This window comes from Triticum aestivum, chromosome 6B (genome assembly GCF_018294505.1).
Source record: "Triticum aestivum cultivar Chinese Spring chromosome 6B, IWGSC CS RefSeq v2.1, whole genome shotgun sequence".
Taxonomy (NCBI): domain Eukaryota; kingdom Viridiplantae; phylum Streptophyta; class Magnoliopsida; order Poales; family Poaceae; genus Triticum; species Triticum aestivum.
The window spans coordinates 133,918,615-133,990,703 of NC_057810.1; the positions used below are offsets into that span (position 1 = coordinate 133,918,615).

Consider the following 72,089-nt stretch of genomic DNA (forward strand, 5'->3'; position numbering starts at 1 on the left):
ATCATAATTTTAGTTACATCTATAATTATTACTAATATTACTACACACTATTTACCTTGTTCTTTTATCAATAAAGAGGTTGCTTAAAATTCAGAAAAAAATAACAGCATATTGTAACGCGCAAAACTTAACTTGTTATTCTTTTCTCGGAAAAACTTCGGGTGCTATGTATGTTGGGAGTACTAAAGGTTGTTTTTTTGTTTGGAATGCAGCAAATCAGACTGAAACCTTGATGCAATAATTTGATCAAGTAGTCAAAGTCATATCAACTCTAGCAATCCAGGAAACATAACTATCACACCTTTGAGTAAACAAAGACGCAAATTTTCACTCGAGGTGTTGGATTCCCGTCCAGGAGGAGGAGGTTGCTTTCCAGCTAAACATCATAGTGACACTCGAGGTGTTGCATTTGCAGCATTAATTCATGCGCAATTGAGTTTTGCATTTGTTTCCTTTGACGATTTTCAAAAAGCAAAGCGTAGCATGGAGAATGGCAGTAGCTGACCCCTGAAAGTAATTGCTGAAAGAAGTAACTTTCCTATTGACAAGAATAGCAGACGAGTTACATGATTACGTCTATGGTTGGCACACATGGTTCAAAATAATGATAGCCTAATGATATAGCAAGGTAATTAGGTTGAAGAGCAACCTCAACTTCACTGAATCACCATGCGGTACATATTCATTTAAAGAGTTCTCCACCGGCAACATATTTCATGACAATGGCAAGGTGTGTCAGGGTTAAATAAACCTATTCATGATTGATACAGAAAATAAGACCATATAGTAAGTCCATTCAATTTTATCTAAGGACAATGATTTGCTAAGTTGGAGGGAGGGAGGGAGTGGGAGGGAGATAGATAGATAGAGAGAGAGAGAGAGAGATGGAGAACTATATGCTGCTCTCTTTCAATGGAAAAATATGTGATGATGATTTTCTAAAGAAGTGTTGCATACATGGCAAGCAAGCTAGATAATCATATTTGAATAAAACTTGTAGAATTGAAAATCTCCTTGAACTCAATTCTAAACTGCATCATAATTTTAGTTACATCTATAATTATTACTAATATTACTACACACTATTTACCTTGTTCTTTTATCAATAAAGATGTTGCTTAAAATTCAGAAAAAATAACAGCATATTGTAACGCGCAAAACTTAACTTGTTATTCTTTTCTCGGAAAAACTTCGGGTGCTATGTATGTTGGGAGTACCAAAGGTTGTTTTTTTGTTTGGAATGCAGCAAATCAGACTGAAACCTTGATGCCATAATTTGATCAAGTAGTCAAAGTCATATCAACTCTAGCAATCCAGGAAACATAACTATCACACCTTTGAGTAAACAAAGACGCAAATTTTCACTCGAGGTGTTGGATTCCCGTCCAGGAGGAGGAGGTTGCTTTCCAGTTAAACATCATAGTGACACTCGAGGTGTTGCATTTGCAGCATTAATTTATGCGCAATTGAGTTTTGCATTTGTTTCCTTTGACGATTTTCAAAAAGCAAAGCGTAGCATGGAGAATGCCAGTAGCTGACCCCTGAAAGTAATTGCTGAAAGAAGTAACTTTCCTATTGACAAGAATAGCAGACGAGTTACATGATTACGTCTATGGTTGGCACACATGGTTCAAAATAATGATAGCCTAATGATATAGCAAGGTAATTAGGTTGAAGAGCAACCTCAACTTCACTGAATCACCATGCGGTACATATTCATTTAAAGAGTTCTCCACCGGCATCATATATCATGACAATTGCAAGGTGTGTCAGGGTTAAATAAACCTGTTCATGATTGATACAGAAAATAAGACCATATAGTAAGTCCATTCAATTTTATCTAAGGACAATGATTTGCTAAGTTGGAGGGAGGGAGGGAGTGGGAGGGAGATAGATAGATAGATAGAGAGAGAGAGATGGAGAACTATATGCTGCTCTCTTTCAATGGAAAAATATGTGATGATGATTTTCTAAAGAAGTGTTGCATACATGGCAAACAAGCTAGATAATCATATCTGAATAAAACTTGTAGAATTGAAAATCTCCTTGAACTCAATTCTAAACTGCATCATAATTTTAGTTACATCTATAATTATTACTAATATTACTACACACTATTTACCTTGTTCTTTTATCAATAAAGAGGTTGCTTAAAATTCAGAAAAAATAACAGCATATTGTAACGCGCAAAACTTAACTTGTTATTCTTTTCTCGGAAATACTTCGGGTGCTATGTATGTTGGGAGTACCAAAGGTTGTTTTTTTGTTTGGAATGCAGCAAATCAGACTGAAACCTTGATGCCATAATTTGATCAAGTAGTCAAAGTCATATCAACTCTAGCAATCCAGGAAACATAACTATCACACCTTTGAGTAAACAAAGACGCAAATTTTCACTCGAGGTGTTGGATTCCCGTCCAGGAGGAGGAGGTTGCTTTCCAGTTAAACATCATAGTGACACTCGAGGTGTTGCATTTGCAGCATTAATTCATGCGCAATTGAGTTTTGCATTTGTTTCCTTTGACGATTTTCAAAAAGCAAAGCGTAGCATGGAGAATGGCAGTAGCTGACCCCTGAAAGTAATTGCTGAAAGAAGTAACTTTCCTATTGACAAGAATAGCAGACGAGTTATATGATTACGTCTATGGTTGGCACACATGGTTCAAAATAATGATAGCCTAATGATATAGCAAGGTAATTAGGTTGAAGAGCAACCTCAACTTCACTGAATCACCATGCGGTACATATTCATTTAAAGAGTTCTCCACTGGCATCATATTTCATGACAATGGCAAGGTGTGTCAGGGTTAAATAAACCTGTTCATGATTGATACAGAAAATAAGACCATATAGTAAGTCCATTCAATTTTATCTAAGGACAATGATTTGCTAAGTTGGAGGGAGGGAGGGAGTGGGAGGGAGATAGATAGATAGATAGAGAGAGAGAGAGATGGAGAACTATATGCCGCTCTCTTTCAATGGAAAAATATGTGATGATGATTTTCTAAAGAAGTGTTGCATACATGGCAAGCAAGCTAGATAATCATATCTGAATAAAACTTGTAGAATTGAAAATCTCCTTGAACTCAATTCTAAACTGCATCATAATTTTAGTTACATCTATAATTATTACTAATATTACTACACACTATTTACCTTGTTCTTTTATCAATAAAGAGGTTGCTTAAAATTCAGAAAAAATAACAGCATATTGTAACGCACAAAACTTAACTTGTTATTCTTTTCTCGGAAAAACTTCGGGTGCTATGTATGTTGGGCGTACCAAAGTTTATTTTTTTGTTTGGAATGCAGCAAATCAAACTGAAACCTTGATGCCATAATTTGATCAAGTAGTCAAAGTCATATCAACTCTAGCAATCCAGGAAACATAACTATCACACCTTTGAGTAAACAAAGTCGCAAATTTTCACTCGAGGTGTTGGATTCCCGTCCAGGAGGAGGAGGTTGCTTTCCAGTTAAACATCATAGTGCCACTCGAGGTGTTGCATTTGCAGCATTAATTCATGCGCAATTGAGTTTTGCATTTGTTTCCTTTGACGATTTTCAAAAAGCAAAGCGTAGCATGGAGAATGGCAGTAGCTGACCCCTGAAAGTAATTGCTGAAAGAAGTAACTTTCCTATTGACAAGAATAGCAGACGCGTTACATGATTACGTCTATGGTTGGCACACATGGTTCAAAATAATGATAGCCTAATGATATAGCAAGGTAAGTAGGTTGAAGAGCAACCTCAACTTAACTGAATCACCATGCGGTACATATTCATTTAAAGAGTTCTCCACCGGCATCATATTTCATGACAATGGCAAGGTGTGTCAGGGTTAAATAAACCTGTTCATGATTGATACAGAAAATAGGACCATATAGTAAGTCCATTCAATTTTATCTAAGGACAATGATTTGCGAAGTTGGAGGGAGGGAGGGAGGGAGAGAGAGAGAGAGAGAGAGAGAGAGATGGAGAACTATATGCTGCTCTCTTTCAATGGAAAAATATGTGATGCTGATTTTCTAAAGAAGTGTTGCATACATGGCAAGCAAGCTAGATAATCATATCTGAATAAAACTTGTAGAATTGAAAATCTCCTTGAACTCAATTCTAAACTGCATCATAATTTTAGTTACATCTATAATTATTACTAATACTACTACACACTATTTACCTTGTTCTTTTATCAATAAAGAGGTTGCTTAAAATTCAGAAAAAATAACCGCATATTGTAACGCGCAGAACTTAACTTGTTATTCTTTTCTCGGAAAAACTTCGGGTGCTATGTATCTTGGGAGTACCAAAGGTTGTTTTTTTGTTTGGAATGCAGCAAATCAGACTGAAACCTTGATGCTATAATTTGATCAAGTAGTCAAAGTCATATCAACTCTAGCAATCCAGGAAACATAACTATCACACCTTTGATTAAACAAAGTTGCAAATTTTCACTCAAGGTGTTGGATTCCCGTCCAGGAGGAGGAGGTTGCTTTCCAGTTAAACATCATAGTGACACTCGAGGTGTTGCATTTGCAGCATTAATTCATGCGCAATTGAGTTTTGCATTTGTTTCCTTTGACGATTTTCAAAAAGCAAAGCGTAGGATGGAGAATGGCAGTAGCTGACCCCTGAAAGTAATTGCTGAAAGAAGTAACTTTCCTATTGACAAGAATAGCAGACGAATTACATGATTACGTCTATGGTTGGCACACATGGTTCAAAATAATGATAGCCTAATGATATAGCAAGGTAATTAGGTTGAAGAGCAACCTCAACTTTACTGAATCACCATGCGGTACATATTCATTTAAAGAGTTCTCCACCGGCAACATATTTCATAACAATGGCAAGGTGTGTCAGGGTTAAATAAACCTGTTCATGATTGATACAAAAAATAAGACCATATAGTAAGTCCATTCAATTTTATCTAAGGACAATGATTTGCTAAGTTGGAGGGAGGGAGGGAGTGGGAGGGAGATAGATAGATAGATAGATAGAGAGAGAGAGATGGAGAACTATATGCTGCTCTCTTTCAATGGAAAAATATGTGATGATGATTTTCTAAAGAAGTGTTGCATACATGGCAAGCAAGCTAGATAATCATATCTGAATAAAACTTGTAGAATTGAAAATCTCCTTGAACTCAATTCTAAACTGCATCATAATTTTAGTTACATCTATAATTATTACTAATATTACTACAGACTATTTACCTTGTTCTTTTATCAATAAAGAGGTTGCTTAAAATTCAGAAAAAATAAAAGCATATTGTAACGCGCAAAACATAACTTGTTATTCTTTTCTCGGAAAAACTTCGGGTGCTATTTATGTTGGGAGTACCAAAGTTTATTTTTTTGTTTGGAATGCAGCAAATCAGACTGAAACCTTGATGCCATAATTTGATCAAGTAGTCAAACTCATATCAACTCTAGCAATCCAGGAAACATAACTATCACACCTTTGAGTAAACAAAGTCGCAAATTTTCACTCGAGGTGTTGGATTCCCGTCCAGGAGGAGGAGGTTGCTTTCCAGTTAAACATCATATGACACTCGAGGTGTTGCATTTGCAGCATTAATTCATGCGCAATTGAGTTTTGCATTTGTTTCCTTTGACGATTTTCAAAAAGCAAAGCCTAGCATGGAGAATAGAAGTAGCTGACCCCTGAAAGTAATTGCTGAAAGAAGTAACTTTCCTATTGACAAGAATAGCAGACGAGTTACATGATTACGTCTATGGTTGGCACACATGGTTCAAAATAATGATAGCCTAATGATATAGCAAGGTAAGTAGGTTGAAGAGCAACCTCAACTTCACTGAATCACCATGCGGTACATATTCATTTAAAGAGTTCTCCACCGGCATCATATTTCATGACAATGGCAAGGTGTGTCAGGGTTAAATAAACCTGTTCATGATTGATACAGAAAATAAGACCATATAGTAAGTCCATTCAATTTTATCTAAGGACAATGATTTGCGAAGTTGGAGGGAGGGAGGGAGGGAGGGAGAGAGAGAGAGAGAGAGAGATGGAGAACTATATGCTGCTCTCTTTCAATGGAAAAATATGTGATGATGATTTTCTAAAGAAGTGTTGCATACATGGCAAGCAAGCTAGATAATCATATCTGAATAAAACTTGTAGAATTGAAAATCTCCTTGAACTCAATTCTAAACTGCATCATAATTTTAGTTACATCTATAATTATTACTAATATTACTACACACTATTTACCTTGTTCTTTTATCAATAAAGAGGTTGCTTAAAATTCAAAAAAAATAACCGCATATTGTAACGCGCAGAACTTACCTTGTTATTCTTTTCTCGGAAAAACTTCGGGTGCTATGTATGTTGGGAGTACCAAAGGTTGTTTTTTTGTTTGGAATGCAGCAAATCAGACTGAAACCTTGATGCCATAATTTGATCAAGTAGTCAAACTCATATCAACTCTAGCAATCCAGGAAACATAACTATCACACCTTTGAGTAAACAAAGTCGCAAATTTTCACTCGAGGTGTTGGATTCCCGTCCAGGAGGAGGAGGTTGCTTTCCAGTTAAACATCATAGTGACACTCGAGGTGTTGCATATGCAGCATTAATTCATGCGCAATTGACTTTTGCATTTGTTTCCTTTCACGATTTTCAAAAAGCAAAGCGTAGCATGGAGAATGGCAGTAGCTAACCCCTGAAAGTAATTGCTGAAAGAAGTAACTTTCCTATTGACAAGAATAGCAGACGAGTTACATGATTACGTCTATGGTTGGCACACATGGTTCAAAATAATGATAGCCTAATGATATAGCAAGGTAAGTAGGTTGAAGAGCAACCTCAACTTCACTGAATCACCATGCGGTACATATTCATTTAATGAGTTCTCCACGGGCATCATATTTCATGACAATGGCAAGGTGTGTCAGGGTTAAATAAACCTGTTCATGATTGATACAGAAAATAAGACCATATAGTAAGTCCATTCAATTTTATCTAAGGACAATGATTTGCGAAGTTGGAGGGAGGGAGGGAGGGAGGGAGAGAGAGAGAGAGAGAGAGAGAGAGAGAGAGAGATGGAGAACTATATGCTGCTCTCTTTCAATGGAAAAATATGTGATGATGATTTTCTAAAGAAGTGTTGCATACATGGCAAGCAAGATAGATAATCATATCTGAATAAAACTTTTAGAATTGAAAATCTCCTTGAACTCAATTCTAAACTGCATCATAATTTTAGTTACATCTATAATTATTACTAATATTACTACACACTATTTACCTTGTTCTTTTATCAATAAAGAGGTTGCTTAAAATTCAGAAAAAATAACCGCATATTGTAACGCGCAGAACTTACCTTGTTATTCTTTTCTCAGAAAAACTTCGGGTGCTATGTATGTTGGGAGTACCAAAGGTTGTTTTTTTGTTTGGAATGCAGCAAATCAGACTGAAACCTTGATGCCATAATTTGATCAAGTAGTCAAAGTCGTATCAACTCTAGCAATCCAGGAAACATAACTATCACACCTTTGAGTAAACAAAGTCGCAAATTTTCACTCGAGGTGTTGGATTCCCGTCCAGGAGGAGGAGGTTGCTTTCCAGTTAAACATCATAGTGACACTCGAGGTGTTGCATTTGCAGCATTAATTCATGCGCAATTGAGTTTTGCATTTGTTTCCTTTGACGATTTTCAAAAAGCAAAGCGTAGCATGGAGAATGGCAGTAGCTGACCCCTGAAAGTAATTGCTGAAAGAAGTAAATTTCCTATTCACAAGAATAGCAGACGAGTTACATGATTACGTCTATGGTTGGCACACATGGTTCAAAATAATGATAGCCTAATGATATAGCAAGGTAAGTAGGTTGAAGAGCAACCTCAACTTCACTAAATCACCATGCGGTACATATTCATTTAAAGAGTTCTCCACCGGCATCATATTTCATGACAATGGCAAGGTGTGTCAGGGTTAAATAAACCTGTTCATGATTGATACAGAAAATAAGACCATATAGTAAGTCCATTCAATTTTATCTAAGGACAATGATTTGCGAAGTTGGAGGGAGGGAGGGAGGGAGGGAGAGAGAGAGAGAGAGAGAGAGAGAGAGAGAGAGAGAGAGATGGAGAACTATATGCTGCTCTCTTTCAATGGAAAAATATGTGATGATGATTTTCTAAAGAAGTGTTGTATACATGGCAAGCAAGCTAGATAATCATATCTGAATAAAACTTGTAGAATTGAAAATCTCCTTGAACTCAATTCTAAACTGCATCATAATTTTAGTTACATCTATAATTATTACTAATATTACTACACACTATTTACCTTGTTCTTTTATCAATAAAGAGGTTGCTTAAAATTCAGAAAAAATAACCGCATATTGTAACGCGCAGAACTTACCTTGTTATTCTTTTCTCGGAAAAACTTCAGGTGCTATGTATGTTGGGAGTACCAAAGGTTGTTTTTTTGTTTGGAATGCAGCAAATCAGACTGAAACCTTGATGCCATAATTTGATCAAGTAGTCAAAGTTATATCAACTCTAGCAATCCAGGAAACATAACTATCACACCTTTGAGTAAACAAAGTCGCAAATTTTCACTCGAGGTGTTGGATTCCCGTCCAGGAGGAGGAGGTTGCTTTCCAGTTAAACATCATATGACACTCGAGGTGTTGCATTTGCAGCATTAATTCATGCGCAATTGTGTTTTGCATTTGTTTCCTTTGACGATTTTCAAAAAGCAAAGCGTAGCATGGAGAATGGCAGTAGCTGACCCCTGAAAGTAATTGCTGAAAGAAGTAACTTTCCTATTGACAAGAATAGCAGACGAGTTACATGATTACGTCTATGGTTGGCACACATGGTTCAAAATAATGATAGCCTAATGATATAGCAAGGTAAGTAGGTTGAAGAGCAACCTCAACTTCACTGAATCACCATGCGGTACATATTCATTTAAAGAGTTCTCCACCGGCATCATATTTCATGACAATGGCAAGGTGTGTCAGGGTTAAATAAACCTGTTCATGATTGATACAGAAAATAAGACCATATAGTAAGTCCATTCAATTTTATCTAAGGACAATGATTTGCGAAGTTGGAGGGAGGGAGGGAGGGAGAGAGAGAGAGAGAGATGGAGAACTATATGCTGCTCTCTTTCAATGGAAAAATATGTGATGATGATTTTCTAAAGAAGTGTTGCATACATGGCAAGCAAGCTAGATAATCATATCTGAATAAAACTTGTAGAATTGAAAATCTCCTTGAACTCAATTCTAAACTGCATCATAATTTTAGTTACATCTATAATTATTACTAATATTACTACAGACTATTTACCTTGTTCTTTTATCAATAAAGAGGTTGCTTAAAATTCAGAAAAAATAACAGCATATTGTAACGCGCAAAACTTAACTTGTTATTCTTTTCTCAGAAAAACTTCGGGTGCTATGTATGTTGGGAGTACCAAAGTTTATTTTTTTGTTTGGAATGCAGCAAATCAGACTGAAACCTTGATGCCATAATTTGATCAAGTAGTCAAACTCATATCAACTCTAGCAATCCAGGAAACATAACTATCACACCTTTGAGTAAACAAAGTCGCAAATTTTCACTCGAGGTGTTGGATTCCCGTCCAGGAGGAGGAGGTTGCTTTCCAGTTAAACATCATATGACACTCAAGGTGTTGCATTTGCAGCATTAATTCATGCGCAATTGAGTTTTGCATTTGTTTCCTTTGACGATTTTCAAAAAGCAAAGCGTAGCATGGAGAATGGCAGTAGCTGACCCCTGAAAGTAATTGCTGAAAGAAGTAACTTTCCTATTGACAAGAATAGCAGACGAGTTACATGATTACGTCTATGGTTGGCACACATGGTTCAAAATAATGATAGCCTAATGATATAGCAAGGTAAGTAGGTTTAAGAGCAACCTCAACTTCACTGAATCACCATGCGGTACATATTCATTTAAAGAGTTCTCCACCGGCATCATATTTCATGGCAATGGCAAGGTGTGTCAGGGTTAAATAAACCTGTTCATGATTGATACAGAAAATAAGACCATATAGTAAGTCCATTCAATTTTATCTAAGGACAATGATTTGCGAAGTTGGAGGGAGGGAGGGAGGGAGAGAGAGAGAGAGAGATGGAGAACTATATGCTGCTCTCTTTCAATGGAAAAATATGTGATGATGATTTTCTAAAGAAGTGTTGCATACATGGCAAGCAAGCTAGATAATCATATCTGAATAAAACTTGTAGAATTGAAAATCTCCTTGAACTCAATTCTAAACTGCATCATAATTTTAGTTACATCTATAATTATTACTAATATTACTACACACTATTTACCTTGTTCTTTTATCAATAAAGAGGTTGCTTAAAATTCAAAAAAAATAACCGCATATTGTAACGCGCAGAACTTACCTTGTTATTCTTTTCTCGGAAAAACTTCGGGTGCTATGTATGTTGGGAGTACCAAAGGTTGTTTTTTTGTTTGGAATGCAGCAAATCAGACTGAAACCTTGATGCCATAATTTGATCAAGTAGTCAAAGTCATATCAACTCTAGCAATCCAGGAAACATAACTATCACACCTTTGAGTAAACAAAGTCGCAAATTTTCACTCGAGGTGTTGGATTCCCGTCCAGGAGGAGGAGGTTGCTTTCCAGTTAAACATCATAGTGACACTCGAGGTGTTGCATTTGCAGCATTAATTCATGCGCAATTGAGTTTTGCATTTGTTTCCTTTGATGATTTTCAAAAAGCAAAGCATAGCATGGAGAATGGCAGTAGCTGACCCTTGAAAGTAATTGCTGAAAGAAGTAACTTTCCTATTGACAAGAATAGCAGACGAGTTACATGATTACGTCTATGGTTGGCACACATGGTTCAAAATAATGATAGCCTAATGATATAGCAAGGTAAGTAGGTTGAAGAGCAACCTCAACTTCACTGAATCACCATGCGGTACATATTCATTTAAAGAGTTCTCCACCGGCATCATATTTCATGACAATGGCAAGGTGTGTCAGGGTTAAATAAACCTGTTCATGATTGATACAGAAAATAAGACCATATAGTAAGTCCATTCAATTTTATCTAAGGACAATGATTTGCGAAGTTGGAGGGAGGGAGGGAGGGAGGGAGAGAGAGAGAGAGAGAGAGAGAGAGAGAGAGAGAGAGATGGAGAACTATATGCTGCTCTCTTTCAATGGAAAAATATGTGATGATGATTTTCTAAAGAAGTGTTGCATACATGGCAAGCAAGCTAGATAATCATATCTGAATAAAACTTGTAGAATTGAAAATCTCCTTGAACTCAATTCTAAACTGCATCATAATTTTAGTTACATCTATAATTATTACTAATATTACTACACACTATTTACCTTGTTCTTTTATCAATAAAGAGGTTGCTTAAAATTCAGAAAAAATAACCGCATATTGTAACGCGCAGAACTTACCTTGTTATTCTTTTCTCAGAAAAACTTCGGGTGCTATGTATGTTGGGAGTACCAAAGGTTGTTTTTTTGTTTGGAATACAGCAAATCAGACTGAAACCTCGATGCCATAATTTGATCAAGTAGTCAAAGTCATATCAACTCTAGCAATCCAGGAAACATAACTATCACACCTTTGAGTAAACAAAGTCGCAAATTTTCACTTGAGGTGTTGGATTCCCGTCCAGGAGGAGGAGGTTGCTTTCCAGTTAAACATCATAGTGACACTCGAGGTGTTGCATTTGCAGCATTAATTCATGCGCAATTGAGTTTTGCATTTGTTTCCTTTGACGATTTTCAAAAAGCAAAGCGTAGCATGGAGAATGGCAGTAGCTGACCCCTGAAAGTAATTGCTGAAAGAAGTAAATTTCCTATTCACAAGAATAGCAGACGAGTTACATGATTACGTCTATGGTTGGCACACATGGTTCAAAATAATGATAGCCTAATGATATAGCAAGGTAAGTAGGTTGAAGAGCAACCTCAACTTCACTAAATCACCATGCAGTACATATTCATTCAAAGAGTTCTCCACCGGCATGATATTTCATGACAATGGCAAGGTGTGTCAGGGTTAAATAAACTTGTTCATGATTGATACAGAAAATAAGACCATATAGTAAGTCCATTCAATTTTATCTAAGGACAATGATTTGCGAAGTTGGAGGGAGGGAGGGAGGGAGGGAGAGAGAGAGAGAGAGAGAGAGAGAGAGAGAGAGATGGAGAACTATATGCTGCTCTCTTTCAATGGAAAAATATGTGATGATGATTTTCTAAAGAAGTGTTGTATACATGGCAAGCAAGCTAGATAATCATATCTAAATAAAACTTGTAGAATTGAAAATCTCCTTGAACTCAATTCTAAATTGCATCATAATTTTAGTTACATCTATAATTATTACTAATATTACTACACACTATTTACCTTGTTCTTTTATCAATAAAGAGGTTGCTTAAAATTCAGAAAAAATAACCGCATATTGTAACGTGCAGAGCTTACCTTGTTATTCTTTTCTCGGAAAAACTTCGGGTGCTATGTATGTTGGGAGTACCAAAGGTTGTTTTTTTGTTTGGAATGCAGCAAATCAGACTGAAACCTTGATGCCATAATTTGATCAAGTAGTCAAAGTCATATAAACTCTAGCAATCCTGGAAACATAACTATCACACCTTTGAGTAAACAAAGTCGCAAATTTTCACTCGAGGTGTTGGATTCCCGTCCAGGAGGAGGAGGTTGCTTTCCAGTTTAACATCATAGTGACACTCGAGGTGTTGCATTTGCAGCATTAATTCATGCGCAATTGAGTTTTGCATTTGTTTCCTTTGACGATTTTCAAAAAGCAAAGCGTAGCATGGAGAATGGCAGTAGCTGACCCCTGAAAGTAATTGCTGAAAGAAGTAACTTTCCTATTGACAAGAATAGCAGACGAGTTACATGATTACATCTATTGTTGGCACACATGGTTCAAAATAATGATAGCCTAATGATATAGCAAGGTAAGTAGGTTGAAGAGCAACCTCAACTTCACTGAATCACCATGCGGTACATATTCATTTAAAGAGTTCTCCACCGGCAACATATTTCATGACAATGGCAAGGTGTGTCAGGGTTAAATAATCTTGTTCATGATGATACAGAAAATAAGACCATACAGTAAGTCCATTCAATTTTATCTAGGGACAATGATTTGCTAAGTTGGAGGGAGGGAGAGAGAGGGGGAGAGAGAGAGAGATAGATAGATAGAGAGAGAGAGAGAGAGAGAGAGAGAGAGATGGAGAACTATATGCTGCTCTCTTTCAATGGAAAAATATGTGATGATGATTTTCTAAAGAAGTGTTGCATACATGGCAAGCAAGCTAGATAATCATATCTGAATAAAACTTGTAGAATTGAAAATCTCCTTGAACTCAATTCTAAACTGCATCATAATTTTAGTTACATCTATAATTATTACTAATATTACTACACACTATTTACCTTGTTCTTTTATCAATAAAGAGGTTGCTTAAAATTCAGAAAAAATAACCGCATATTGTAACGCCCAGAACTTACCTTGTTATTCTTTTCTCGGAAAAACTTCGGGTGCTATGTATGTTGGGAGTACCAAAGTTTGTTTTTTTGTTTGGAATGCAGCAAATCAGACTGAAACCTTGATGCCATAATTTGATCATGTAGTCAAAGTTATATCAACTCTAGCAATCCAGGAAACATAACTATCACACCTTTGAGTAAACAAAGTCGCAAATTTTCACTCGAGGTGTTGGATTCCCGTCCAGGAGGAGGAGGTTGCTTTCCAGTTAAACATCATAGTGACACTCGAGGTGTTGCATTTGCAGCATTAATTCATGCGCAATTGAGTTTTGCATTTGTTTCCTTTGATGATTTTCAAAAAGCAAAGCGTAGCATGGAGAATGGCAGTAGCTGACCCCTGAAAGTAATTGCTGAAAGAAGTAACTTTCCTATTGACAAGAATAGCAGACGAGTTACATGATTACGTCTATGGTTGGCACACATGGTTCAAAATAATGATAGCCTAATGATATAGCAAGGTAAGTAGGTTGAAGAGCAACCTCAACTTCACTGAATCACCATGCAGTACATATTCATTTAAAGAGTTCTCCACCGGCAACATATTTCATGACAATGGCAAGGTGTGTCAGGGTTAAATAAACCTGTTCATGATTGATACAGAAAATAAGACCATATAGTAAGTCCATTCAATTTTATCTAAGGACAATGATTTGCTAAGTTGGAGAGAGAGAGAGAGAGAGAGAGAGAGAGAGAGATTGTAGGACAAACTTCTATGTTTCTGGAGTCATTATCACCAACCATATTACTGCTAACTTTTGATAGAAAAAAATCATTAGTGATAACTGGGTACATGCAGTCATGAACTCAATGCAAACATTAACATCGTACTGTCATTTGTTTTTGAAAGTAGTTCATAGTTCACACTTCATAAAACCTCTAAGAAACGAATTGTATGATGATAGGGTGCTCGAGCTGACACATGATTGATAAATGATATCTCCATCTGCACATTCTCATCAATCTACACGCACACACACAAACCCAAAAAATCATCTATCAAGCAACAGAAACCTATAGCAATCGTCTCCACACTCCCATCAAGGATTAATTCGTCACCAAAGAACCAAATCCACCAGCCACCTGCAGGATGAACCCCCAACGACCAAACAACAAAACTATGCAGACAGGAAAGGATCCAAAACCAAGGTGCATATTCTTACTTACTTAATGGTGATGAGCTCGATGGAGAACTTGTCCCTGATCATGTCTCATGCATCCGCGTCCGGCCGCTGGCGTCTGCGTCCGCGTCCGCGGTTGTCAGTCAGGCCTTGGTGTCATCTATACACATGCTAAACCCCTTTGTTAGGTGTCGTGGCTCGTCACTCCCGTCCCATGTTGCCGCCGAGGCCTGCCGCTGCACAATCGCCCTCCATGAGGATAGGATTCAAGGGTCCCGTCAGATTCGTCGTTGGCCGTGGGATTGTCAGTCCTCCTCCGCTCCTTGCCATGCCCATCGCCGAGATGGAACTCTACCACAAGAGCCCATCGTCAGCGACGTCGGGATGGTGTGGGGAGAGTGGTCGCCCGGGTACTCATGGGAGAGGGGCCGCCGGATGGTGAGGTCGGAGAGATCGTGGACGGCTCGGGATGTGTACTTTTTCATAGCGATTTTGTCGGCACATCACAAGATTTCACGAGGTCGATCGAGGGGAGGTCGAACGACGAGGGAGGAGGTGGAGAACGTGTTTTTTTGCTCGACTGGAACTGGAACACGCGCAGGGGCATATTTTTTCCAGCGATTATTTCTTTGCGAGGGTCGTACGAAGGGGAGGTCGAACCATTTAATAGTAGAGATGCTCCGTTTATAAATATAAGATGATGTAACTTTTTTTTTAAATCGGATGTATATAGAGTTATAGACATGTTTTTTTTGACGGAGAGTTATAGACATGTTTTAATGTGTTTGTTCACTCGTTTCAGTTCGTATAAAGTCCATATTGAAATATCCAAAATATCTTATATTCGTGAACGAAGGGAGTAATTGACAGTACTTCAATAGATTTGTTTGTAGGAGACCTACCCAAAACATGAGATTTACAAGGTAGATTTGTTTGTAGGAGACCTGCCCAAAACATGAGATTTACAAGGTAGATTTGTTTGTAGGAGACCTGCCCAAAACATGAGATTTACAAGCTAGGCTGACTGGTTCGGCATTTTTCCTAGCATAAACACGAAGAAGATCCTTCATGCTTTTAAAGGGGGCATTGAAGTAATTGGAACTTGCTGAGTAGCGCCAATGCTCAGTGCCGCAAGACCATCCATGATAATTTGAGTACTCTGGATCGACACAATGCTTGCGAACAGGCATAACCATGGCTCTAGAAATTACCATATGTTCATTGTTATGCTTTTTAACCAAGCTACCAGATAGACTACAGACTTAAATGGTGACCAAATTATAGTAATTTAAAACTACATCTATATTTTCTTTTCTTTGTTCTTTGTTTACTATTTATTTGCCTATCGTTGAGGTTCCAAAAAGAAAGACTTTGCATAGCTGAAGCACTACAACCTTTAGAGGTAAAAAAAAGTATCATCATTGTCAAGAATATTATAGATTGAATTACATATGAGACTGGTAACAAACATCTCTTGCAACATGTAATCCATAATGTGTTCAAGATCAATTTTGATAAGCATGGCGGCAGCTACGAAGATGGATGAGCGACTTGATGATGGCTGGTTCTCTCTCTGGGTCGATCCCACCTCCCGAACTGTTATCTTCTCCTCTTATAGCTCCTGGCGTGCGGGATAGGTTTTTGTGGCGATGTGTTGTGATTCTGCCCCTGGTGCTTTCATGGAAGTTGTTGATGGTGATGTCATAGAGGCTGCGACAGGCGGTACAAGTGTTGCTACGAGGGCTTGCGCTCGTACCAGGCACCGTCGTCCCCTCTGGTGATTATTCCGCCCATCCAGCCAACTGGACTTGATTTCTCAACTTCATATCTTCCATATATGACTTGATTTTTTTTGAAAACCCCCATGTATTACTTTGGTAAATTAAGATTCTTACAATCGTTCATTACAAAAGTAGTTACACATGGCGGAACCCTATTACATAAGAGGCCATCGGATCTACTGTCAAAACTGAATTTTGCAATCTCGTGCGCCACCCTATTTGCCCGCCTATCAATCTTTGTGATCTTAAAATCCTTTATGAGTTTTGATACGCTCAACGCCTCCATTTTCAAATCCACCAAAGGAGACCTGTCAATGGAATATCTAGCCAAAAAGAAAGCAACAAAAACGCAATCAGTTTCCAGGATAATTGGTTTGTGAAGTGTGATACCTATGTATAACCCGATGAGGAACGCACAAAGTTCCGCTTCATCCACACAAGTACAGGAGCGGATAAAATCCCATGATGAGACCAGTACTTCTCCAGGTCATTCCTGACAACAACTCCAACACTAATAGATCTCATGCTCTCCACAAAACAACATTAATCTTAATATCCTCAGGATCCGGGGGCTCCCAAACTCGATGACCAATTGCGGGTTGAGTAACATACCTCCACTTGTCAACCACCCCTTACCTTTGTTGCACAGGTCAACTTGCACACAGGCATTTGCTGTCATAAAAGATTTCCAGTAATTTTTCACAAATATAGCAGAAGCAGATAATGACTCTTTCGCCCTTCCAAAGATCAGATCATTCCTCAGATGCCGAACTCTCCAGAATATGAATAAAACTTGCTCGTGAACCGGTGACCCCAATTGGTCAAGCAAAATAAGAAACCAGTCCGGCCTCGTACATATGAAGAACTCCTCTCCAGGAATATGCCACACATCTCTCATGGCAAAACGGAATGCACGCGCCTTAGGACAAGTCACCAGGGCATGAAAAATACTTTCTTCCTCCACACCACAAATAGTGCACATATCTCACACTGTTTGGTGATGAGCAACTCTATTTACCTGGGTTGCCAAACTATTGGACGCGGCTCGCCAGGCAAAAATTCTTATTTTTGTGGGACTTTGGCCTTTCAAATAACGTCCCACATCCTCCTCCCCTCATTTTCAATAGTGTTGGACGTTCCTGTCCGCCCTTACCGTCCTTTAGATTTAAGGCCAGTCTGTACGCACTTTTAATAGAAAACATACCTTTTTTCTCATAATGCCAAGCAACTTAATCTCCCTCTCCTCCAGAGTGAATACGTACATTTAGAATCCCCTCTGCATCATGGTGATAGAACAAGTACCTGATTAAATTTTCATCCCATCTTTGTTGTTTCTGTTGGAAATATGCCCTAGAGGCAATAATAAAATGGTTATTATTATATTTCTTTGTTCATGATAATTGTCTATTGTTCATGCTATAATTGTATTATCCGGAAATCGTAATACATGTGTGAATACATAGACCACAACAAGTCCCTAGTGAGTCTCTAGTTGACTAGCTCGTTGATCAACAGATAGTCATGGTTTCCTGACAATGGACATTGGATGTCATTGATAACGGGATCACATCATTAGGATAATGATGTGATGGACAAGACCCGATCGTAAGCATAGCACAAAGATCGTGTAGTTCGTTTCGCTAGAGCTTTTCCAAATGTCAAGTATCATTTCCTTAGACCATGAGATTGTGCAACTCCCGGATACCGTAGGAGTGCTTTGGGTGTGCCAAACGTCACAACGTAACTGGTTGACTATAAAGGTGCACTAAGGGTATCTCCGAAAGTGTCTGTTGGGTTGGCACAAATCGAGACTGGGATTTGTCACTCTGTATGACGGAGAGGTATCTCTGGGCCCACTCGGTAATGCATCATCAAATGAGCTCAATGTGACCAAGTGTCTGGTCACGGGATCATGCATTACGGTATGAGTAAAGTGACTTGCCGGTAATGAGACTGAACGAGGTATTGGGATACCGACGATCGAGTCTCGGGCAAGTAACGTACCAATTGACAACGGGAATTGTATACGCGATTGATTGAATCCTCGACATCGTGGTTCATCCGATGAGATCATCGAGGAGCATGTGGGAGCCAACATGGGTATCCAGATCCCGTTGTTGGTTATTGACCGGAGAGGCATCTCGGTCATGTCTGCATGTCTCCCGAACCTGTAGGGTCTACACACTTAAGGTTCGGTGACGCTAGGGTTGTAGAGATATGAATATGCAGTAACCCAAAAGTTGTTCGGAGTCCCGAATGAGATCCCGGACGTCACGAGGAGTTCCGGAATGGTCCGGAGGTGAAGAATTATATATAGGAAGTGCAGTTTCGGCCATCGGGAAAGTTTCGGGGGTCACCGGTATTGTACCGGGACCACCGGAAGGTTCCCGGGGGGTCCACCGGGTGGGGCCACCTATCCCGGAGGGACCCGTGGGCTGAAGTGGGGAGGGGAACCAGCCCCTGGTGGGCTGGTGCGCCCCCCTTGGCCATCCCTGCGCCTAGGGTTGGAAATCGTAGGGTGGGGGGCGCCTCCACTTGCCTTGGGGGACAAGCCTCCCCCCTGGCCGCTGCCACCCCTTGGAGATCCCATCTCCAGGGCTGCCCCCCCTTGGGGACCCTATATAAAGAGGGGGGAGGGAGGGCAGCCACACCCTTGCACTTGGCGCCTCCCTTCCCCCTTGCTACACCTGTCCCTCCCGCAGACGCTTGGCGAAGCCCTGCCGGGATCCCTGCTGCATCCACCACCACGCCGTCGTGCTGCTGGATCTTCATCAACCTCTCCTTCCCCCTTGCTGGATCAAGAAGGAGGAGACGTCACGCTAACCGTACGTGTGTTGAACGCGGAGGTGCCGTCCGTTCGGCGCTAGGATCTCTGGTGATTTGGATCACGACGAGTACGACTCCCTCAACCCCGTTCTCTTGAACGCTTCCGCTCGCAATCTACAAGGGTATGTAGATGCACTCCTCTCTCTCGTTGCTGGATGAACTCCTAGATTGATCTTGGTGAACGTAGGAAATTTTTTATTTTATGCAACGTTCTCCAACAGTGTCATCAATTGCTAGGTCTATGCGTAGTTCTCTTTGCAAGAGTAGAACACAATTTGTTGTGGGCGTAGATGTTGTTAACTTCTTGCCACTACTAGTCTTATTTTGCTTCAGTGGTATTGTGGGATGAAGCGGCCCGGACCGACCTTACACGTACGCTTACGTGAGACAGGTTCCACCGACTGACATGCACTAGTTGCATACGGTGGCTAGCGGGTGTCTGTCTCTCCCACTTTAGTTGGAGCGGATTCGATGAAAAGGGTCCTTATGAAGGGTAAATAGAAGTTGGCAAATCACGTTGTGGCTTTAACGTAGGTAAGAAAACGTTCTTGCTAGATCACCTATAGAAGCCACGTAAAAACTTGCAACAACAATTAGAGGACGTCTAACTTGTTTTTGCAGCAAGTGTTTTGTGATGTGATATGGCCAAAGGATGTGATGAATGATATATGTGATGTATGAGATGATCATGTTCTTGTAATAGGAATCACGACTTGCATGTCGATGAGTATGACAACCGGCAGGAGCCATAGGAGTTGTCTTTATTTTTTGTATGACCTGCGTGTCATTGAAGAACACCATGTAAGTTACTTTACTTTATTGCTAAACGCGTTAGCCATAGAAGTAGAAGTAGTCGTTGGCGTGACAACTTCATGAAGACACAATGATGGAGATCATGATGATGGAGATCATGGTGTCATGCCGGTGATGAAGATGATCATGGCGCCCCAAAGATGGAGATCAAAGGAGCAATATGATATTGGCCATATCATGTCACTATTTGATTGCATGTGATGTTTATCATGTTTAACATCTTATTTGCTTAGAACGACAGTAGCTTAAATAAGATGATCCCTCGAAATAATTTCAAAAAAGTGTCCCCCCTAACTATGCTCCGTTGCGAAGGTTCGTTGTTTCGAAGCACCACGTGATGATCGGGTGTGATAGATACTAACGTTCGAATACAACGGGTGTAAGCCAGATTTACACACGCAATACACTTAGGTTGACTTGACGAGCCTAGCATGTACAGACATGGCCTCGGAACACGGAAGACCGAAAGGTCGAACATGAGTCATATAGAAGATACGATCAACATGAAGATGTTCACCGATGATGACTAGTCCGTCTCACGTGATGATCGGACACGGCCTAGTTAACTCGAATCATGGATCACTTAGATGACTAGAGGGATGTCTATCTGAGTGGGAGTTCATTATTTGATTAGATGAACTTAATTATCATGAACTTAGTCTAAAATCTTTGCAATATGTCTTGTAGATCAAATGGCCCACGCTAATGTTTCCCTCAACTTCAACGCGTTCCTAGAGAAAACCAAACTGAAAGATGATGGCAGCAACTATACGGACTGGGTCCGGAACTTGAGGATCATCCTCATAGCTGCCAAGAAAGCATATGTCCTAGATGCACCGCTAGGTGAAGCACCCGTTTTCCCAGGAACTCAAGACGTTATGAACGCCTGACAGTCGCGTAGTGATGATTACTCCCTTGTTAAGTGCGGCATGCTTTACAGCTTAGAACCGGGGCTCCAAAAGCGTTTTGAGTAGCACGGAGCATATGAGATGTTCCAAGAGCTGAAAATGGTTTCCAAAGCTCACGCTCGGGTCGAGAGATATGAAGTCTCCGATAAATTCTACAGTTGTAAGATGGAGGAGAATGGTTCTGTCAGCGAGCACATACTCAAAATGTCTGGGTTGCACAACTGCTTATCTCAACTGGGAGTTAATCTCCCAGATGACGCGGTGGTCGATAGAATCCTCCAGTCGCTCCCACCAAGCTACAAGAGCTTTGTGATGAACTTCAATATGCAGGGGATGGAAAAGACCATTCCTGAGGTATATTCAATGCTGAAATTAGCGGAGGTAGAGATCAAAAAGGAACATCAAGTGTTGATGGTGAATAAAACCACTAAGTTCAAGAAAGGCAAGGGTAAGAAGAACTTCAAGAAGGATGGCAAGGGAGTTGCCGTGCCCGGTAAGCCAGTTGCCGGGAAGAAATCAAGCAATGGACCCAAGCCTGAAACTGAGTGCTTTTATTGCAAGGGAAGCGGACACTGGAAACGGAACTGCCCGAAGTACTTAGCGGACAAGAAGGCCGGCAAAACCAAAGGTATATGTGATATACATGTAATTGATGTGTACCTTACCAGTGCTCGTAGTATCTCCTGGGTATTTGATACCGGTGCGGTTGCTCACATTTGTAACTCAAAGCAGGAGCTGCGGAATAAGCGGAGACTGGCGAAGGACGAGGTGACGATGCGCGTCGGGAATGGTTCCAAGGTCGATGTGATCGCCGTCAGCACGCTACCTCTACATTTACCTACGGGATTAGTTTTAAACCTCAATAATTGTTATTTAGTACCAGCTTTGAGCATGAACATTGTATCAGGATCTCGTTTAATCCGAGATGGCTACTCATTTAAATCCGAGAATAATGGTTGTTCTATTTATATGAGTGATATGTTTTATGGTCATGCCCCGCTGGTGAATGGTTTATTCTTAATGAATCTCGAGTGTAATGTTACACATATTCATAGTGTGAATACCAAAAGATGTAAAGTTGATAACGATAGTCCCACATACTTGTGGCACTGCCGCCTTGGTCACATTGGTGTCAAGCGCATGAAGAAGCTCCATGCCGATGGACTTTTGGAGTCTCTAGATTATGAATCATTTGACACATGCGAACCATGCCTCATGGGAAAAATGACCAAGACTCCGTTCTACGGAACAATGGAGCGAGCAACCAACTTATTGGAAATCATACATACTGATGTGTGCGGTCCAATGAGCGTTGAGGCTCGCGGAGGATATCGTTATGTTCTCACTCTCGCTGATGACTTAAGTAGATATGGGTATGTCTACTTGATGAAACACAAGTCTGAGACCTTTGAAAAGTTCAAGGAATTTCAGAATGAGGTAGAGAATCAACGTGACCGAAAGATAAAGTTCTTACGATCAGATCATGGAGGAGAATTTTTAAGTCACGAATTTGGTAGGCACTTAAGGAAATGTGGAATCGTTTCCCAACTCACGCCGCCTGGAACACCTCAGCGAAATGGTGTGTCCGAGCGTCGTAATCGCACTCTATTGGATATGGTGCGATCTATGATGTCACTTACCGATTTACCACTATCATTTTGGGGATACGCTCTAGAGACAGCTACATTCACTTTAAATAGGGCACTGTCTAAATCCGTTGAGACGACACCGTATGAATTATGGTTTGGGAAGAAACCTAAGCTATTGTTTCTAAAAGTTTGGGGATGCGATGCTTATGTCAAGAAACTTCAACCTGAGAAGCTCGAACCCAAGTCGGAAAAATGCGTCTTCATAGGATACCCTAAGGAAACCATTGGGTATACCTTCTACTTAAGATCCGAGGGCAAGATCTTTGTTGCCAAGAACGGGTCCTTTCTGGAGAAAGAGTTTCTCTCGAAAGAATTAAGTGGGAGGAAAGTAGAGCTTGATGAAGTACTGCCTCTTGAAACAGTGAGTAGCGCAACTCAGGAAGATGTTCCTGTGGTGCCTGCACCGACAAGAGAGGAGGTTAATGATGATGATCAAGATACTTCGGATCAAGCTCCTACTGAACTTCGGAGGTCCACAAGGACACATTCTGCACCAGAGTGGTACGACAACCCTGTCTTGGAAATCATGTTGTTAGACAACGGTGAACCTTCGAACTATGAAGAAGCGATGGCGGGCCCAGATTCCAACAAATGGCTTGAAGCCATGCAATCTGAGATAGGATCCATGTATGAAAACAAAGTATGGACTTTGACAGACTTGCCCGATGATCGGCGAGCAATAGAAAACAAATGGATCTTTAAGAAGAAGACGGACGCGGATGGTAATGTTACCATATATAAAGCTTGACTTGTCGCTAAGGGTTATTGACAAGTTCAAGGGATTGACTACAATGAGACATTCTCTCCCGTAGCGAAGCTGAAGTCCGTACGAATCATGTTAGCAATTGCCACATACTATGATTATGAGATATGGCAAATGGACGTCAAAACGGCATTCCTTAACGGTCACCTTAAGGAAGAACTGTATATGATGCAGCCGGAAGGTTTTGTCGACCCTAAGAATGCTAACAAGTTATGCAAGCTCCAGCGCTCCATCTATGGGCTGGTGCAAGCATCTCGGAGTTCGAACATTCGCTTTAATGAGATGATTAAAGCGTTTGGGTTTATGCAGACTTATGGAGAAGCCTGCGTTTACAAGAAAGTGAGTGGGAGCTCTGTAGCATTTCTTGTATTATATGTGGATGACATACTTTTGATGGGAAATGATATTGAACTTTTGGACAGCATAAAGGCCTACTTGAATAAGTTTTTTTCAATGAAGGACCTTGGAGAAGATGCTTACATATTAGGCATCAAAATCTATAGAGATAGATCAAGACGCCTCATAGGTCTTTCACAAAGGACATACCTTGATAAGATATTGAAGAAGTTCAATATGGATCAGTCCAAGAATGGGTTCTTGCATGTGTTGCAAGGTGTGAAATTGAGCTCGGCTCAATGCCCGACCACGGCAGAAGATAGAGAAAAGATGAGTGTCGTCCCATATGCCTCAGCCATAGGGTCTATCATGTATGCCATGACCTGTACCAGACCTGATATAAACCTTGCCGTAAGTTTGGTAAGAAGGTACAAAAGTAATCCCGGCATGGAACACTGGACAGCGGTCAAGAACATCCTTAAGTACCAGAAAAGGACTAAGGACATGTTTCTCGTATATGGAGGTGACGAAGAGCTCGTCGTAAAGGGTTACGTCGACGCTAGCTTCGACACAGATCTGGATGACTCTAAGTCACAAACCGGATACGTGTATATTTTGAATGGTGGGGCAGTAAGCTGGTGCAGTTGCAAGCAGAGCGTCGTGGCGGGATCTACATGTGAAGCGGAGTACATGGCAGCCTCAGAGGCAGCACATGAAGCAATCTGGGTGAAGGAGTTCATCACCAACCTAGGAGTCATATCCAATGCGTCGGGGCCGATCACACTCTTTTGTGACAACACTGGAGCTATTGCACTTGCCAAGTAGCCCAGGTTTCACAAGAAGACCAGGCACATCAAGTGTCGCTTCAACTCCATCCATGAAAATGTTCAAGATGGAGACATAGATATTTATAAAGTACATACGGACCTGAATGTAGCAGATCCTTTGACTAAACCTCTCCCTAGGGCAAAACATGATCAACACCAGGACGCAATGGGTGTTCGATACACCACAATGTAACTAGATTATTGGCTCTAGTGCAAGTGGGAGACTATTGGAAATATGCCCTAGAGGCAATAATAAAATGGTTATTATTATATTTCTTTTTTCATGATAATTGTCTATTGTTCATGCTATAATTGTATTATCCGGAAATCGTAATACATGTGTGAATACATAGACCACAACAAGTCCCTAGTGAGCCTCTAGTTGACTAGCTCGTTGATCAATAAATAGTCATGGTTTCCTGACTATGGAGATTGGATGTCATTGATAATGGGATCACATCATTAGGATAATGATGTGATGGACAAGACCAGATCATAAGCATAGCACAAAGATCGTGTAGTTCGTTTTGCTAGAGCTTTTCCAAATGTCAAGTATCATTTCCTTAGACCATGAGATTGTGCAACTCCCGGATACCGTAGGAGTGCTTTGGGTGTGCCAAACATCACAACGTAACTGGCTGACTATAAAGGTGCGCTACGGGTATCTCCGAAAGTGTCTGTTGGGTTGGCACGAATCGAGACTGGGATTTGTCACTCTGTATGACGGAGAGGTATCTCTGGGCCCACTCGGTAATGCATCATCAAATGAGCTCAATGTGACCAAGTGTCTGGTCACGAGATCATGCATTACGGTACGAGTAAAGTGACTTGCCGGTAATGAGACTGAATGAGGTATTGGGATACCAACGATCGAGTCTCGGGCAAGTAGCGTACCAATTGACAAAGGGAATTGTATACGGGATTGATTGAATCCTCGACATCGTGGTTCATCCGATGAGATCATCGAGGAGAATGTGGGAGCCAACATGGGTATCCAGATCCTGCTATTGGTTATTGACCGGAGAGGCGTCTCGGTCATGTCTGCATGTCTCCCGAACCCGTTGGGTCTACACACTTAAGGTTCGGTTACGCTAGGGTTGTAGAGATATGAATATGCAGTAACCCGAAAGTTGTTCGGAGTCCCGGATGAGATCCCGGACATCACGAGGAGTTTCGGAATGGTCCAGAGGTGAAGAATTATATATAGGAAGTGCAGTTTCGGCCATCGGGAAAGTTTTGGGGGTCACCGGTATTGTACCGGGACCACCAGAAGGGTCCCGGGGGGTCCACCGAGTGGGGCCACCTATCCCGGAGGGCCCCATGGGCTGAAGTGGGGAGGGGAACCAGCCCCTGGTGGGCTGGTGCGCCCCCCCTTGGGCCCCCCTGCGCCTAGGGTTGGAAACCGTAGGGTGGGGGGTGCCTCCACTTGCCTTGGGGGACAAACCTCCCCCCTGGCCGCCACCCCCCTTGGAGATCCCATCTCCAGGGCCAGCGCCCCCCCTTGGGGACCCTATATAAAGAGGGTGGGAGGGAGGGCAGCCGCACCCTTGCACTTGGCGCCTCCCTTCCCCCTTGCTACACCTCTCCCTCCCGTAGACGCTTGGCGAAGCCCTGCCGGGATCCCTGCTGCATCCACCACCACGCTGTCGTGCTGCTGGATCTTCATCAACCTCTCCTTCCCCCTTGCTGGATCAAGAAGGAGGAGACGTCACGCTAACCGTACGTGTGTTGAACGCGGAGGTGCCGTCCGTTCGGCGCTAGGATCTCCAATTTGGATCACGACGAGTACGACTCCCTCAACCCCGTTCTCTTGAACGCTTCCGCTCCCGATCTACAAGGGTATGTAGATGCACTCCTCTCTCTCGTTGCTGGATGAACTCCTAGATTGGTCTTAGTGAACGTAGGAATTTTTTTATTTTATGCAACGTTCTCCAATAGTTTCGCTCATGAATAATTCAGATACCCATTTCAGTCTAGTGCGATTTTTCTTTGCTATAACTCTAAGGCCGGAGTTTCTAGGTAGCTAGTTATCTCTCCAAATATTTAAATTTTTACCATCAAACACTCTCAATATGACCTCTTTTTTTAACAGTTCCAGGCCATGCATAATACCTTGCCAATTCACCAAAGTAGCTTGCGGGAACACAGTATCCAAAATGTGGCCATTGGTGTAATATTTTGCCTTCAAAACCTTAGCACACAAAGAATCTGGGTACACCAATAGCCACCATGCCTGTTTGGCCAAGAGAGCTTGATTAAATAACCTAAGATCTTGGAAGCCCATGCCTCCCTGTCTTTTTGGCTTAGTGAGTTTATCCCAATCTAACCAATGAATTTTCCTCCTATCTTCTTCGTCTCTCCACTAGAAATTCCTTATAATCTGAGCCAACTCATCACATAATGTAGCTGGAAATTTGAAGATGTCCATGGCGTACACTGGGAGTGCTTGCAACACTACCTTGATTTGATTTTCCTTAATTCTGCTTGAAGCATATTTTTCAATGCAATCTGATGATCTTTTTAGAGCCTTATCTTTGGTCGACTGGAACTTACCAACCTTCATTCTACCCTCAGGTACCGGTAAACCAAGGTACTTATCCTGAAAACCTTTTGCAGTAATATTAAGAATGACCATCGTGGCCACCTGATCTTCCATACTACACTTTTTTTGCCAAATTTAATCGAACACTTATCAGGGCTCAGAAGCTGACCAGTTCCCCCCTCATAGGTCAATAGGATATTTTTAATGATTAAGGCTTCATCAATGGATCCCTTGAAGAAAAGGAGGCTGACATCCGCAAACAATAGATGAGAAATACCTAGAGCTTGTCTGTTCACATGAAACTCTTTCAGAGCACCTTTTTCACATGCATCTTTTAACAGCAAAGAGAGGGCCTCGGCCACAAACAAGAACAAATACGGGGATAAGGGATCCCCTTGCCTGAGCACACTAGATGGATAAAAAGGTTGCAACAACTGGCCATTAAACCGAACTAAGAATCTCACTGATGTAACACACGTCATAATCCAATTAATCCAAATTGGCACAAAACCAAGAGCCCCCAACATGCTCTTTAAAAATTGCCAATCCACTCGATCATACACTTTTGCCAGGTCCAACTTATATGCACAAAACTCTCCACGCTGATCCTTTAGCGTACTCAACGAGTGCATACATTCGAAGGCCATAAGTGCATTATTAGAAATTAACCTTCCTGGAATAAAGGCACTCTGAGTGGGAGAAATCATATACCATCCAAAAGAGGTCTCAATGTATTCACCAGGCACTTCGAAATGATTTTGTAGATGACATTACACAGGCTGATGGGTCTGAAATCTTTGATGGACTGCGAGTTCTTCACCTTGGGTATAAGGACAATGATTGTGTCATTTACGCCTTTGGGCATAACACCCGAGATAAAAAACTGTTGAACTGCCTTAACAATGTCCTCCTTGATTAAACCCCAGTTTCTCTGAAAGAATCGAGCCGGAACCCATATGGACCTGGTGCTTTTAGAGGACCAATCTGGAAAAGAGCATCACTAAGCTCTTCCTCAGAAAAAGGTTTACAAAGCTCTGCATTCATATCATCATTGACGAGAGGTTTCACAATCGAAATAATACGAGAGGGGTCAATGTTAGTGTCACACGTATAAAGCTGCTGGAAAAACAAGTTAGTGATACCTGTAATTTCATCCATGTTCTCCGTAAGAGACCCATCACTCCTCTTAATAGCAAAAATATTAAATTTTTTCGCCCTCCAAGAGGCCTTTCTCTGATAAAATTTTGTATTACAGTCCCCCAAAATCATTTTCTCAATACATGACCTTTGTTTCCACGTAACTTCTTCCTTTATAAGTAGCTCATCCATCTCCAGGAGAATTTCCTTTCTGTCCATCATGGCCGCCTTATCGCTCCTTTTAAAAAGAGCATTTAATATTTTGCGAGCAGCTTCCAATTTTTTGGGGAGATAACCAATATGATCCTGACTCCAGGAATGCAATGATTTCATCAATTACCCAGATTAGTCGCCACATCCTTCAAATCCCTCACTTGCATACTTTTATTCCAGCACGCTTTAACCTGTTCGTCCAGAGCCAGACTTTCCCTCTCCCAAAAAGCTTCATATCTCAAATGTTTTTAAAGGCGACGTTACGCTGATTACCCATCAGCTGAATATACAAAGGGCAATGATCTGACCTGGAAGAAATAATGTGTGACACTGTACAATGAGGGAACATTGAAGTCCATTGTGGACAAGCGACCGCACGATCCAGTTGCACCTTCACATTTCAATTTCCTTCCTACTTATTATCATACATCCAAGGCACACCATAAACCCCCAGATCAAATGGGTTGCACCCAGAGCGAACCTCCCAGAAATTTGCCATGAGTTTAGGTGATCTTGTATTACGTGAGAAATGCTCATATTGCCACATAGCTTCATTAAAATCTCCGACCATAAACCAAGGACCAGAACCAAGAGATTTAATCTGTCTCAAAAGCTCCCACATTACGTACCTTTGACTCGCCTTCGGTTCGCCATAAACCAAAGTGCACCTCCATTTTGATCCACCACTCTTGCAAATATACAAGTCAATAAAATGATCGCCAAATTTGTTGAACTCCACAGAGAAGCACTCATCCCAAAAAACCGCTAAGCCACCGCCTTTGCCTTTACCCGAAACTGTAAAAACATTTTTCATACCCAAATGATACCACAAACTCTCAACATAATCTTTATTTTTCCTAGTTTCAGAAAGAAAAACAATGTTGGGTCGGTAAGACTTATTGAGCCAAACTAATTCTTGAACTGTACGAGGCCGACCCAGCCCTCGACAGTTCCAGCTTAGTATTTTCATGGCTCCCGATGGGCGTCATCATACGTGCCCGTCAGTTGACCGACAGCCCCTGGGTCGGTAGCTTCCTTAGCAGAGCCCTCACCATCTTTTCCTCCCCCATAGACTCTCTTCTTCTACCTTGAACCTCATCCTCTCCTCCATCTACCTCTTTTGTTACATGCACCATATTCCCATCTATGCCTACCAGAGTTTCCACCCTCTATACACACACTTGAATTTTCTTCTAAATTGGCATATTCGTGTAGTGAACAAATAAATAAGAGGGTTCATGATATTTCACTTTTATTAGTCATTAGTGATCACATCGAAATGATTATCTTGGAAAATCTGAGATTATTAGGTTTAAAAATGGTGAAAATGAATAGAAAAATATACTCATCAAATTACTAGACCTTCGACCCGCGGTTGATCTCATAGCTTGCCGTGACAAGCTCCATGGGCTCCCGCTATGATGCCGACACGGGCACGTCCATGGCGAGCCTCGACGTGCACCTCGTGGATCGGCGTTCGCCGCAACCGCATCATGGTTTGGGTGGGGAGGGAGTGTTAGGACCCTGGCAACCACTTCACCTTAACTAAACAAGGTGACACCTGCGCTACACACAACATTGAAGACGCAGAGTTCAGCCTCTAGGAAATGGACGGCTGGGATCAAATGAGTTAAGTGGACATCAACGGCTCGCCACGGTTCCTATTCACCATCTCCCATTGTTGTCAACAGCTAGACTGTAACAGTGACAATGACGACTTCTTCTCCATTCCAGAACATTGCCACCTTCTCCCAATTATAAAGGCTCGCCTGCTGATCTGGATCTCATCTTCCCCTTCTCCAAGTTGTAATAGCTAGACTAGAACTTAGAACCCTAGACTACTTGGTAGAACAGGTCCATCCACAAACTTTTATCAAATTATCTCTCTATTAATGCAAGTTGGGCTGGTTCGAGTGGAATTGTTGTTTGTGATTATCTCGGGTCCTGTCAATTGGTATCAGTAGCCAGGCGATTTCTCGGAGGCGAATTGATCAAACACGCTATGGTTGGGTTTCCGCTTAGTAAAATTCCACAACAAATTGTCAATTGAGGCGGCGACATTCAACAGAGGCGAATTTCGGCAGCGGTAGGGCGAGGTCACTAACAAGCGTTTCAGACTCGTTCCGCTATGAAATTCCGGAGCCACGAGTGGTCACCATGCCTACCAGGACAAAGCATATGGATGAGATCTCGGATGAGCTAGAAGCTCTCCAGGCCGAGGTCCAAGCGCTCAGGCTGAAGCAGGATGATGACCCGCAAGTATACGGGATAGTTGTAGCCTCTTTCGATAAGTAAGAGTGTCGAACCCGACGAGGAGCTAAAGGTAGAACAGATACTCTCTCAAGTCCTATCGGCCAGTGATACGACTCTACGCACGCTTGACATTTGCTTTACCTAGAACAAGTATGAAACTAGAAGTACTTTGTAGGTGTTGTTGGATAGGTTTGCAAGATAATAAAGAACGCGTAAATAAAAACTAGGGGCTGTTTAGATAACGATGCAATAAATTAAATAAAGCGAGTGTGGAAAAGTGGTGGTAGGAGTTGTGAAAGTGTCCCTAAGAAATTGACTATGTTACTAGACCGATAGCAAGTTTTATGTGGGAGAGGCATAAGCTAACATACTTTCTCTTCTTGGATCATATGCACTTATGATTGGAACTCTAGCAAGCGTCCGCAACTACTAAAGATTCATTAAGGTAAAACCCAACCATAGTATTAAAGCATCAAGTCCTCTTTATCCCATACGCAACAATCCCCTTACTCGGGTTTATGCTTCTCTCACTCAAGCAACCCACCATAAAAGAATCATGAATGTATTGCAACACCATACAGCGGGAATCCCTCACGCTTGCGTGACACGGAGGGCACAATAGGACAACAACATAACCACAAGCAAATTAAATCAATCATAGCAATGCATCAACCACCAATAGGACAACGAAAATCTACTCAGACATCATAGGATGGCAACACATCATTGGATAATAATATGAAGCATAAAGCACCATGTTCAAGTAGAGGGTACAGCGGTTTGCGGGAGAGTGGACCGCTGTAGATAGAGGGGGGAAGGTGATGGAGATGTTGGTGAAGATGGCGGCAGTGTTGGTGAAGATCGCGGTGATGATGATGGCCCCTGGCGGTGTTTCGGCGCCACCGGAAGCAAGGGGAGAGAGCCCCCCTTCTTCTTCTTCTTCCTTAACCTTCTCCCAAGATGGGAGAAGGGTTTCCCCTCTGGTCTTTGGCTCCATGGCGTGGGAGGGGCGAGAGCCCCTCCGAGATTGGATCTATCTCTCTGTTTCTGCGTTCTGGAATTCTGCCCTGGCACCGTTTCCTTTATGTATCTGGAGATCCGTAACTCCGAATGGATTGAAACCTTCGCCCAGATTGTTTTCCAAAAATTAGCTTTCTTGCGGCCAAAGAAGGGCAGCAACCGCCTTATGGGTGGCCCACGAGGGTGGGGGCGCGCACACTTTAAGTGGGCTTGGACCCCTATCTCATGGCCACCTCGGGCATCATCTCGCGTTGATTCTTCCTCCCAAAAATCACAAATATTCCAAAATAATTCTCCATCCATTTTTATCCCGTTTGGACTCTGTTTGATATGGGGTTTCTGCGAAACATAAAACATGCAACAGACAGGAACTAGCACTGGACACTGGATCAATATGTTAGTCCCAAAAAATAGTATAAAAAGTTGCCAAAAGTATATAAAAGTTGAATAATATTGGCATGGAGCAATCAAAAATTATAGATACAACGGAGACGTATCAGCATCCCCAAGCTTAATTCCTGCTCGTCCTCGAGTAGGTAAATGATAAAAAAGATAATTTTTGATGTGGAATGCTACCTAGCATAATCTTAATCATATGTCTAATCATGGCATGAATATTAAGATACAAGTGATTCAAGGCAATAGTCTATCATTTGACATAAAAACAATAATACTTCAAGTGTACCAATAAAGCAATCATGTTTTTCAAAACAACATGGCCAAAGCAAGCTTATCCCTACAAAATCATATAGTTTGGCCATGCTTCATTTTCGTCATACAAAATGCCCCATCATGCACAACCCCGATGACAAGCCGGGCAATTGGTTCATACTTTTTAACGCGCTTCAGCTTTTTAAACCCTCACGCAATACATGAGCGCAAGCCATGGATATAGCACTATAGGTGGAATAGAATATAATGATGGAGGTTATGTGGAGAAGACAAAAAAGGAGAAAGTCTCACATCTATGCGGCTAATCAACGGGCTATGGAGATGCCCATCAATTGATGCCAATGCGAGGAGTAGGGATTGCCATGCAACGGATGCACTAAGAGCTATAAGTGTATGAAAGCTCAACAAAAGAAACTAAGTGGGTGTGCATCCAACTTGCTTGCTCATGAAGACCTAGGGCATTTGAGGAAGCCCATCGTTGGAATATACTAGCCAAGTTCTATAATGAAAATTCCCACTAGTATATGAAAATGATAACATAGGAGACTCTCTATATGAAGAACATGGTGCTACTCTGAAGCACAAGTGTGGAAAAAGGATAGTAACATTGCCCCTTTTCTTTTTCTTTTTTTCTTTTTTTCTTTTTGGGTGGGCTTCTTTTGCCTCCTTTTTTATTTAGGCTTCTTTGGCCTTTCCTTTTTTTATTTTTTTATTTTTATTTTTTATGGGGCAATGTTCTATAATGATGATGATCACACTTTTATTTACTTACAACTCGATATTACAACTCGATACTGGAACAAAGATATGACTCTATATGAATGCTTCCGGCGGTGTACCGGGATGTGCAACGATCTAGCATAGCAATGACATCAAAAAAACATCATGCTAGCTATCTTACGATCATGCAAAGCAATATGACAATGAATGCTCAAGTCATGTATATGATGATGATGAAAGTTGCATGGCAATATATCTCGGAATGGCTATGGAAATGCCATGATAGGTAGGTATGGTGGCTGTTTTGAGGAAGATATAATGAGGCTTATGTGTGATAGAGCGTATAGTACCACAGGGTTTGGATGCACCGACGAAGTTTGCACCAACTCTCGAGGTGAGAAAGGGCAATGCACGGTACCGAAGAGGCTAGCAATGATGGAATGGTAAAAGTGCGTATAATCCATGGACTCACATTAGTCATAAAGAACTCATATACTTATTGCAAAAGTTTATTAGCCCTCGAAGCAAAGTTCTACTACGCATGCCCCTAGGGGGATATATTGGTAGGAAAAGACCATCGCTCATCCCCGACCGCCACTCATAAGGAAGACAATCAAAGAAACACCCCATGCTTCAAATTTGTCACACAACGGTTACCATCTACCTGCATGCTACGGGACTTGCAAACCTCAACACTAGTGTCTCTAAAATCCACAACCACCCACTAGCATGACTCTAATATCACCATGTTTATATCGCAAAACTATTGCAAGGAATCAAACATATCATATTCAGCGATCTACAAGTTTATGTAGGTTTTTATGACTAACCATGTGAATGACCAATTCCTGTCATCTCTCTAAATAGATATAAGTGAAGCAAGAGAGTTTAATTCTTTCTACAAAAGATATGCCCACGCTCTAACAAATATAAGTGAAGGAAAAGAGCATTCTATAAATTGCGGTTTTCTATCTGAAGAGAAACAGGCAATCCAAACTTCAAATGATATAAGTGAAGCACATGAAGCATTCTATAAATCCATACTCAAAAGATATAAGTGAAGTGCAATGAGCATTCTATAAATCAACCAAGGACTATCTCATACCAGCATGGTGCATAAAAGAAAATGAAAACTAAATGCAAAAGACGCTCCAAGACTTGCACATATCGCATGAATGAAACGAATACGAAAACATACCGATACTTGTTGAAGAAAGATGGGATGCCTTCCGGGGCATCCCCAAGCTTAGACACTTGAGTCTCCTTGAATATTTACTTGGGGTGCCTCGGGCATCCCCAAGCTTTAGCTCTTGCCTCTCTTCCTTTTCCTCATATCGAGACCTCCTCGTTTAGACACTTCATCCACACAAAACTTCAACAGAAAACTCGGTAAGATCCGTTAGTATAATAAAGCAAATCACCACTCTAAGTACTGTTGCAAACCAATTCATATTTTGTTTTTGCATTTTTTCTACTGTAGTATAACTTTTCCATGGCTTAATCCACTAATATAAATTGATAGATTCATCAAAACAAGCAAACTATGCATCAAAAACAGAATCTGTCAAAAACAGTACAGTCTGTAGCAATCTGAACATCCACCATACTTATGTTACCCCAAAAATTCTACCAAATTTAGGAAAAATAAACAAGTTTTATATCAATACAGCACAAAAGGAATCAGAACCAATTGACGTTCCAGTTAAAAATGTAAAATCGCGCACTACAGCCAAAGTTTCTGTCCTGCACCGTACAAACCAACAAGCATTGTAAACATCCTTAGGCAAACCTTGGCACATTATTTTTATAATACAATGGAATTGCACAAGGGGATAATTATTTTTGATGAAAAGTTTCTGTAACCAAGATTCACAACGTTTCCGTGAGCATGAACAAAGTTCAAGGAGCTCTCCCACTTCAACAATGCTTGTCTCTCTCACTTTCACTTTCCTTTTTGAAAAGGTTTCGGTTCCCCTTTTTTTAGACTATATGAAAGCACTCAATAGAAATAAATGACTCTCTAAAACTTCCGGGTTGTCTCCCTGGCAGCGCTTTCTTTAAAGCCATTAAGCTAGGCATTTAGTGCTCAAGTAATGAATCCACCCGGATCCCAAGGTATATCAAAGCCAATTTTAATTAACAATGATTTGTAATTTAGTAGTGAGCACAAAGTAACATATATCAAGCAAAAACGAAGTCTAACTCTCTTGCTATGCATCGGCATGTCATAAAAGAACAATTCATGCAAACCAAGTAAAGGCCAATGCATAGTATAAGCAGTTTCTTGCAATTCTATCGTGTTGGAAACATAGAGAGGTGGAGATATAGTTCCTCTCTCATAATAATTGCAAGTAGGAGCAGCAAGCACATGCATATTATATCTATCAAAATCATCATGTGCAATGGTAAAAGGCAACCCATCAATATAATCCTTACTAAGCACAAACTTCTCCGATATAGTGTAGTCGGGAGAATTCAAAAAGATAATAGGACTATCATGCATGGGTGCAATAGCAACAATTTGATGTTTAACATAAGGAACTATAGCAAGTTCATCTCCATAAGCATAATTCATATTGGCATCTTGGCCACAAGCATATCAAGCATCATCAAAAAGGGATATTTCGAGAGAATCAACAGGATCATAGCAATCATCCTTCGGTAAGCACGAAGGGGAATTAAACAATGTATGAGTTGAAGAGTTACTCTCATTAGAGGGTGGGCACGGGTGATCAATCCGCTCTTCCTCCTTTTGTTCTTCGCTCTCCTCATCATCTTTTTCATCCAATGAGCTCACAGTTTCATCAATTTCTTCTTCCATAGCTTCCTGCAAAATATTAGTCTCTTCTTGGACAGCGGAGAATTTCTCAATATATAGTTTAACATAGGCATTAGAAGCATAATTATCATAACAATATTCAAGTATGGCAAAATTTTCAGATTTGTAGAGAGTAGCATCATACTTTTCAATCAAAGAAGCAATTTCATAAGCATCCTTAAAAGCAACAAATTCTTTAATTTGTTGAACATCATAGTAATTATAAACACCCTTAGCATATGAAGATACGATCCCATTGTCAATAAACTCACATTGGTAGGGAAGGTGTTTCTTAGGGTTTTCAGAACAACAAGTAATATCATATATTTCACATAAATTCCAAGCATAGCATTGCAAACGATGAATTTGATCCAGTAAAAGTTTCCCCTTTTCAGATATATGGTGTTGCACAAAACAAGCATGCTCATCTTAATATTTGCCCTCAACTAAGCTAGTGGGGGTTTCAGCACGAGCACAAAGGGATCGAAGATGATCCAAGTAAAAAGCTTCAGGAGTGTGATAGATTTTGAGTGGTTTTGCAACCATTGGTTCAGTAGGTACAACTAATTTTTTTGGTATTTTGCGTTTCCTACCCATAATTAAAGATAGAAAACAACTAAGAACAACAAATAAAAATTACTTAGTGATAAAGCAAACAAGCACACATCGGAATATTCACCCCACGCTATGACTCCCCGGCAACAGCGCCAGAAAAAGGTCTTGATGACCCGCAAGTATACGGGATAGTTGTAGCCTCTTTCGGTAAGTAAGAGTGTCGAACCCAACGAGGAGCTAAAGGTAGAACAAATACTCTCTCAAGTCCTATCGGCCACTGATACGACTCTACGCACGCTTGACGTTCGCTTTACGTAAAACAAGTATGAAACTAGAAGTACTTTGTAGGTTTTGTTGGATAGGTTTGCAAGATAATAAAGAACGCGTAAATAAAAACTAGGGGCTGTTTAGATAAAGATGCAATAAAGTAAATAAAGCGAGTGTGGAAAAGTGGTGGTAGGGGTTGTGAAAGTGTCCCTAAGAAATTGACTATGTTACTAGACCGATAGCAAGTTTTATGTGGGAGAGGCATAAGCTAACATACTTTCTCTTCTTGGATCATACGCACTTATGATTAGAACTCTAGGAAGCGTCCGCAACTACTAAAGATTCATTAAGGTAAAACCTAACCATATCATTAAAGCATCAAGTCCCCTTTATCCCATACGCAACAATCCCCTTACTCGGGTTTATGCTTCTGTCACTCAAGCAACCCACCATAAAAGAATCATGAACGTATTGCAACACCCTACAATGGGAATCCCTCACGCTTGCGCAACATAGAGGGCACAATAGGACAACAACATAACTACAAGCAAATTAAATCAATCATAGCAATTCATCAACCACCAATAGGATAATCGAAATCTACTCAGGCATCATAGGATGGCAACACATCATTGGATAATAATATGAAGCATAGAGCACCATGTTCAAGTAGAGGGTACAGCGGGTTGCGGGAGAGTGGACCGCTGTAGATAGAGGGGGGAAGGTGATGGAGATGTTGGTGAAGATGGCGACAATGTTGGTGAAGATCGCAGTGATGATGATGGCCCCTGGCGGCGTTCCGGCGCCACTGGAAGTAAGGGGAGAGAGCCCCCCTTCTTCTTCTTCTTCCTTGACCTTCTCCCTAGATGGGAGAAGGGTTTCCCCTCTGGTCCTTGGCTCCCATGGCATGGGAGGGGCGAGAGCCCCTCCGAGATTGGATCTATCTCTCTATTTCTGCATTCTGGAATTCTGCCCTGGCACCGTTTCCTTTATATCTGGAGATCCGTAACTCCGATTGGATTGAAACCTTCGCCCAAATCGTTTTCCAAATATTAGCTTTCTTACGGCCAAAGAAGGGCATCAACCGCCTTACGGGTGGCCCGCGAGGGTGGGGGGTGTGCCCACTTTAAGTGGGTGTGGGCCCCTATCTCGTGGCCACCTCGGGCATCATCTCGCATTGATTCTTCCTCCCAAAAATCACAAATATTCCAAAATAATTCTCCGTCCATTTTTATCCCGTTGGACTCTGTTTGATATGGGGTTTCTGCGAAACATAAAACATGCAACAGACAGGAACTGGCACTGGGCACTGGATCAATATGTTAGTCCCAAAAAATAGTATAAAAAGTTGCCAAAAGTATATAAAAGTTGAATAATATTGGCATGGAACAATCAAAAATTATAGATACGACGGAAGCGTATCATAGGACAAGACACAAGATCAGATTGATCAAGTTAACACACGTCTCCAGACACTGGAATCCTTGGAGAAGCAACTGGGCAAGGTCGAGCTACTGGTGGAGAACAATTCCAAGGTGCAACAAGAAATTTTCACCATCTTGCGAGAGATGAGGTCTGAAAATCCCACCCCTCCCTCCCCCGGCTCTCTAGCATCAGCTTAAGTGGTTATACAACCAAATCCAACCCAGCAAGTTCAACCAGATCAAGGTGGAAAAGTAATTGCACCACAGGGAGATACTCTTGTTCATTAGTGTGTGCAGCAACCGGCAGCTCAGAACAGTATACCTGACAGAACTACACACCAGCAAACACAACTTCAGAACAGTAATATAGTATAGTACCAAACAGATAGAGCAATACAATTTATGAAGAGCATTTCCAAGGGCCCTAAGCTAAATTTTCCCACCTTCAATGGAGACAATCCCCTGGGTTGGATTAGACATGTCAACAAGTATTTTCAGTTGGCTGAAACGCCTAATGAGTGCAAAGTAAATCTGGCTCTGACTTACATTGTTGGTAGAGCTGACAATTGGGTCAGAAGTGCTCAAATGGACAACAAGAAGTTGCCCTGGTAGGAGTTTTGCAGAGCATTACGTGACAGATTTGCTGACTCCAGCATCTATGAAGTACTGGAGAAATTTCACAATCTCAAACAGAATACACTGGCTGCTTACACTGACAAATTTGAAGAGGTTATGGATGTGGTTAGACATGAACACCCATATTTGCGAGAGAACTATTACACATTGAGCTTTTTCAATGCATTAAAGCCAAGCATAAGGTGCAATTTGAGACCTCAACGACTAACAACTCTCAACCAGGCTTATTGGTTAGCTAGAGACTATGAAAGTGGGCTACAAGCCAAATATCAGTCCTATCTCAATAATCAAGAAAAGCAATCTCAAGCTCATTCTGGTCAACCCAAGTCAACTATTGCATCAGCTCCTAATTTACAAATTCTCCCAGCAGCACCAACAACAAGGAAACCAGGTGTTTGCTGGAGATGTAGTGGGCCCTAGGTCCCTAGACATAAGTGCAAACAATCCCCTGCTTTGCATGCTATTGCTAGTGAAAATGACACTGATGACATTTCTCCTGAAGAAGAAACACAACTAGCAGTGTTAACCGCAAAAGGACAATTCACAGATACATCAGAAAAGTACATGCACATTTCTGCACGAGCAGTATCTGTTAACACATCTGAATCTATTGTGGCAGTGAGTATCTTACTTGGGGGAAGAAAAGGAGTAGCCCTGATAGATACAGGCAGCACCAATACTTTTATTGATCTCAAATTTTCTCTCAAAACTATAAGTGCCAATTGGTTAATACCCCTACACAGGAAGTTACAGTGGCAGGAGTGGGCTCACTGAATTCTGGAGCTTTTGCTCCCAGTACAAACTTCAGAATATACACTGAAGCATTTTCCAATGATCTTATAGTGCTAGAATTACAAGGTTATGATGTTGTTTTGGGATGTGATTTTGTGAAGAAACACAACCCTATATCCATGGATTTTCATGCCAGAACCGTAACTCTCAACAAAGACAGAAAGTGCTCTATAACATTCATAGACTGTACAGCTATAGAGCCATCTAAGATAATCTCTACTAAAAATAGATAAACTGTGTTCTAAGGGAGCAATGGGTTTTGCTATGAGTGTACAGTTCATGACCACTGTTAGTAACTACACTTGTCGTTCTATTCAACCTGAGCAAATATAGAGGAGTTTTTGCCAGTTTTAGAAAACTATAAGGAATTATTCAAAGAGCCAACTGAGTTGCCACCTGCCAGAGAATGTGATCATTCTATACCTCTCAAGGAGAATTCCACACCTCCCAATGTCACACCATACAGAGTTCCTCACCTACAGAAAAGTTAAATGGAACAACAAATTAAAATGTTGCTTTCCAGGCACATCATACTAGCATGAGTCCATATGCTTCTCCTGCTATTTTGGTCATAAAAAAGGGGGTACTTGGAGATTATGTATAGACTACATGAAATTGAATGCCTAGACAATTAAAAACAAGTTTCCTATACCTGTCATAGAGGACCTCTTGCATGAGTTACATGGAGCATACATATTCAGCAAACTTGATTTAAAATCTGGTTATCATCAAATTAGAATGAAACCGAGGACATTCACAAGACTGCATTTAGAACTTATTCTAGACACTTTGAGTTCTTATTTATGCCATTTGGCCTCACCAATGCTCCTGCTACTTTCCAAGCACCGATGAACAAGAATTTTGTTCCCTACTTAGGTAGTTTGTATTGGTGTTCTTTGATGATATACTCATCTTCAGTGAGACACCAGAAGAGCAGAAGGAACATTTGGCCCTAGTGATGGAACTAATAAAGAAACACAACCTGCTCCTAAACCAGGCAAAGTGCATCTTTAGCACACCTAAGGTGGAATATTTGGGACATATTTTATCTGCTCAAGGAGTTGCCACAGATCTTGAAAAAAATCTTAGTTGTGAAACAATGGCCCATACCCTCCACAACAACTGAACTAAGAAGTTTTCTTGGATTGGCTAGTTACTACAGAAGATTCATTAAAGACTATGGCCTAATTTGTCGGTCACTTCATAATCTCCTCAAAAAGGATCCATTTCTCTAGACTCCATTACAAACAGAGGCATTTGAGAGATTAAAATACAGTCTAACCCATGCACCAGTACTAGCACTCCCTGACTTCTCCATCCCATTTGAGTTACAATGTGATGCTTCTAGAGCTAGAATTGGAGTTGTTCTTATGCAACAACATAAGCCAATTGCTTACTACAGTAAGTCATTAGGACAAAAAGCAGCTACTCTTTCAACATATGAAATAGAAGCAATAACAATCCTGGAATCTTTGAGGAAATGGAGACATTACTTCTTAGGATCATATCTGATCATCAAAACAGATCATCAGAGCCTCAAGTTCATTACAGAGCAGAGAATATATGAAGGAATCTAGCATAAACTCATGTTGAAACTATTGGAATTCACTTACTCTATTGAGTATAAGAAAGGAATAGAAAACAAAGCTATTGATGCCTTGTCCAAAAAACTTCAACTCATGACCATTTCCATAATAGTACCGAGTTGGACTGAACAACTAGAGCATCCTATAAATCTGATGAGAAATGTAAAAACCTGATAGCCCGACTTACTGCTGGTACAAATGCTCTTCCATTATACGGATATATTGCTGGTATACTAAGATACAAGGATAGAATATATGTGGGCACACATGAAAATTTCAGACAACAATTGTTAATCACATTTCACTCCTCTCCTATTGGGGGACATTCTAGGATTAGAGCCACTAACCATAGAATCAAGAGAATATTCTGTTGGCCAAATTTGAAAAATGTAGTGCAACAATTTTTACAACAGTGTCTTGTATGCCAGAGAGCTAAGAGAGAGCACTGTCACTATCAGGGCTGCTAGATCCTCTCCCAATTCCTGACATGGCCTAGAGGCACATCTCAATGGATTTCGTTAAAGGACTTCCAAAATCACAAGGCAAGGATGTGATACTTGTGGTAGTAGATAGATTTACTAAATACTCCCACTTCATTGCTCTATCGCACCCCTTCCCAGTCACTGATGTCCTATACAAGCATTCATTGGCAATGTTTTCAAGTTGCATGGTATGCCAATATCCATGGTCACAGATAGAGACAAAATCTTTTCTAGCAATTTCTGGCAAGCATTATTTAAAGCTCTAGGAGTTAAACTCAACATGAGCACAACCCATCATCCCCAATCTCATGGCCAAAGAAGAGAGTTAATCAATGCTTCGAAGCTTATCTCAGAAGTATGGCTTTCAATGAACCAAAGATGTGGTGCTCTTGGCTTTCTATGGCAAAATGGTGCTTTAACACATCCTATCACAGTGCTACAAAATTTAAACCATTTCAGTACCTTTATGGATTTCCTCCACCTCAAATTGGAGAAGTATCTATTCCTGGCCCTCTTGACACAGAAGATCAATCATTTTTGGAGCAGAGAGAACTTGGACATCAACAACTCAAGCATAACTTACCGGTGGCACAAGAAAGAATGAAGAAATATGCAGATAATAATAGAACAGACAAACAATTCAAAGAAGGAGAAATGGTGTATTTAAAAATGCAACCATACAGACTTGTTGCATTCAGCATTAGAACATTACTCAAATTGGCCACCAAATTCTATGGTCCTTGCAGAATTTTACAGAAGATTGGAAACTCATCTTACAAACTACAACTACCTACCAACGTGCAGATACATAATGTGTTCCATGTCAGTCAACTCAAGAGACACTTGGGATCTCATGCAGTACCCGATCCAGGCTTGCCCTTAGTGGATGCTTCTGGTAAGATCAAGATAGCTCCAATATTGGTGCCAGAAACAAGAGTTGTGCCCAGACCTCCTCACCTTGTCACACAGTGGTTAATACAATGGTTGAACATGTCACCTGAAGAAGCTACATGGCAAGACACTGATTTCATCAAAGTAACTTTCCTAGAGTTCTTTAATAGTACCATCCACACGTGGTTTCCTACAAATGATCCTCATGGACAAGGATCTTCTCCAGAGGGGGGCAGTTGTCAGGACCCTAACAGCCTCTTCGTCTTAACTGAAGAAGATGTCACCTGCGCTAGAATGCACAACACTGAAGAAGCAGAATTCAACCTCTGGGAAATGGAGGGCTGGGATCAAATGAGTTAAGTGGACATCAACGGCTCGCCACAGTTCCTATTCTCCCATTGCAGTCAAGAGCTAGATTGTAACAGTGACAACGACAACATCTTCTCCATTCCAGAACATCGCCACCTGCTCCCAGTTATAAAGGCTCGCCTGCCGATCTGGATCTCATCTTCTCCTTCTCCAAGTTGTAATAGCTAGACTAGAACTTAGAACCCTAGACTACTTGGTAGAACTGGTCGATCCTCAAACTTGTATCGAATTATCTCTTTGTTAATGAAAGCAGGGCTAGTTCGAATGGAATTGCTGTTTGTAATTATCCCTAGTCCTATCAAGGATTCAGAGAGGAGCAAGGTTGACTTGTGTCCGCCACCGCCCGGGATCTCCCGGCACACGCTACCGGGTCTAGGTCATTGATGCGGCTTGAAGCTACGTCGGTATTTCCCCAAAGAGGAAGGGATGATGCAGCACAACGGCGGTAGGTATTTCCCTTAGTTATGAGACCAAGGTTATCGAACCATTAGGAGAACCAAGCAACACAACGTAAACAACCCCTGCACACAAATAAGAAATACTCGCAACCCGACGTGTAAAAGGGGTTGTCAATCCCTTTCGGGTAGGTGCGCCCCAAGATAGGCAAATGGACGTGAATAAAATTGTAGTAGATTGATAGATCGAATGCCAAATAAAATAAATAAGAATAAATAGCAGCAAGGTATTTTTGTATTTTTGGTTTAATAGATTTGGAAATAAAAGCAAAGGAAAAGTAGATCGCAAAGGCAAATAATATGAGAAAGAGACCCGGGGGCCATAGGTTTCACTAGTGGCTTCTCTCGAGAAAAATAGCAAACGGTGGGTAAACAAATCACTATTGGGCAATTGATAGAATTTCAAATAATCATGATGATATCCAGGCAATGATCATTACATAGGCATCACGTCCAAGATTAGTAGACCGACTCCTGCCTGCATCTACTACTATTACTCCACACATCGACCGCAATCCAACATGCATCTAGTGTATTAAGTTCATGGGGGAACGGAGTAATGCAATAAGAATGATGACATGATGTAGACAAGATCTATCTATGTAGAGATAGACCCCATCGTTTTATCCTTAGTAGCAATGATACATATGTGTCGGTTCCCCTTCTATCACTGGGATCAAGCACCGTAAGATCGAACCCACTACAAATCACCTCTTCCCATTGCAATATAAATAGATCGAGTTGGCCAAACAAAACCCAAATATCGGAGAAGAAATACGAGGCTATAAGCAATCATGTATATAAGAGATCAAAGAAACTCAAATAACTTTCATGGATATAAAAAGATAGATCTGATCATAAACTCAAAGTTCATCCAATCCCAACAAACACACCGCAAAAAGAGTTACATCATATGGATCTCCAAGAGACCATTGTATTGAGAATCAAACAAGAGAGAGGAAGCCATCTAGCTACTAACTACGGACCCGAAGGTCTACAAAGAACTACTCACACATCATCAGAGAGGCACCAATGGAAGTGGTGAACCCCTCCGTGATGGTGTCTAGATTGGATCTGGTGGTTCTGGACTCTGCGGCGGTTGGAATTGATTTTCATCGACTCCCGTGGGATTTCTGGAATATTGGGGTATTTATAGAGCAAAGAGGCGGTCCTGGGGGCACCCGAGGTGGGCACAACCCACCAGGGCGCGCCTGGGCCTCCTGGCGCACCCTGGTGGGTTGTGCTCCCATCGGAGAACCCCCAGGTGCTACCTTGGCCCATTGGGTGTCTTCCGGTCCATAAAAAAACTCCATGAAGTTTTGTTGCATTTGGAATCCGTTTGGTATTGATTTCCTGCGATGTAAACAACATGCAGAAAACAACAACTAGCACTTGGCACTATGTCAATAGGTTAGTACCAAAAAATGATATAAAATGACTATAAAATGATTATAAAACATCCAAGATTGATAATAAAACAGATTGGAACAATCAAAAATTATAGATACGTTGGAGACGTATCAGTCGTCCCTTGCCGTCTCCACTGCCTCCACTTGCCAACGATGTTAGCCGCCTCCTCCTCTCTTCCATCTCATGGTTGCGCTTGTAAAAGAACTGGCGATAAAGTTTGAGCGGCGTGAGAAAGTTGGACGAGGATCATAGGGAAAAGTAAAGTGCACCTGGACGAGACAGGGAGGTGCAACCAGGACAAGGGGAGGAATAAGGGCCACCGTAGATCTAGAGAGAATAGGGGCGATGTGGCATTTATGATGAAGACAAGAACAGAAACAAAGTCTCACGGAGAGGCCGCTGGACGCAGAAAGATCAAGAAGGTATCACTGACAATGGCAGCCCACCTACTAGAACTCTACCCAACTTACCTAAGGCGCCACCGCAATAACCCAATCAAAATCTAAAATTTGAACACTTTTGAGGAAAGGAAACGTTTACAATTGGCGAGCCAACCGAGTGTTCGGCCGGTCACACACGCTCGCCCTCGCTTCCACATGTTCTGTGCGTCACCGCTCACCACCACACACTCCCATCCTTATCTCACACGTCTCTCTTATCGTCTCACTGCAAAATTTCCCCATCTACGTTCTTCTCATCCGGCTTATCTCTTACCACTTGCAGTCCTGCCACCACCACGAACCATGTCTGCCCGTTCAAAACACCCCTGAACGGACTACCTTCAACCACCTGACCTTTTGCTGCTACTGCGCCATGCGCAACAATCAGGAGACGGGGGGATCTATAGGTGTTGCGTGATACGTCTCCAACGTATCTATAATTTTTATAGTTCCATGCTGTTTTATTATCAATCTTGGGTGTTTTATAATCATTTTATAGTCATTTTATATCATTTTTTGGTACTAACCTATTGACATAGTGCCAACTGCCACCTGCTATTTTTTCCATGTTATTTACATTGCAGGAAATCAATATCAGACGAAGTCCAAATGCCATGAAACTCCATGATGATTTTGTATGGGCCAGAAGGAAGAAGTTGGGCCCTGGTTGCACCTGGGGGGAGTCCCGAGGAGAGGACAAACCACCAGGGTGCGCCAGGAGGCCCAGGCGCGCCCTGGTGGGTTGTGCCCACCTCGGGTGCCCCGCCATACCACCTCTTTGCCCTATAAATACCCCAATATTCCATAAACCCTAGAAGCATCGATGAAATATTCATCCAGCCGCCGCAGAGTCCAGAACCACCAGATCCAATCTAGACACCATCATGGAGGGGTTCACCACTTCCATTGGTACCTCTCCCATGATGCGTGAGTAGTTCTTTGTAGACCTTCGGGTCCGTAGTTAGTAGCTAGATGGCTTTCTCTCTCTCTCACTAAATTCTCAATACAATGGTCTCTTGGAGATCCATATGATGTAACTCTTTTGCGGTGTGCTTGTTAGGATCTGATGAACTTTGAGTTTATGATCAGTCATATCTTTTTATATCCATGAAAGTTATTTGAGTTTCTTTGATCTCTTATATGCATGATATATTATAGCCTCGTATTTCTTGTCCGATATTTGGGTTTTGTTTGGCCAACTTGATCTATTTATCTTGCAATGGGAAGAGGTGCTTGGTAGTGGGTTCAATCTTACGGTGCTTGATCCCAGTCACAGAAAGGGAACCGACACGTATGTATTGTTGCTACTAAGGATAAAAAGACGGGATCTACATCTACCGCCATAGATAAACGGATCTTGTCTACATCATGTCATCGTTCTTATTGAATTACTCCATTTTTCCATGAACTTAATACAGTAGATGCATGCTGGATAGCGGTCGATGTGTGGAGTAATAGTAGTAGATGCAGGCAGGAGTCGGTCTACTAATCTTGGACGTGATGCCTATGTAATGATCATTGCCTGGATATTGTCATAATTATTTGAAGTTCTATCAATTGCCCAACAGTAATTTGTTTACCCACCGTTTGCTATCTTTCTCGAGAGAAGCCACTAGTGAAATCTATGGCCCCCGGGTCTTCTTTCTCATATATTTGCTTTGCTATCTATTTTATTTGCACTTTTTATTCAGATCTATTAAACCAAAAATACAATAATACTTTTCTGCACTTTATTTTATTTGTGATCTATTTATTCAATCTATTACAACTTTCTCCCGTCAACACTCAGTTTCTGATGCCGTTACCGAAAGGGATTGACAACCCCTTTAACACGTTGGGTTGCGAGGTGTTGTTATTTGTGTGCAGGGGCTGTTTACGTTGTGTTGCTTGGTTTTCCTACCGGTTCGATAACCTTGGTTTCATATCTCAAGGAAATACCTACCGCCGCTGTGCTGCATCATCCCCTCCTCTTTGGGGAAATACCGACGTAGCTTCAAGCGACATCAAAAGGAATTTCTGGCGACGTTACCAGGGAGGATCTTCAACATAACCAGATTCCTAATCACAAATCTCATCTCCTCGCAATTTACATTATTTTCCTCTCATTTTCCTCTCCCCCACTTCACAAAAAAATTCCGTTTTATTCGCCTCTTTTTTTTCACCGATCTCTTGTCTCTAGTCCCGATGGCTAGTGTCCCTACTCCTCCTTTGTCACCAGATTTTGAAGTTCTTTACTTCAAGCAAAGACAAGGAGAAAATCTGAAAGATGTTTAGTATAGGCTTATTGAATCGTATCGCATTTCCAATATAAAGGGGGATGCAAGGTTTTGCTTCGTACTTTTTACATAGGATTAGCTTTGCATCATAGACAACTTCTTGATTTTGCCGCTAAAGGAAATTTTATTGAGCTTGATGCGAACGCTGCCTATGAAATTTTGGAAAGAATTTTTGGAATTCCTCCTCAAAAGAAGGGGTTTTCCTTTACCCCTGAGGGAGTTCAAATGTTGGACAAACTTGGTGATTTGCATAAACATATGGTTGAAATACAGAAATATAATGAACCCCTCAAGCACCTCAATGGTAGTATCAATTGCATGAATACCTTGATTACTCTTTGCAACAAGAGATTGGATATTTTGGATCTTAAGATGGTTTCTTGTCTGGAGAATTTAGGGAAGCGTAAAGAGCCTCCCGGGTTTGAGAAAACCTTTACAAAATCTGCCAAAACTTCAGAAGACAAAACTTAGATCCTTGCCTTATGCCTATCTAAGGGCGTAAAACAATAGTGTTGTTGGGAGGCAACCCAATGAATAAAATTTACTTTTGCTTTTTGCTTTCTATTTTTGTGTGTTTGCACAATTATGCTACTAGTATGATTGTGTTTTTTGTGTTTGAATTAGTGTTTGTTCCAAGTAAATCCTTTAGGATCTTCTTGGGTGATAGTTGTTTGATCTTGCTGAAAAAGACAGAAACTTTATGCTCACGAAAATAATGTTCATAAATCACAGAAAAGAGATTTTGACCTGATTCTTTTTGCAGAAGATTAATATACAAATTACCCTAGTCTTCATAATTTGGTAGAATTTTTGGAGTTCGAGAAGTATTCGCAAAAGTTAGATTGCTACAGACTTTTCTGATTTGACAGATTCTGTTTTCTTTGTGTTGTATGCTTATTTTGATGGCTCTATGGTTTTCTTTGATGAGTTTTTACCATAGAAAAGTTGGAATACAGTAGATATAATACAAAAACAAAATAATAATTGGTTTGATACAACACTTATAGTAGTGGTTTGTTTTCTTATACTAACGGATCTCACAAAGGTTTTGTTGAGTTTTGTGTGATTGAAGTTTTCAAGTTTTGGGTTATCTTACGATGGATGAAGGAAGGATGTAAGAGCCTAAGCTCGGGGAGCCCCAGCATCCCAAGCTATTATCCAAGAATGAGCAACCAACTAAGCTTGGGGATGCCCCCGAGTGGCATCCCCGCTTTCTTCCAACAACTATCGGTATTTTACTCGAGGCTATATTTTTATTCGTCACATGATATGTGTTTTGCTTGGAGCATCTTGTATGATATGAGTCTTTGCTTGTTTTATTTTGTGTTTTAAGTCATCAATCCCTGCTGGACACACCTATTTGAGAGAGCTAAAATTATATCATGACTTGTTAGAATTGCTCTCTATGCTTCACTTAAATCTTTTATGAGCTAGGACTTGCTCTAGTGCTTCACTTATATCTTTTTTAGCACGGTGTGCTTTGTTATTTTTGAAGAAATGCTCTCTTGCTTAACTTAGATTTATTTGAGAGTTAGTAAAATTTTGAAGAAATTCTCTCTTGCTTCACTTAAACTATTTTGAGAGAAAGAAAATTTGTTATGCTCATGATCTTCACTTATATCTGTTTGAGCTTATGAAAAGCAACACATGAAAATTAGTATCAAAGTGATAGATATCCAAGAAGGATGTGGCACCCCGATCCGCATGGAGCAGGGGGCCTTCGCACGTCAGCCCAGGATAACACCTGACGCACGACAGGTCCATGATACAGCATTCCAGGTACAAGAATATTCATCAAATACATGTGTATATAATTACATCAGTGATGAATATAATCTTCTGGCATAGCCCTAAGGCTATTTACATGGCAGCGGAAGTCTATTTAAATGGTGGCGGAAGTCTTGGCAGCATATCACTCTGGCTGGGCTCCACAACTCACAGGACTGGCAAGATTATGGCCTAGCACGACGGAACAAGTGAACGACCTACAAAACTGACATGACACGCCAGGTCAGTACATTGAATGTACTTGCAAGACAACCAGATGCATAGCATCCAAACAAGCAGAAGACAAAGCAAGAACCAAGCGTCTACAACAACTATCTCATATCAGAACTAAGCATGGCATGATATCAACCCAAGACATAAATCAAATTAACATCATGACATCCACTAGCATGGCAACAACATGGTATATCAAATTTACTTCTAACATGGCAATAGCAAAGCATAGCATATCATCTCAATCATATCCATCAAAGCATGGCATGGCATCATGAAACTATGCTAAAAATAAACTACCAATCATATCAAATGCAGACATAGCATGTTAACGGTATGCAACCATCTCATGATCTACCATGGTTCTTTAAATGCACACATATAACTCATGCAATACCACCAAACTTCTGCAGTGAGTCCCTCGGACTCCCTTACCAACGGTGATCACCTCATTTCATGATCACCAACAGAGACAAACTTGTGATTCTTACGGCGATCACAACCCGACCACATCTGGCCCGTGATCCTTACGGCGATCACAACCCGACCAACAACTGGCCCGTGATCCTTACGGCGATCACAACCCGACCAACAACTGGCCCGTGATCCTTATGGAGATCATAACCACATTAACCAGCTTAGTTATTTCAGGTTTATCCTCCATTTTGACCAAGACCCGATAGTGTACCCTACTACGAACTTATGCCCATGACCAAGGACGCGGCTATCAATAGTTTAAATACACTCTGCAGACGTTAGTACACTGTACCCACACTACGGAACCCATGGCCTCGCACTCCCATTCAGGTGGACCAACGGCGTTCCGACAAAACCGATCTACTGCCATGACACTCTCCCGGCCACTCCGACTCACTCCCCACTGGGCTAGTCATGGGTGGCCCCGTGTCTACCTCCAGACACCTCAACGACCACCGTGTGGCCCGTCCCACTCTGGGACACGTGCACATAACAACAACAACGGGCACACAAGGCTTATATCCGCCTACCTGATCAGGGTAGCGCACACCCATAACCTTCCCTCGTTGGAGGCACCGACGAGAGGCACGATAATAGACCGCATTAGGGCCATCCCATACCGGCAAATGTGGTTGCACTGAAAAAAGTTCGATTTGGCGGCACTATGACTCGATCCCATCGATGACGGAGGGGTTTTGTTATTAAGTCATGTTATTATCTTCTCCATCATCAATCATCATACCAGCATTTTAACATGAATGCAACAATGAGCATACGTCATACAAATGCTTTAATAACATATCGAACTTCTCAAGAGAACTCTTACAGCATAAAGAACATGACAATACCAAGTAGTAACATATCCACGGTGCATTACCATCATCATAGCATTTTATAACGATGACATGAAAATAAATTAGATTAGTGACATGGCATCATCAATAGCAACATTCTAATTATCATGGCAAGAAGTAGCATGAAAACACAAGCATGCATAATAAGCATAATAAAATAACTGTAGACGAAAACGATAAGAAACAACTGCAACTACACACACAAGGTGCAAGCAAAGTCAACATGCAAGTTCGGGGCTCATGATAAGAGGTTGGCTTGCCTAGAGGTCGACAAATACTCCGGGAAGAAGTGAGAAACGACCGCGGAAAAATTTGCCGGAAACAGTTCTCTCCCGGAGGGAGCTGTTTACGGACAAGGGCAAAGTGGTTATTTTTCACTGTGTCAACCCATAGTGAAAATACTTCTACAAACATGTCTCTAGCAGTTTTAAACCGAAAGCGTCTTTCTCAGAATACGTCTTCGATCAGGGAAAACAGCTTCAGCAGGGGTGCTTCCACTTGAATGACGTGGCGACGATTGGGTCAAAGGGAAGAGGCGGGGCCGGGCTCTTGAGTTGCTGCCAGGTGGGGTCGCGGGGCCCGCCTGGCCAGGTCAACGCCCACCTGGTCAGCTCCTTATTCTCCACTCGATGCGCTCGACCGGCCGAGGTAGATGCCCACCCCGACGGCGCTTAACGGCGCGTCCGGCCACGGCATGCGACGGGCGACCTATCCACGGGATCAGGAGGAGGAGGCGCATCGGCTGGTGGTGCTAGCTTCCGTCGAGGAGCACCAGGGAGGGAGCTGCACGGCCCACGGCAGAAAGGGCTTCGCCCGCCAGCGAGGATGGAGCTACGGTGGGGGAAACTGGCGGGCGGCGAGCTGGGGAGGTTCTCTGGGGTGCGGCGCATCCATCCATGAGCTCGGACATGGTAGGGGATGGCCGGAGGGAGGGGTTCGGCGCGGAGCAGAGAGGAGGGCTCGCTGGGAATCCGAGTGCTCCAGCTAGGGTATGAGGGGGCTGAGGCTACAGGACGGGTTGCCGGACTTTGGGGAAGGCGCTGGTGGAGGACGAACGGCGAGGGGAGGTCAGGGACGGTCGGAGCAGCGCTGCCGACGAGAACAGTGGCTAGACCACCGTTTTGGCTGGCTGCACTCGTGGTCACCATAGGCATGGCACGCTCTGGAGGTTTTACTGAGGTTAAACCATGTCTACTCCGTAGTCCTTCGAAGATGGATTGTTACTATGGTAAAAACACTGTCAGAGGCAAAGGGATATGAGTAAAACAAGCCCCACAAGTTTGCTGTTGCAAACTTGGTCACACTCTGGAGATAAAACCAGAGAGGGTAAATGGTAGAATTGATGTCTGGTAGGCTTAGGGTAGCAAGGACTACGGTCCTGGGGGTTTTGAGGTCATTGGGACAATTATTTAGCATAGCTGCTTAACAACTGCTAAAATATGTCCAGAAACTAGATGATGATGAAGCACTCACTAGGAGTGTTGGATTGAGCTATAACTTGGCAAATCCTCATGATTTGGTCATAAGTAGATGCTGTAAAAAGATCAGCCCAAATGGACTTGCCAAATTGGTACTTTCTTCACAAGCATTACTTTGGACCAGAAACTTGAGAAAATCCTAGGAAAATATTGGCTAAAGGAAATTAGCCAAACTCTTGGGTAGGTGGGTTATATGGATAGAAGAAGTCTTGGAATTATTTTCAGCCATAATGGAGCAAGATAAAATATACTTGCTTCACAAACTGAAAATTTGGACAAAAAAACAAGAATTGCTCCTATGCTCACATAACTCAATTAAATGAGATGAATTTGGGTGAATGATAACGATTTGGGATACTTGAGAGGATGTCAAAGTTTCATCCCATTTGGAAACTCTATGAAGGTACTTCCTTCACAAAGTGACAATCTGGTCAGAAACTTTTGAAAAATTGCACAGGGAGCTAGGATGATTGGATTGAGCTCATCTTTGGTATCCATGAATGAGTTATCAATATTAATCACCCTGCCAAATTGTAGCTCAAATGGAATTAGGAATAAAGCACTTCCTTTGCAAAATTTCAGAGAAGGACGAAATTTTTATTGGATCATGTGCCAAATTTTTGAACTGATGATCATGAGATGAAGATGGAACTAGAGATTATATAGCAAGGACAATCTCCACAATTTATGTGAGAATTTTCCCAGCTATAAAAATAGTAGTTCCTTTAGAAAATGGCAGAAATGCAATATTGGTATTAAATAGGAAAAGGCAATTTCTCTTATTTAATTATGGCCAATATAATTGCCAGAGCTTGGATTAGGCATAATTATCAACTCCACCGGTTCACATGAATTTAGGAGATGGCTAGCTATGCCTTTGGATTTTATTCCTTAGACAGGCAAGAAAAGGAATAAATCATAATTCAAAAATATTGCATGGGACTTGGCAATATTTTTGCATATCCAAGGTTTAGAAGGATAGAAGGGTCTCTAGGAACAGATGGGATGATCAACAGATCAAGGAAAATGATAGCCCCTTTGAAATCACAAAGGGTATATTCAAATCCCCAAAATTTGGAATTAGGGTTTGAGAGGGTTTAAGATGATGCAACTGAGGTCTTGCCCACTAAAAAAGACATGAGCAAGTTTGGAAAGGTTGGAAATGACAAGAAATCTCAGAGTCATCCAACAAACTCAGGAGAAAGATTTTGAAAATGAGTGCCAGGAAGAAATAATAGCACAAAAATTGATAAGCCAATTTTTGGGCTGTTACAAACCTCTCCCCCCCTTAAAAGAATCTCGTCCTCGAGATTCCTAGGGTTACAATACAAAGAAAAGATAACCACTCCGGGGAAAAACCTCTGGGTGAATTTTAACCCTTAGGTCAAATTCGAACAAATTGGGGCACCAATAATTGGTACACCCAGGGAGAGATATGGGCAAACACGGTTAAATCCATGGCTAGGGGCACTCGAGATCAAACTCTCGAAAAATTGCTAGATGCACCCAGTGAACAGTGGACTCACCTGCTGACACGTGGGTCCAGGGCCCACTGGCAGCCTCCTTCTTCTACCTCCGGCTAACTGCTTCTCCCGTGCTGCTGCTTCACGTGCGGCTTGGCGCAGCGCGCATCTAGCTCCTAGGGCGATGAGGACCCTAGTGCCATAGTGCACGGCGTGCACGGCGCCGGTGCAGCGAGCACTCATGTCGCGGGCCAGCACCTTGTCGGCACTGCTCGCGGATTCGCCTCCTGGACGCCGGTGATCAGGCGACGAGCGAGTTTCCTAGACTCCGCTCACCGTACACCGGGGTTGGGCTACAAAAATGGCAGCGCGGCTCGCATCCAACACACAAACACAATGCCACTCTACTATCTCTTTGGTTTGAGCGAGATCGAGCCGAGCTCCTTCGGCGAGGAGGTGTTCTTGGTGGCGCTATGGTTGTTCCTCGCGGCACTGCTGGGCACACTGATCGGCTCGTCGATCCTCCTGGTGATTCTCATCAGGAACGAGCAGGCTCGAGACAATGCGCGGCTAGTGGCTCGAGGTGTGGAAGAAGATGGTTCACGGGGTGGTCCTCCGCCATGCTTGGTCCTCCGTCGCTTCGTGCCGGTGGAGTAATCGCGTGCTGCGGTGGAGCGGTGGTGGCGACTTGCGGCGCCATGCAAGGCAGTGGTGGTGTGGGTGATGGGTTCGGATGCAGGTGAGGTGGCTACGCTAGCTCAGGAATTAGTTTAGAGCACAGGAAAAATTTCGCGGATCGCTCCACGAAATGTAGGTGTCGAGGTAGAATCGGAGTTGAAATCTGTATCGAGGAGTTGTAATGGATCGCGAGAAATAAAGCTGGCAATGTTTCTCTGGAAACACAATTGGGTTCACGAAAAAGAATCGGGGACGAGAAATGGCTAGATGAAAATGGCCTCTTCGAGGTTCTGGGTTTGGAAAATCTGGCACACGGGGTATGCACAGATAGAGAGGGATATGTGACTTTGCATTCCCCCGAGTACTGCTCAACTGTACTCGTGGGTGAACCGGGTATGCATGCAGTATGCAGTAAAATCTAAACAAACAGACAGATGCAATAAACATGCAATAGAAAAACACAGTAGACAAATCACACTAAGGTGTTTTAATGCTAGTGGGTATATGTACTCCTGGTATACATATACCTACACCAGCGCGCATTTTGTTAGAGACTCGGAACGAGTCAATGTTGTTTTTAGTGTATGTGCTCTACTGATTAAAATCTTGTTAGCACAAATTGCCAATCTGTCAAACATTTCTGTTTGACAGAGAGACAAGCAAAAACAAACACACAAACAAAAGCAAGCAAGCAAATAACACAGCATACGGGTTACAACAGTACCAGCATACATCAAAGCACAAACGCACTACGCGCTAATCGAAACTACGCATTGCGGGATACATGGCTCTATCCTCATGTCGGGGATGAACCGACAGACCGATCGACTAGCAGGAACCGCTGACTGCGTGACTGAGGTCATGCAGAAGACTGGCCTTGCTGGGGCTCTCCTGGAGGATGAAGACTGAGCCAATCTCCATCTTCATCATCCGACACTTCTATGGGTTGGGGCGGTGGGGCTGGAAACCTCCAGGGAAATGCTGCTGATGGATCCGGAGAAGAGACTTGTCGAGGGTGATGATGTTTGGCTTGGGCCATAGCACAGGTTGAGAAGACAGCACTGGTTCGGATGGCGTTGGGCCAACAGCTTGAGATGCGAAATTACGAGCCTCACGGTAAGCTTCCTTGACGACTCGTACCACATTAGTGTCCATGGCTCTAAACTCGGCAAGCAACATTGAAATCAACATCCCCTGGGCAGTGATGTATTGCACCAGGCGAGCGATTGCAGGATCATCTCCTTGGCTAGCGGAAGAAGGCTGCATTACTATGTTTGACACAGTGGGGAAAAAGCAGAACTCCCGCCTCGTTGCTACATGCGGGAAGTTGGTTCGGAGGTGTAGGATAGCCTCCACAGCAGCGGCTTGAATGGCTAAACCAGAGGTAGGCATGGCTCTACCCTATAAAACCAAAGGCTGGACATCTGTTGCAGGGCCTAGGCTGATGTGCACTCTTGCAGCAAAGCGATGAAGGTGAGGGATGGGTGTCGATTGGAAACACCAGGTAATCGGGGCTAGTCTTACCGCCAAATGCTTTGGTGAGCATCTCGGCAAGGAGGGGTGGAAAGCCAGAGTGGTTGACGGCATAGCTGCGGGTGTAATACGTGGAAGTTTTGGAGCTGCTAGCCATGACTGGGGTGCTACTAGCTAAGCTTCTCTGCAAGGACATGGCGGACTGAGGAGCAAGCGAACGGCTAGCGGAAAGGGCATTTATAGGCAGCTACGCAGGACAGACCCGCATGGTGTGGCCCCTTTCCCTTAATGGCGAAGGGAAAGCGGTGCGGCCGACCAGAAAGGATAGGATTGTGCTACGTCTTGAGCTTGCGTTGGTTTTCCTCGAAGAGGAGAGGGTGATGCAGCAATAGTAGCGTATTTCCCTCAGTTTTTGAGAACCAAGATATCAATCCAGTAGGAGGCTCCTCAAAAGTCCCACGCACCTACACAAACAAACTGAGAACTCACAACCAACGCAATAAAGGGGTTGTCAATCCCTTCACGGCCACTTGCGAAAGTGAGATCTAATAAAGATAGTAAGATAAGATAAATATATTTTTGGTATTTTATAATATAGATGCAAAAATTAAAGATGCAAATAAAAGTAGATTGAAAGCAAATATGATAAGAGATAGACCCGGGGGCCATAGGTTTCACTAGAGGCTTCTCTCAAGATAGCATAAGTATTACGGTGGGTGAACAAATTACTGTCGAGCAATTGATAGAAAAGCGCATAGTTATGAGATTATCTAGGCATGATCATGTATATAGGCATCACGTCCATAACAAGCAGACCGACTCCTACCTGCATCTACTACTATTACTCCACACATCGACCGACTCCTGCCTGCATCTAGAGTATTATGTTCATAAGAACAGAGTAACGCATTAAGCAAGATGACATGATGTAGAGGGATAAACTCAAGCAATATGATATAAACCCCATCTTGTTATCCTCGATGGAAACAATACAATACGTGCCTTGCAACCCTTTCTGTCACTGGGTAAGGACACCGCAAGATTGAACCCAAAGCTAAGCACTTCTACCATGGCAAGAAAGATCAATCTAGTAGGCCAAACCAAACTGATAATTCGAAGAGACTTGCAAATATAACTCAATCACACATAAAAGAATTCAGAGAAGATTCAAATATCATTCATAGATAAACTTGATCATAAACCCACAATTCATTAGATCTCAACAAACACACCGCAAAAAGAGTTTACATCGAATAGATCTCCACAAGAGAGGGGGAGAACATTGTATTGAGATCCAAAAAGAGAGAAGAAGCCATCTAGCTGATAACTATGGAACCGTAGGTCTGTGGTAAACTACTCACAACTCATCGGAGGGGCAAGGATGTTGATGTAGAAGCCCTCCGTGGTTGATTCCCCCTCCGGCAGAGTGTCGGCGAAGGCTCCAAGATGGGATCTCGTGGATACAGAAGGTTACGGCGGTGGAAATTGTGTTTCGTGGTGCTCCTGGATGTTTTGGGGGTACGTAGGTATATATAGGAGGAAGAAGTACGTCGATGGCCGCCCGAGGGGCCCACGAGACAGGGGGGCACGCCCTACAGGGGGGCGCGGCCTCCTATCTCATGGGAGCCTCGGCTGCTTCTTGACTTGCACTCCAAGTCCTCTGGATCACGTTCGTTCCAAAAATCACGCTCCTGAAGGTTTCATTCCGTTTGGATCCGTTTGATATTCCTTTTCTTCGAAATACTAAAATAGGCAAAAAAAACAGCAATATGGGCTGGGCCTCCGGTTAGTAGGTTAGTCCCAAAAATGATATAAATGTGTAAAATAAAGCCCATAAACATCCAAAAGGGGTAATATAATAGCATGGAACAATCAAAAATTATAGATACGTTGGAGACGTATCAAGCATCCCCAAGCTTAATTCCTGCTCGTCCTCGAGTAGATAAATGATAAAAAAGAAATTTTTGATGTGGAATGCTACCTAGCATAATTCTCAATGTAATTTTCTTTATTGTGGCATGAATGTTCAGATCCAAATGATACAAAATAAAAGTTCATATTGACATAAGAAATAGTAATACTTCAAGCATACTAATCAAAGTAATCATGTCTTCTCAAAATAACATGGCTAAAGAAAGTTATCCCTACAAAATCATATAGTCTGGCTGTTGCTCTATCTTCATCACACAAAGTATTTAATTATGCACAACCCTGATGACAAGCCAAGCAATTGTTTCATACTTTAATAATCTCAAACTCTTTCAACTTTCACGCAAAACATGAGCGTGAGCCATGGACATAGCACTATATGTGGAATAGAATGGTAGTTGTGGAGAAGAAAAAAAAGGAGAAGATAGTCTCACATCAACTAGGCGTATCAACGGGCTATGGAGATGCCCATCAATAGATATCAATGTGAGTGAGTAGGGATTGCCATGCAACAGATGCACTAGAGCTATAAAATATATGAAAGATCAACAAAAGAAACTAAGTGGATGTGCATCCAACTTGCTTGCTCATGAAGACCCAGGGCACTTTGAGGAAGCCCATCATTGGAATATACAAGCCAAGTTCTATAATGAAAAATTCCCACTAGTGTATGAAAGTGACAACATATGAGACTCCCTATCTGTCGGGGGTTGGGTGCGACATATGCCAAGGATGGCTTATCATGGTGGGGGCGAGTAGAACATCACCGGTGCCTGGAAACGGGATGAGGCGAAGACATGCACGCCGACGGATCTTACCCAGCTTCAGGGCTCTCAGAGGAGATAACACCCCTACTGCTGCTCTGCGGGGTCTCCGCATGATCACTAAGGCAAAGTGAATACAAGGGTGCTCCTAGAGCTGTTTCTGGAGGAAGGAGAAGACAAGGCTAGTTCTCTCCCTCCTTTGTGTTCTTTCTAATGCCACTGGATGCGAACCCTTTGCATGGGTGCCCTGGGGGGTTTATATAGGCCTACCCCCAGGATTACAATGGTAAATCCGGCTGGGTGCGGGTCCCAGCCGTCAGTCTCTCAGGTGCCGTCTTCTCCGCCGACTCCTGGGGCCCGCCGACTGGTGGGTCCCGCCGACTGGCCTGGTACGAGGGCGTCAGCCCGTGTCCGCCGCTGGCGGGTCTTGCCGGCTGCGGATTACTGTAGTCGTGCTTCTAGTGACGCGGGCTTGGTCGTGGGGTCGTGGCGACAATGTCGCCGCCTGACGGGGATCACTGTTGCCATTCCCCTGTCGCATCTGGTTAATGGCGTGCGGGACCCGTGGGAGGGGCCGCCCGACTCTAGGGAGCCGACTCCCAACGGGTCCGACTCTCGGTGCTCCCGCCGTCTTCAATACTCTCGCTGACTGGTAGGCCCCACCGTCTCCGGGCCGTACAGACAGGAGGTCGTGGGTACAGGGCCCTGCCCCAAGGGCTGATGTCAGGGCTAGCATGGCAACAGTGCCGCGCCAGGCGGAGATCTCCTGCGAGTACGACGCACTGTGGCCATGCTTGCCTTTAATCAATGGGTGGTTGGGAGTCGCGGGCCGACTCCCCATAGTAGGCTTCTTCGGAGTCGCCTCTGGAACTCGGCTTGGATGAGAGTCGCCTCTGGAACTCGGCTTGGATGAGAGTCGCCTCTGGAACTCGGCTTGGATGAGAGTCGCCTTTGGGAATCGGCTTGGATGAGAGTCGCCTCTGGGACTCGGCTTGTCTTAGGTTCCTTGTGGGGCGCAATCTGCCCCGATGTCTTGAAAGGTTCTGGGACTCGGGTTAGCCCTCCGATGGCCCATTACTCCGACAGTAGTCCCCGAAGCTAGTGAGGCTCCGAGGTCGATACGTCGTGTGCCTCAGCAGTTTCATTCTTTAGATGGGGGAAAGCAAGCTTTGATGGCTGCCTTCCTCCAAGCCGATTGGCTGGAGTCAGATTCGCTGAGGGCCGTCTTGCCCCTTGAGGTGCTTCGGACGTCGTGGCGAGAACCAGGCGGCGTGCCTGATACGCTTCCCGTGGTCGCCCACCGTGGTCCCGTCGCCGGGGCCATGTGGCAGGGGCAGTCTACCTGCCCACGCGCGCGACGGGACAGACCGTCAAGCGGGGCCCACCAGTACCGCGCCTCGGCACGCGAACGGATCTGCTGCGGCTGGGCGGGCGGTTGGGCTCCCCACGTTGTTACTGCGTGCAGTAACTTCATGGATTTAATCGTGGGGGGCGTGGGGGCTCGCGCACAGTTAATCCCCACGCCGCCCCATCGGCTTCTCAGCCTTTGAACTATAAATAGGCGGGGGAAGTGGGACGGCGGAGCGCGCGCTCGTTCTTCCCTGCTTCCCCTGCTTCCTCCTTCCTCTCCTATTCCTACCTTCGCCGCACCACGCCGCACCGCTCCGCAGCGATGAGCTCTTCCTCCGCCGCGGCCTGTGTTGTCTGCTCCGGCGCGTGGGATGGTTCCTAGGTGGACAACGACGCCATCGAGCACCTCCGCGGGACGCGTCGGCTCCCCGGCGCGCACCTGGTGCGAGCCCGCGCCGCTCCGGCGGGGGAGATAATGCCGGCGCCGGAGGAGGGCGAGCGGGTCATATTCCGCTCGCACCTCATGCGCGGCGTGGGCCTGCCGGCGAGCGGCTTCCTCCGCTCGTTCTTGGAGTTCAACGGACTCCAGCCGCACCACCTCACCCCGAACACGGTGGTGCTGCTGGCCACCTTCGCCACCCTGTGCGAGGGTTTTCTCGGCGTTCTCCCCAGCCTCGAGCTGTGGGGGGAGTTCCTCCAGTCGAAGCTCGGCACGCACGTCGCCGACATACCGGCGCAGTGCGGCGCCTTCATCGCCATGCGTAGGTCGACCGCCGACAACCCCTTCCCCTCCATTGCGCTGATCAAGTCGGTGAAGATGTGGCAGCGTTCGTACTTCTACGTGAAGAACGTCGCCACAGAAGGCGACTGGGTCAACCTGCCGCACTATGAAGCCGGCGCACCGGCTGGGAGGCTTCCTAGCTGGTCGAACCGGGCCAAGACGCTGTCTCCTGCCGGCACCGCCGCGGTTGCCCGACTCCGAGTGCTGACGCGGTCAGAAGGCTTGGTCGGGGCTGACTTGCTGGCCGCCTTCGTGGCGCGCCGAGTCCTCCCACTCCAAGGCCGACCTCATCTGATCTATCAGATGAGCGATCGCCGAGACCCGAGCCAGATGAGCACCTGGGAGATGCCCCACACGGAGGTGGCGAACATGGTGAACCACATCGCGAACTGCGAGCTCGCGGAAGACTGGCAGTTCGGCAAGGAGCCGTACTCACGTGCCAACCCTCCGCCTGTGGTAAGTCAAATATTTTGTTTCTGTTTTTCTTCATAGCCGAATCCGACTTCTGATCTTCTTGGTTCTCCGAGTCAGAACCCCCTCATCCAGCCCGCAGCCGGCGCCACCGGGCAGCCCCGCGAGTTCACTCCAGACCGTGCGGAGAGCGACATCGACGACCCCGACTTGGGGGCGGCGGCGATGGAAGCCGACGCCGAAGGCGGGGGAGGAGGGGCGGAAGGCGGACTCCAGCCCTCGGCGACCTTCGCTGACTGGCCAGAGGACGAGGGCGACAGCGAGGTTGTCCCGCGCCGTCTACCGAAAGCCAGCCATCCAGGCGCGAGTTCCTCCGCCGGCTTGGCCGGTCAAGTCGGCACGAAGAAGCGCCGGGCCGTGCCGAGTTCGCTCGGTGGTCGGCCGAAAATGTTCAAGGGAGCGGCCGCCGCGACCAAGCGGGAGGAGGCCGTCGCGAAGGCCAACCGCTTCCGCAAGGAAGTGAAGAAGCCGCCGCAGGTCTCTACGTAAGTGCTGACTATCACCGCGAGTACGACTCCATCAACCACGTTCCTGTAACGCTTCCGCTTAGCAATCTTCAAGGGTATGAAGATGCACTCCCCTCTCTCTCGTTGCTAGTATCTCCATAGATTGATCTTGGTAATGCGTAGAAAATTTTGAATTTATGCTATGTTCCCCAACACCACGCACCTACAAAAACAAACTGAGAACTCGCAACCAATGCAATAAAGGGGTTGTCAATCCCTTCACGGCCACTTGTGAAAGTGAGATCTAATAAAGATAGTAAGATAAGATAAATATATTGTCAGGACCCTGACTCAATGCCACATCGATCTAGCATGTAACACCTCATATCACTTTGCGGCCTCACGCACGGTATTCCCACGGGTGTCGCCTTACCTTTGCCTGGGACCGTTTGTGCCTTTTGGCACACGTATATGATAGTGTCGCTAGCATACATATGATAAGGAGCCCAGGCTGACATGGCTGGTCGTAAACCCAAAGTGGCACAAACTTACAAGGACAGGCATCCATGACTCAGCATCGAACATGTCGGTCATCAGCGAGTGAATCCAGGCTGTAGCACAGGGCTAGCAGGACTCCGGTGAACCGGGCTGTAGTGGGCTAACAGGACTTCGGTATTCATCGCGTGACATTTCCCCGAGGGGACAGACAAAGGAACGAAGAAGGACACATGCCGGCCAGCCTAAGTGTTCCGGAGCAGTAGCAAGCTACCATGGCACAGTGGAAACACTAGGAGACATTTCCCGGTAAGAGAGGCTACTAAGGATAAACAACTAGATAGTCAGATCCCACACATACCAAGCATTTAAATAATATACACACAATATGGTTGATATGTGCAAATACAACATGGCATCACAACATGACTCTACAACTCAAGTATTTATTCAATAGGCTCCGAGGAGCGAGATATTACAAACATGGGTCTCATGACCCAACATTCAGAGCATACAAGTCAAAGCACAAGCGTAAGCTTAACTTGTCTGAGTACAGACAACTATAAATGAAAAAGGCTGAAAAGCCTGACTATCTACCAGATCCTGCCGAGGGCACAAGAATGTAGCTGAGGTAACAAGCTAAATGTCGAAGTCCAAGAGGAACTACTAATGCGACTGAAGTCGCTCTGCAAAAACATAAAATAGGCAAACATGGGTACAAATGTACCCAGCAAGACTTACATCATAACTATCTACATATGCATCATTATCAACAAAGGGGGTGGTGGAGTTTAACTGCAGCAAGCCAGCTTTGACTCAGTGGCTATCCTAAACTACGACTGCAAGTAACTCTTTTGAGGTGGCGCACACGAGTCCACATATTCACCATATCAATACACCACTATGGATCCGCTCCCGTCTCCCCACGAGAGCGCCATCCATAGCACTCACGCTTATCTTGCGTATTTTAGAGTATCCACTTTCACTTGTCTATGAACTGTATAGGCAACCCAGAGTCCTTTACCGCGGACACGGCTATTCGAATAGATAATGTTAACCCTGCAGGGGTGTACTTCTTCACACACGCTCTCACCACTTATCGCTGTTTACACGACATGTACTCGGCAACCTTCAAGCGGAAGCCCAGCGAGGGTGTCGTCCACGACCTGACTAACCACACAAGTCTCTCGTCCAGGTTTATCGCCTATTCAGGTTCCATCCGCAAGGAGATCCGGCCGGGGTGTCGCTCATGGCCCCAAATGATGTGTGCAGGGTTCCCAAGCCCACCATCCGGGTGCCACTTGGTACACCGGGCCACTGTGCCTAGTCTGTCCCAAGCCCACCTGTACCGGGTGCCACTTGGTAGACTACTAACACTACCTACAAACACCAGAAACTAGTTGCAACTCCTGGACAGAGATCAAGTTGATTAATAAGTCGAGAGAGCTTGGAGTGCCCGGAGCCCAATGTGTGGTAGTAACTATTCATGGATCACAAACACAGAACTCAGTTCCTGAGGACGGTTTCAATGAGACAACCCACCATGTACTCCTACATGGCCTCTCACCGCTACCTTTACCAAATCGTGTTCACACACTTAGCTCACACACAGTAGGACATGTTCACACACCTCTAATTCATCCCCGGTGAATCAGACCTGACTCAACTCTAAGCAGTAGCAGGCATGACAAACAAGCATGAATGAGTAGGCACAACAGGGCTCAAACAACTCCTGCTCATGCTAGTGGGTTTCATCTATTTACTGTGGCAATGATCGGTCATGCAGAGGATAAAGGGGTTCAGCTACCGCAGCAAGTAACAGATGAATCATTGTTGTCCTAATGCAGTAAAAGAGAGCAGGAGCGAGAGAGTAGGATTGTATCGGAATGAACAAGGGGTTTTTGCTTGCTTGGCACTTCTGAAGATAGTATAGCTCTTCATCGGTGTCATCGATCACATCGTCGGTACATGTCTATCGAGAGGGGACAAATACCGACAAACAAGGAAGAACACAAGCAATGCAATGCAACAATATGATGCATGATCATGACATGGCAATATGCTGTGGTTTGAGCTAATGCAACTAGCAACCAGATTAAATGAAGTTGGTTTGAATCCAAGATTCAAATTCAAACTCCATATGTGGATATTTAAATGCCATTTATATGATTTGTGCTAAACAGCAGCTATAAGTTGTTCTAACATGCATGAAAATGGTACAGATGGATAGATTGGATTATTTTGATCATTTTTCATATATAAATTATTTCATTCTGAGTTACAGTTGAATTTATATGAATTTTTGGATATTTTCTAGAATTTCCTGAATTAAAATTAATCCAGAAAATGAGTTATGGCGTCAGCACTACCTCACTGTGACGTCAGCAGGTCAACGGGCCCTGCTGCAGGTCAAACCTGACCAGTGGGGTCCAGTGGTCAGCGAAACGGTGTTGTTTGGTGACACTGATAGGTGGGGTCGGGTCAACGGACATGTCAGCATAGTCAACTCTGACCGGTCGATAGAGGGCGCGTCCGAGACCACCTTGTCGGACCCAGCGATCACTTCTCGAAGCAGCCCCCGGCACAGCCCCCAGCGTAAGTACATAGTCTTACTTCCCGCTGTTGGGTGTGCATGGGTGTTTTCTTCTTGGCTGATATCTTGTCTGTTGATTTGCTTGTGTAGGAGCAGAACAGGCCCACCAGGAGCAACCGGAAGCCGCCCCTGAGGCGCTATCTGCTTCAACTACGCCGCCAAGGGAAGGTTCCCCGGAAAGGGAGCGCTCTCCGGCAAGGGAGAGATCCCCGGCAATGGGTAGTTCTCCGGCAAGGGGCGGGACCAGCGAACCTCCGGTGGTGGAGCCCATGACTACAGAGCCCAGCACAGGTAATCCTTCTTGTCAGAAAACTTCCCTTGGGTTCTTCTTCTTCTAATCTTCTTTTTGGATATTTGCTTGACTTTTTCGTCCTCTTCCTGTCTTTAGATCCTCCTTCCACGGATCCGATGGAGACCGAGGCCACTGGCGAGGAGAATGCGTGCGGCAACACTGATGATGCCGCCGCTACCGAGGAAGAGGCCAGAGCTGATGATCCCGCCGGCAAAGAGGCCGCCAAGGCTGCTGGCGCAGGAGCTGGCGAGGGGTCCGGCGATTGCACTGACGACCCTGAGGGCGCAGGAGCGCAAGGCGCTACACCGACCGCCGACCCCTCCGCCGCTGGTGCAGCGCCAGGCTCCGAAGAGCCCCAGCCGGGCGCCTACTTGAAGGCCGGTGAAGGTGTCTTCATCAAGCTTCCCTGGGCGTCGAGATCCAGGGCCCCAGTTGAAGGAGAGACATTTGACGGGGAAGTGCTCGCCTCCGCCGGGCTAACGCTGGTTGACGCGCCAAGCAGCAGCAGCGGCGAGTCCGAGGAGGAGCAACTGCTCCGGAAGCTGGTGTCGCTCTACCGCGCCCGACAAGCCAAGGTGGAGTCCCGGGAAGTGCTTGTCACGCAGGCGGGAGAAGACATTGAGAAGCGCGCAGAGGAACTCCAGGAACGAAACCAGGAAGCTCTCCGGGCCATTGCAGAGGAGCGGGCACAGCTCGTCGAAGTGCGGAAGGCGTTCATCCTTGAGAAGGCCGAAGTCGAGGAGCAACAGCGGCTTGCCGCCGAGGAGCTGTCCACACGGGAAGGTGAGCTGACGTAGTGGAAAGTCAATCTGGACAGCTACGAGGAGGAGCTTGCTGCGCGCGAGCAATCACTCGGTGGGGCCCTCAAGGAAGCGAAGGACGCCACTGCAGCTGCCGAGACCGCCAAGAAGGAGCTGGAGGTGAAGGTGACGCAGCTGGAGGCTGATACAAAGAGGAAAGATGAAGAGCTTGCCGCGCTCCGACGCGAGCGCGAGAAGGACTCCCTCGCTCATGGTGAGCTGCAGGGCCAACTTGCCGAGAAGGGCAAAGAACTGAGTGCTGCCAAAGACTCAAATGCTGATCTGGAGCTGAAGCTGGCCACGCTGACTGAGACGCTGGACGGCGCCAAGAAAGTAGAGGAGGACTTGAAGGGGGAGATCAAGGCCAACGAGGAGCTGCTGACGAGGGTCGCCGAGACTCAAAACACCTTCAGGGCTATGGTGGAGCTCTGGACAGAGGGCCTCGAAACATTGCTGCAGTCATTGACGAGGAGCTGGCGCAACTGGAACTGGAGGGCTTCGGGTACTCCTCCGACGAGAACCTCCAGCCCAGCGCTAAGCTCACTCTGTTCTTCAAGGGCGTGGCGACGGCGCTCCAGCAGCTCCGGGAAAGGATCCGGAAGCAGCTGGCCGACGAGTCACGCACGATCTGTGCCAGAGTCCTGGAGAAGGTGTTGGTGAAGGTGCTCTTCCGCAACCCAGGCCTCAACCTCACCAACGTCCTCAAGAAACTGCCGGCAGGTGCTGATCTTGAAGAGCTCAAGGCCCTTGTCGCACCCATTGTGGACAAGGTGAACAAAGTCAAGAGGGTCGACAGCGATCGCGTAGACTAGGCCGCCTGTTTGTTCTTTTCCTTGCCGCTGCTAGACATGTTACGAGAACAATTTATTAGAGTGCGGCAAGTTATTTTTGTAATATAACTTTATCTTGGGCAGTATTTGCTATGTTATTCCCTTTACTTGATTCCTTCCTTTGCATGCTTTTACCCAACGCTTTTAGGGAACTTGCCGGCATAGGCACCCTTGCCGCGAGCGCTGAGTGTGGAACATCAGCAACCTGCTGGCGGTGCTACTTCCGGCAAGAAACCTTGTCGCAACTAGTTGCAGCACACTTAAGTTGTTGAGCGGACTCGAAACAAAGTAAGGGCGCAGCTAGCTACGAGTTGGTTCCTCCGCGCACAGGTTTTGCATACAAAGCAGGGTCGTTTCAAGGAAGATAACTTAAAAAATTTAAAAACTGATTATGCTCAAACTTTGGCGACTTAGCTTTTCTGTTGTTTGCGTCCCGGCAAGGCGATACTTTCTTGAACGACGCCTGGTCCATACTATTATCTTCTCCTCCCCCCCCCGGCAAACTTGTGCGCGAGGGAACCTTTCCGTTTCTTTGAGAAAAAAGAAAGAAGAGGAAATAAAGGTATGGAGCCTTAAGGCTCGTTATTGCTTACCGGGGGCAAGTGCTGCACAAAGTGTCAGATAATACATGCAAAAAATGAACATGAAATTTGACAAGATGTGGGGAGCACATGATCTTTATTTATGCACGGGGTCTGCACCTGGCTTTGTACAAAGGGTTACATGCAACAGCGGCAAGGCTTGTACAAAAGGTGGTTGCCGGAACGGGTTCCGGCAACCGCGCCTTACGGGTAAAACTTACGAAGATGCTCAATGTTCCAGGAGTTGCTCACCGGAGAGCCATCTTCGGTCTCTAGGCGGACAGAGCCAGGCCTAGTGACTCGCTTCACCCGATAAGGGCCTTCCCACTTTGGCGTCAACTTATTGGAATTCTTGGCAGATTGAACACGCCGAAGAACAAGGTCGCCCTCCTCGAGACTTCTGGCATTAACTTTGCGGCTATGGTAGCAGCGCAAAGCTTGCTGGTAGCGAGCAGCTCGTATAGCAGCATGAAGACGATCTTCCTCAAGGAGCAGCGCGTCATCTTGCCGCAGCTGCTCTTGCTCAAGCTCATCATAAGCGAGCACTCGAGGCGACCCGTACACGAGTTCTGTGGGGAGAACTGCCTCTGCTCCATAAACTAGAGCGAAAGGCGTCTGGCCAGTGGCTCGATTTGGCGTCGTCCTGATCGACCAAAGAACCACCGGCAGCTCCTCGATCCAGTTCTTTCCGCACTTGTGCAGCCTGTCGAAAGTCCTGGTCTTGAGCCCGCGCAGCACTTCAGTGTTTGCCCTCTCCGCTTGACCGTTGCTTCTCGGATGGGCAACAGAAGCGAAGCAGACCTTGGCGCCAAGGTCTTGGACATACTGCATGAAGGTGCGGCTCGTGTACTGCGTGCCGTTGTCGGTGATGATCCTGTTAGGGACTCCGAAACGGCAAATAATCGACCTGAAGAACTTGACTGCTGATTGTGCTGTCACCTTCCTCACTGCTTCTACTTCCGGCCACTTTGTGAACTTGTCGATCGCAACGTACAAGTACTCAAAGCCCCCGACAGCTCGGGCAAAAGGGCCGAGAATGTCGAGCCCCCAGACCGAAAATGGCCAGGATAAAGGGATCGTCTGGAGAGCTTGAGCTGGCTGGTGTATCTGCTTGGAATGGAACTGGCACGTTTCACACTTGGTTACTTGTGCAGTTGCATCTTGGAGGGCTGTTGGCCAAAAGAAACCTTGCCGGAATGCCTTGCCGGCAAGTGCTCTCGCGCCAATGTGGTGACCACATATGCCTCCATGTATCTCTGCCAACAGCTCCTGTCCATCTTCCCGGGGAATGCACTTCAATTTCACCCTGTTGAATCTTCTTCTGTACAGTATGTGGTCGACAAACTGGTACATACTTGATTGCTGGGCTACTCTCTCCGCTTCTTCTTGCTCTTCGGGAAGTTCTCCTGTCTGAAGGAAATGGACAATCTGTTGTGCCCATGCTGGAGCTTGCGGCTCGACAACAAGGACTAAAGGCACAAATGCTGCTACGGGAACATCTGCTTCCACGGCAAGAACCTGTGGTTCAGTCGGAGCTTGAGGTTCCCCGACAAGCTTGCCCGAGCAAAACTTGTCGGGAGCGTCTGCTTTAACAGAACAAACCCTAGGGCTTGTCGGAGCAGGCTGTTCCTCAGCACTCTTGGTGTTGACCTTGGGGTCCTTCTTGGCGGCGGCTTCGGGGAGCTCTGCCGGAAAATAGTCACCGGAAATCAACTTCCTTTTCTTGCTCTGTCCAGTTGATGGTGTTACAGATGGTTGAGTCAGCTTGAGCACAAAGATCCCTGGTTCCACAGGTAACTTTAATGCAGCGCATTTTAACAGGCCATCGGCAACGTCGTTCTGGGCTCTCGGAACATGCTCCATCTGCAGGCCGTCAAAATGCTCCTCCAACTTTCTCACTTCATCGATGTAAGCTTCCATCAACGGACTCTGATAATCTTTGTTCACTTGGCGGACGACAAGTTGCAAGTCACCCCTGACAATGAGCTTCTTGATCCCAAGGTCTGCCGCGATCCTAAGTCCGGCAAGCAAACCTTCATACTCTGCAGTATTCTTTGTTGCTTGCTCCTTGGGAAAGTGCATCTGGACCACGTACTTGAGGTGCTCTCCGGTGGGTGCGACAATTAACACGCCCGCACTGGCGCCTTGCAGCGAGAAGGCACCATCAAAGTACATGATCCATTCTTTGCTTGCTTCCTTGACGGGGATGCTCGTCTCTGGAGTTTCTTCATCAGGTGTTGGCGTCCACTCTGCTATGAATTCTACCAATGCTCGGCTCTGGATAGTTGAAGTACTCTCAAACTTGAGGCCAAAGCTTGACAGTTCTAGTGCCCACTCGACAATCCTGCCTGTTGCTTCTGGGTTCTGCAATATCCTCTTCAACGGAAAGCGAGTGACAACTGTGATCTCATGTGCTTGGAAGTAATGGCGCAGCTTCCTCGAGGCCATGAGAAGGCCGAAAAGCAACTTCTGCACACCAGAGTACCTTGACCTAGCCCCCTGCAGAAGGGAACTGACAAAATAAACTAGGCGCTGCACCATCTTTTTCTGTTTCTCTTCCTGTGTCTGCGCAGATCCGTCCTCGTAGGGACCAGAGCTTGTCGGGGAAGCCCCCTGCTTGTCGCTGGACGCGCTTGCCATGGTCGCTGGCTCACCATCCGCCTCCCTTTCTGCTACTAACGCAGCACTAACCACTTGATTGGTTGCCGCTAGATATAGCAGCAACTTCTCTTGCGGCTTAGGTGCGACAAGTATCGGAGTGGAGGACAGGTACCTCTTCAAGTCCTGCAGCGCAGCCTCCGCTTCCGGAGTCCATTTCATTGGACCTGCCTTTTTCAATATTTTGAAAAATGGCAGGGCGCGCTCAGCAGACTTAGAGATGAACCTGCTGAGAGCAGCCACGCAGCCGGCAAGCCTACGTACATCCTTGACGCGCTTCGGTGCTTCGATCTGCTCAATGGCCTTGATCTTGTCGGGATTGGCTTCAATCCCTCGCTGAGATACGAAGAACCCGAGAAGCTTGCCGGAGGGGACTCCAAACACACACTTCTCGGGGTTCAACTTGAGATTAATCTTGCGCAGATTTGCAAAGGTCTCATCCAAATCTTGGATCAGGGTTGCTTTGTCCTTGCTCTTGACCACTATGTCATCCATGTAAGCTTCTACATTTCTGTGCAACTGTGGCTCAAAAGCATGACTGACTACTCTTGCAAATGTTGAACCTGCATTCTTTAGTCCGAAAGGCATCCGTATGAAATAGTACGTGCCACACGGGGTGATGAATGCGGTCTTCTCCTCATACTCTTCTGCCATGAAGATTTGATGGTATCCTGAATATGCATCAAGAAATGATAGCAGATCACATCCGGCCGTGGAGTCAACAATCTGGTCAATGCGCGGCAAGGGAAATGGGTCTTTGGGACAAGCTTTATTAACATCAGTGAAGTCAATACAAAGCCTCCATTTCCCGTTTGCTTTGCGCACGACTACAGGATTGGCCAGCCACGTAGGATGGAGCACTCCTCTGACAAGCCCTGCTGCTTCCAACTTCTTGATCTCTTCTGCAATGAATTCTTGTCGCTCTATTGCTTGTTTCCTGACTCTCTGCTTGACGGGCCGCGCGTGAGGACAGACGGCAAGGTGGTGCTCAATTACTTTCCTGGGAACACCGGGGATGTCAGACGGTTGCCATGCAAACATGTCGACATTCGCCCGCAGGAAAGCAACGAGTGCGCTTTCCTATTTAGGGTCAAGCGTGGCACTGATGGTGAAGGTACCACCAGTGTCGTCCTCCTTGGCGGCCACTTTTTTGGTCTCTGGTGAAGCTGCCTTTGCCTTCTTACACTTGCCGGTGGAGCTCGATGGTGCATCCTCGACGGTAGCGCAGCACTCCGAAGAGGTGCACTTGCCGGAGTGGGCATCAGAGCTCTTGCCGGACTTGGTCTTCTTCTTCCCCCCGGGAGCTTCAGCGGCAAGTGGCTTGCGTTCTGCTGCGGCTACTGCCTCCCGGTAAATCTTGTCGGTACAGATAAGGGCGTCCTTCTTGTCGCAAGGGATAGAAATGACACTTATCGGACCGGGCATCTTGAGCACGTTGTAGGCATAGTGAGAGGCTGCCATGAACTTGGCAAGCGCTGGACGACCGAGTATCCCATTGTAGGGCAATGGGAAATCAGCAACGTCAAAAGTGACTTTCTCTGTTCTGAAGTTTAGCTCGCTGCCAAATGTCACTGGCAACGTGATTTCCCCCTTCGGCTTGCTCCTTTCCGGATTAATTCCTTAGAATGTGCCGGTCTCTTCGAGCTTGCTGTCGGGGATCTGGAGCTTCTTGAGTACCGCGGAGGAGATCAGATTCAAGCCTGCCCCGCCATCAACCAGCATCTTTGTGACCTTGAGGTTGCGGATAGTTGGTGAAACCAACATCGGCAAGCACCCGACCGCGGTTATGCGATCAGGGTGATCCTCAACATCAAAGATGATAGCCGTGCTGGACCACTTCAGAGGTTTGCGTGACTCAACTAATGGTTCTGCTGCATTAACTTCCCGCACCCACTGTTTGAGCTGGCGGTGCGAAGTATGCAGAGAAGCACCACCGTCAACGCACAAAACCTCTGTGGCTTTCTGAAACTCCTGCTCGTCGGCCTCATCATCATCCATATCCTCATCTTTGTCTTCATCTTCGTCCTTGTCGCGGCCGCGGGGAGGTCTGTCTCCTTGCCGCTGCTTGGCCTTGCCGCGGCGCCCTCCCCGGCCGGGACGCTTCTTGCCGGA

The 72,089-nt window shown here is 44.2% G+C and overlaps 1 long non-coding RNA gene across 1 annotated transcript; it reads right to left on the minus strand.

Annotated features, from left to right (window-relative positions):
* Positions 1–11,479: 11,479 nt before the first annotated feature.
* On the minus strand, positions 11,480–12,924 carry LOC123133752 (uncharacterized). Its single transcript, XR_006465383.1, has 3 exons — positions 12,493–12,924; positions 11,657–11,832; positions 11,480–11,553 (listed from the first exon to the last, which is right to left on the minus strand). It is a non-coding gene; the product is annotated as an uncharacterized lncRNA (long non-coding RNA).
* Positions 12,925–72,089: the final 59,165 nt, after the last annotated feature.